The sequence below is a fragment of the Pocillopora damicornis genome, chromosome 2 (genome assembly GCF_964200805.1).
Source record: "Pocillopora damicornis chromosome 2, jaPocDami1.2, whole genome shotgun sequence".
Classification (NCBI taxonomy): Eukaryota; Metazoa; Cnidaria; class Anthozoa; order Scleractinia; family Pocilloporidae; genus Pocillopora; species Pocillopora damicornis.
In genome coordinates this window covers 29,539,957-29,609,419 of record NC_142671.1, presented here as the reverse complement: position 1 = coordinate 29,609,419, position 69,463 = coordinate 29,539,957, and the positions used below count along the sequence as shown (strand labels likewise).

General features: G+C 38.7%; 3 protein-coding genes, 1 long non-coding RNA gene and 2 pseudogenes across 5 annotated transcripts; 4 read left to right on the top strand and 2 right to left on the bottom strand.

Moving 5' to 3' along the window:
* Positions 1–13,274: 13,274 nt before the first annotated feature.
* On the bottom strand, positions 13,275–15,205 carry LOC149050749 (uncharacterized). The gene has a single exon (XM_089198303.1). It carries the CDS (start codon positions 15,098–15,100, stop codon positions 13,961–13,963), a length of 1,140 nt encoding a protein of 379 aa, XP_089054429.1. The 5' UTR covers positions 15,101–15,205; the 3' UTR covers positions 13,275–13,960.
* A 7,827-nt stretch (positions 15,206–23,032) lies between these two features.
* LOC149050748 (uncharacterized) lies at positions 23,033–25,326 on the top strand. The gene is made up of 2 exons (XR_016184426.1): positions 23,033–23,558; positions 23,665–25,326. It is a non-coding gene; the product is annotated as an uncharacterized LOC149050748 (long non-coding RNA).
* A 32,473-nt stretch (positions 25,327–57,799) lies between these two features.
* On the top strand, positions 57,800–60,944 carry LOC113674174 (uncharacterized; annotated as a pseudogene). The gene is made up of 6 exons (XR_016184383.1): positions 57,800–58,338; positions 58,755–59,189; positions 59,341–59,512; positions 59,880–60,028; positions 60,244–60,435; positions 60,796–60,944. The product of XR_016184383.1 is annotated as an uncharacterized LOC113674174 (transcript).
* Positions 60,945–61,771: 827 nt separating this feature from the next.
* LOC149050747 (uncharacterized) lies at positions 61,772–65,513 on the top strand. Its single transcript, XM_089193180.1, has 4 exons — positions 61,772–62,226; positions 62,407–62,489; positions 62,621–63,126; positions 64,820–65,513. The coding sequence occupies exons 1-4, from the start codon at positions 62,058–62,060 to the stop codon at positions 65,511–65,513; spliced, it is 1,452 nt and encodes a 483-aa protein (XP_089049306.1). The 5' UTR covers positions 61,772–62,057.
* A 186-nt stretch (positions 65,514–65,699) lies between these two features.
* Positions 65,700–66,437, bottom strand: LOC149050746 (THAP domain-containing protein 6-like). Its single transcript, XM_089193175.1, has 2 exons — positions 66,175–66,437; positions 65,700–65,855 (listed from the first exon to the last, which is right to left on the bottom strand). The coding sequence occupies exons 1-2, from the start codon at positions 66,325–66,327 to the stop codon at positions 65,700–65,702; spliced, it is 309 nt and encodes a 102-aa protein (XP_089049301.1). The 5' UTR covers positions 66,328–66,437.
* A 22-nt stretch (positions 66,438–66,459) lies between these two features.
* The window catches only part of LOC113669832 (uncharacterized), a 4,013-nt pseudogene continuing 1,009 nt past the window's right edge, over positions 66,460–69,463 (top strand).

Genomic DNA, 69,463 nt, shown 5'->3' with positions numbered 1-69,463 from the left:
TGCCTTGCGCGACACATTTCATGACGCACCTCGTCAGTTAATCGTTGTTTGCATTTCTTTAATTCTTCTTCGTCCTCTTTGCCAGTTATAAGCCCAAGTTCCTGTGATCTTGAATCATTGACACTCTTTCCCAGACGATTTCCCTCTTCACAGTCATTTTCCACCAGGTCTTTAGTTAGGCTGAGTAAATGACCGTTTTGCTCGTCGGTAAACTTCCTCCAAAATTGTGAGGAATCAGATTGTAGGGTGGAGACGTTGACTGGACCAGATACATCACTCTCCTAGCTTATGGGGGTGTTGACTGGACCAGATACATCACCCGCGAACCTTGTCGAGGAAAGAAAGCCACTAACCTTCTCTGTGCTTGTCATCTTCTCACTGGAAAGTGGGATGTCCTTTCTTTGTTCCGCGCTTATTCGCCGGAGCTTTGAGACGACGTCAGGCATACGTGCGTGCTTTTCAGTAACGAGGGTTTTCTTGACTATTGTTGTGTATATCCTTCCTATTGTCGCTATACCTTCTCGCTGGCAAGTTCTGTAAACAGAAGTAGTTCAGTAGACAACGTTAAGGGTATGCCAATACTAGACACGAATACCTAATCGACCTTCGGATCCAAGGTAGTAATTTGGCTTCGTACAGTTCTTAGGTACATCTCTATTAGCTTGTACAAGTCATCGATCATCGTAGAGCCAGACGACTGCTGTGCCATACACTCCAGCCGTTTTATGATCACTTACCAGTACCCTGTATCGTGCTGGGTCTTCAACTGTTCCAGGATAATAGACAGCCTCCTGAAACTCGCTTATCTTCATATCTTCAAGTTTCTTACGATATATATAAAATTATTCGGTTCCAATTTCTATACAGAATCTAAAATCGATACCATTACCACTTTGTAGATCGGTAACAGACTGGGCCTCCAAAAACTAGTCTAATTGATGTGATGAAAAAGGCTTAAATGAGATTTATTGTTGCATGACATAATACTAACCTAAGTATTTGCTACGGTAGCAAATACTAACCTACGTAGCAAATACAGTACTTACCTGTGGGTATTTGCTACGGTAGTCATACTCACTTATCGTAGCAAATACCCACATCAATTCAACTCCCTCAGTATTTTCCTCCCCTCCTCTCTCTCTCTCTCTCTCTTTCTCTCTCTTTCTCTCTGCTTTCCTATAAAAATTGTGTGTTATTAAAAGGGTTAACACGCGGCTTGAAAACCACGAACTAATAAACCTTCTCAAAAAGTAACTCAGAAAGTAAAATCGTGAGGTACTTGTTCACAATTAGAATCGATCAAATTTACTACCTGAGTTCTTCAAAAAAATTTGCACGTTGTAAAACGCGATTTTTTTCTAGTCTCTAAGACCTACTACTAAATAAACTTTCGTTAAGTCTTTGCAATTAATTTGCACTTGGACATTTCTGTAATAAATTGCACAACAGAAGCCGAAGGATGTCAGTGGCATGAGTAAACGCAGCATTAAATTCCCTTGTGTCTGAATAAAGTGTCTCATTTGACTTCAGTCTTTCCGTGGAAAAAAGACAACTTTGTACACGCAGATGCAGCAAAGAAACGAGCAGACTCTCGCAACTTCAAACATATATTTGAATTTACTTATAATGACTTTCTTTGCCATTTAAAATTGAACAGAGGTAAATCTTAGTGGGTTAATCGCCGTAAAATCACTAAATGTTCTTGAAGAAAACATCGCTTAGATAGTCATGTTTCAAAGATTGCTTGAAAGCCTTTTAAATTGCCTTTATCTTTACTTGCAAATGAAAATGTTTCGGTGAAGCCTCTCTCTTTGATTTGCGTCACCTCTATCTTCTATACTATCCACTCACTAAAACATTTTTCAGTTTATGAGGGATCTTGCCGTAATTATAGCCCTAAATCATTCGAGCTCTTTAAGCAAGCATTCGGTTAAGTGTTTGGAAAAAACAGAAATTTTATTCACCAGCTTAGGTTGGTCCGTATTATATATATTAAATAAATTAACGATTATATTTAAAAAAAATCTTGTGACGAGTTTTCCGAGTAAACTAGACGAATTACGGAGTCACGTAATGATAAATGCACCAGAAACCAAATTTATTACCCATAGCTTATAGAAGGCATCCATTGCACAAAAAAAATTGAAAACATTTAAATAACCAAATTGCATGCTCGTAATATAATCGTTTGCTGAAGAAGTGAGAATACTTTGAAAGGTTTCCGAGCCATTTTTTTTTCACGTACTGTGTTTTTCATCAACATCATTAGATTCTTTTAAGCGTAACCTAGGGTGAGCAGTTTTGACCAGATTTTCATGTCGTAACTGAGCCCTGATAACGACTATTCCAGTTGGCTAAAAAACTACTGAAATCATAAGATAAGGTGGCAGAAAGTCTTGGTTCACTTTTACTTACCTGGTTGCCTAAAATTTGCCTTCCCTACCCACCCTCGACGCAAGGTTGAGTTTGATTTTGAGGCCAGCTTCTAGTCCTCGTTTGGCGGGTGGTGTGGTTTGTGAAGAGGGGAGGGGAGGGGGGGGAGGGGTGTGTACAAATAGGTGTTTTATTGCTCGTCACGAACTTTGTTTTCTCCACCGGTTGTATATTTTTTAATTTGCAAGTTATGGAATTCCGCGGGAGACTGTTTCATTCCCTCCCCTGAATGAATGTTACAACAGTAATAAAGATGTGTGTTGGTTGGTGCTTACAGTTTGATGAGTTCGTAATTCTCTTCGAAAACTCCCGGGGTTAAGTTCTTTAACTGATTATTGGACAAGTCCCTGTCAACAAGACATCATTACATCAGATAGTTAGATTTGCACCGTTAGATGATACTTAGAACTATGTAAGACTCTTAACGGGAGGAAGTCTTATTTATTGCGTTTTAAGCACCTCCCTCGAATAAGCCCCGCTCCCCTTCCCTCCCCCAGCCCCAAATCCTTAACCTTCACTTTTCTTAGATAGGAAAAAGACCTGTTTCTTTGCCTCTTCATCTACAACTTTTAAGCTTCACCTACAGCCGAATCAGTACAAATTAATAGGTTTTAATAAGCGTCCCTTGAGTAAGCGCCCTCCTTCCAATAGGCACTACTCCTTTCAGCTGCGCCCGGGCAATTGTTCGAGAAAATGAGTTGAATAAAGTTGGTTGACAAAGTTTGACGAAAGGCTTTTTCTTAAAAATCAAGTGAGACTCCTGATGCAAATGGTCAAGATAAAACTCTTTGATACAAATATTACATTCACAGATTATCCAAGACTTCTCTGAATTTGTGGAACAACACAGATTTTTATGTCATCGTGCAGGATGTGGACCAGCCGGCTTTCGCTCAAATCTTGTCCCCCTCTCCCCTCTCCCCTCACCCACGACTATTTTACATACGGTAGCTGCGCAGACGGTAGAAATAAAGCAATTAATAATATCCCAAGCTTACCAAAGACTGAATTGTGAATATTTGGATAATCTGAAACTTTTCAGACATTGTTCTACTGATCTATGTGTACTCCCTTGTACGATTATCTATAAATAACTATATCCAACGTGAAAAACTGATTCTGATTATTCCTACTGAGTTTATTACATCACCGTAAATTACTCAAGCAAGCTCACCATTATAGTGAAACATGTACAAGCAATCTGCGTCGGTAAGCATATCAAACTCATGGGGTACAAATTGTCTTAACATGAATGTGATGACCACGCCCACTTCAACACCCCACTCAAATCGAGTGTAATTTTCGAATGTTTTACCATCGTGCGGAGTATACACGCTACCTAAGAGGATGAAACGACACCTTCATTCCCGGTATTAAGAACATTAGTTGTACTTATGCAGTGGTGATTCAGCTTCTAACCCAGAACATAGTATACGAACATGACTAGACTGGATATGCAAGAATCAATCACGATACGGGCAGAACAAAGCTCATCAGAATCAAAGTCTATGTCTCAATCCTTCCTGCTTCTTTTCCTTTTTCTTTTTCTCTCCTTTTAATGTATTATCTTCATATCTTCAAGTTTTTTTTATGATATATATGAAATTATTCGGTTTCCGATTTCTAAACAGAATCTAAAATCGATACCTTTACCACTTTGTGGATCCGTAACAGGCTGGGCCTCCGAAAACTAGTCTAATTGATGCGATGAAAAAGGCTTAAATGAGATTTATTGTTGCATGAGAGTGCATTTTGCGCGAGTTCCATAGAAAAACGCGAAAAACAAATACTCGCTATGCTTATTTGCTGCGGTGGCAAATATCTACCTTTACGTACAAATACCCTCTCTTCGTATATGCTACTGTAGCAAATACCCACCCATAGGAGCAAATACCCACCCATAGGAGCAAATACCCACCCATAGGAGCAAATACCTACCCTCCGAATTCACTACCGTAGCAAATACGTAGGTTAGTATTTGCTACTGTAGCAAATACTAAACTACGTATTTGCTACTGTAACAAATACTAACCTACGTATTTGCTACTGTAACAAATACTACCCTACGTATTTGCTACTGTAGCAAATACTAAACTACGGAGCAAATACTTACCAGTGGGTATTTGCAACGGTAGCAAATACTCACTTATCGAAGCAAATACCCACATCGATTGAACTCCCTCAGTCTCTCCCTCCCTCCCTTTCTCTCTCTGCTCTCCTATAAAAATTTTGGGTTATTAAACTGGTTGACTCCAGGCCTGAAAACCGTTTTTGATCTAATAAACCTTCTCAAAAGCAACTGAGAAAGTAAAATCGTGAGGTACTTGTTCAAAATTAGAATCGATCAAATTTACTATCTGAGTTCTCAAAACAATTTGCTCGTTGTAAAACGCGACTTTTATTTTAATATTCTATTTGGTGTTGAGGAAGACATATTTTAAAAAGTTACAGGAAAAGCTTTTGACCCCTCTCTTTATTGTCTGCTAAGGGATTACAAGATTGTGACATAACAGTAGAGTGCACATTAAGCTGACGCGTCGGATCAAATATTAGATTTCTCAGTGCTTGAGCGGGCGGTGTTCTACAAATACTGTGATCTCATTGGTACCGAGAGTGGACAGTATTCTCCCGTCCGACCCGCTCACAGCGCGCGGTATCCAATCCGTTGCGTGTTGAGTCGCCTAGTGGGCCTTGCAGCTTTTATAAGCAAATGTTTCGAACACGAAATTTAGCCGATTTACCAATTTTCTCTTCTTTCCTTCTCTTTCCCTCTCTCTCACTCTATCTAAAATCACTTTGGATTCTTTTAAAAAATGGTTTCGAAATGAATTTTGTGGTAGCAAATTATGATTTGTTAAATGGGTTGTCACAGGGCCTAACAATCGTTTGTAATTTAATGATCCTTCTCAAGGAACAACTAAGAAAAAGTATAAACGTGAGGTACTTCCTCACAATTATAATCAATTAAATTTACTTTCTGAAGTCTGCAAAACAGTTGGTTCGTTTTAAAACGCCAAGCAATGATTTCATGTCCACGATCTGCTATAAATATACTTTCGTTGAGTCTTTGCAAGTCCGTTGAATTTTGGACATTTCTATTATATTCTATTCTATCATCATGATAGTCATGTTTCAAAGATTGCTTGGAAGCCCTTTAAATTTAACCTTTATCTCTTGACGCAAATAAAACTGTCTAGCCTAAAAAAGTTACAGAGGAGTAGCAGAAACGGCATTTGAGACGTTTATGCTGAAAACGACCCTGAAAACGTTATTGTAAAAGTACTAGAAACGCACGTATTTACGCTCAAGAATTTTCGTAATTATGCCGGAATTATGCTCCATCCTCTCTGTCTAAAGCAGTATACCCGTGATTATGACGGCATCATTTATCTGAGCCTATCTGTGACAGTCCAACAGTATCAATTAAGGTCTTTATCATTATTTTTACTGCTTGTCACAAAAAGTTCTAGATCTTGAGAACTTCTTGGATCTGAAGACTGAAAAGCCTGTCTCCAAAGGTTTCCAAATATACTAACTTACAAGTCATTATAAGTATTACAATTTTCGCCCAAAACACAATACTCTTGCAATGTTAAATGGCTTATTCATTGAAAATGGTTGGGAAACACACCATCCTCTCGCTCTTTAGAATTTTTTCTGCGCTTAGCATATGAGAGAATCGCCCGGAGTGGGTGTATATCATCCCTATAGCAAATAACCTGACCTATGTCTCTGGGATATTAAAATGAAACGTTATGCAATCAATTTATTGAATTTTCCTAGCCCTCGGCTAGTCTCCAAAGCCGAAACAGTCATGACGGACAAATTCCAAGAATCAGCAAGATTTTTTTTTTCGGAATTGCTGATTTGAGCAAACGAGAAACTCCAACTAATATTTCGCTGAGCACGGCTATCAACCAGCTTCAATTTAAAAAACCAAGCATCGTTGTATTATGAAGGACAATGGAGTTGCCGTTTTGGATTCTCTATTCTACAACTTCAAATTGCTTCCGTCCGAATGTGTTGCTAGATAAATGGCAGTCCATAAAATTGTGAGAAAGACTTGCTTAAATGTAATTAAATGGCGCATACTCTGACCTTTAAAACCCGGTCTGACATTTAAATGGATGTCACTGTCAGTTTATATTCCTACTGCACACGAACTTAATTATTTCTGAGATAGCGATCAAGATGGAAAAGGAAACTAGACCTAAATGACCAGAAATTATTTAAATAAAACAGAATTCACCTCTGTTTTTTTTTCTTTTAATAACCGGATTGCCATCCTTTTATGGAGGGAGTTATGAAATTCATAGGGTCGTCAATTTAAGTTTCCATTTACTCATTTGGAATTCGCTCCAATCTAAATATTGTCAATAAAATAAAAAATAGTCGAAGCTCCGTGTCGCAGTGCATGTGTTTCCATCAGGGTCTTTATCGGGTTTAAGTGATATCTCGCTTAAGTCGAGATAACGTGCTGAGCGCTCTTTGTCATTTCGCTGTAAAGATATTTTGGGGAGATAAATCAGCTATATATCGGACGAAAATTACTTTTCCGCTGTACCTTAAATCACCTCAGTTGAGTTTCTCTCCTGTTAAGTGTGCTAAAGTAATTTGTTGCCCCGCTTTGGGTTATATTCTTTAAGATTATAAGATCGATCTTAATTTGACTCCCTCTCTAGGACATTTTTTATTTCACTGCGGCACAAACGATGTTCACATTAACAATGAAGCGCACCTTTTCGTGTGGTCAGTTGAACTTATTTAAGTTAAGAAGCCTTTTCCACTGGTTAATACAAAATGATCGAGTTCTGAAGTTGTCGGATACACCGTTCTGTGGAGCTTGAACCATTTTTAAGGCTGACATCGTTCTAGACAGATTTTAAATGTAAATTTTTAACAGTATTGCGCAACGGTCTCAGATCCGAAGATAGCGGACACATAACAAACGGACGGTATGATTATCATATCTAGTAAAGTCATATCCAGTGAATGGCAACAATCAGTGATCGATTCCGGCAGTTCTACGTTCAATAAAACTTGACTCTACAAACTGCTTCTTTTTGATATGCTTTATACACGACAAAAGGGAAATACGATACCTTGTTTATCGATTTCTCTCGCCTTTATGAAACCTGGACTAAGAGCCAACTCTTTTTCACAAAAATGGAGCGTTATTTTTCAGTCAAATCTAACCATCGGGATTCCGCAATCCAGAACAACGATCAGACTCTAACCTTTTTCGTACTGCGAGCGTATATAGTGCACACTTTCTCTCCAGAGGGCATGCAGAAAAGAGACATCTCACGATCATAAATTTCTCAACATCCAGGCCTGCTGCATAAGCTTAACTTTTTAGATTTTAAATTTACTTGAAGTTCGACCTCCAGAAAGTTGTTTTTCCTTTGCAGCCGCTAACCTTTGGTCTCATTGTCTATCCGATACCAATCCGCAGGAAAGTCTTACAGAAATATAAATCTACTTGTAAGAACACTGTTTCACAGGTGCGGTTTGGAAGTTACTTACTTCCATCGAGTAATGGGCTCCCGCCTGTTTATAAAAGTTCCATTACAGTAACTGATTGGAGAGGTATACTGGGCAGGCATACTGAGCAAGAAGAGGGAGAGTGTAGATGGGGACTATGTAGTAATCATAAAACTCGGTTCGTGGCAAGCGCTTGACACAGAGATACGAAAGACCTTTAAACCGTTTGACAGTTAATTTGAGGGTTCGTCACACCCATTCAGGGAGGCTGGCGTTATTTAGCCCTGCTCGACCCCATCATGTGACGAGAATCTTCGACTCTACGCCACGGTAGACGAGTGAACTTGTGAATCCCGTATTAAATCTGTTCAATCAAAGAAAGTTTTGTGATGTTTCGTCGCATTTGCAAGCGGGGCCCTGTGTTTGGAAAATGGAAAATTTAAACATTTTTGGCCAAAAAAATTTTTTTTTAAGAATAAAGTTCCCGTTATCTATCTACATTTGAAAAATATAGTCTATTTTTACATAAATTCTCTAATGGAATCAAAAAACGCATTTGTTTGATCCAATGTACCGTGGTCCCGCGCATCCCAGAGTTCAGTCCAGATTCTAGACTCTTGTCTTTTGAGGCCAGGATGCTAATGTTACCATTCGTGGGTATTAATTTTCTTTCAAAGCGGAATGTACAAGGGAAGCACTCAAATTTGCAGAAAAGTATTTCATGGAAGCGAAATAGGCTTGGGATTATTAACAAAATAGAAGCTAAAAGGGCGAGCAACGCCACCAGAGAACACACTACGTTGGTTGGTGTAGGACTAAGATGATGTGATGATGGGGACGAAGTCAGATTCCATCGTTAACAGTGTCGGCTTTTTCGCGAGAACTGAAAACTTGTGTAGTTCATGCAACTTCTTCGGATAGAATTATGCTAGATGTCCTGGGAAAAGCTGAAAAATATCGCCTTGGTGTCATTTCATCAGGAACACAATTTCTGCAGTTTCTGAGGAGACGTCATGTTTGATTAACATATGCCTCAGGTAAACTCTGAAATTTTCGCACAATATTTTATTAGGTAACTAACCAACTGAGATTTAATCGCTAAAATGATAGATAACTCCCTTAAACTTACCGTGCAGTGAATTTGAAGTATCGAAGAGCACAGTTATTAGAATCAAATCGCGACAATCGATTCCTAATTGGACTTGTTATCTCGACTGGGAATGGGCAACGAACTTCACCTGAAAGCTATTTGCAAAACCTGTGGCTTGTTTACCATGAATAAAGAGAGTTTGAGCAAGGAGCAGTGTGTATCATCAATATTTTTGGGGTATTACGAAGTTAAAGGCTCCTACTCAAGTATGGAGATTTAATGTGCCAAATGGCTGTGGTGCTGGAATGAGTGGTTGTCATTTCATTAGGTACATGTACACAAAGATGAATTCTGATTAAATTCAAAGGCTCTTTTAAGTTCAGCATTTAGGATGCTTGTGACACTTGATACCATTATGGAAATCTACGAAACGCTGACCAAGAATGTCACCAAAAAAGATCTTCATAAAGGTGTCAATGATATTTCTCACTCAACATATTGTGCAGCTAGGGAGTGGAGTTTTGACTTGTTGAACTTTTGTTTTCTGAAATACTTTTGTTACCATGGTAACATCAAAAGTCAAAACCCAATTTTGGTCCAACCAGGGGGAAATTTTTTTTAATTTCATCTAGGATGTTGTGTATGCATTCTTCCAATCTTATTGCCTAGTAAGAAAATGTTGGTTTCTTCCCCAACAAGAAAATCAATTGTTGTTAATATCATCAAAATGACAGCAACCTATCTGTTAAAACCTTTCTATTTCAAAGTTTTCATTGACTTTTGGCCTTGGCTACATATAACTTTAGCCAAGGTACATGTAAATAAACTAGCTTATTTCATGACTGACTAAGACTCATGCTCCATTTTATTGAATTGTGTGTATATAGCTGAGTGGCTAGGATGCATCTTGTCTCTAAGCTAGCTTTTGTGTCGATTCCCTTTCATCCAAACAGTAAACCAAACAATTAACACCACGTATTGTTATAATTTGCAGTTTTTTTGCCTGAATTTTCTTTACAGTTTTTGGAGAAATTCAACTCAAAATGCCAACCACTGTTTTACCTGTAACTCCAAAATAAATTCAATTATTCATGATTCAGAGGACATTTTTGTAATTACATAATAATATTACTAAATGGCAGAAAGCCCTTTGTTTTGTGAAAACAACTGTATTCCTTTAATTTCTTTTCTGACAGGGAATGTTCTTAAATATTCCTGTCTTGAAGTAGTTTTATAAAATGGAGTACAGGCTTACATTTTGTACCTTGATATTATTATAAATAAAAAGTAATTGTGTGAAAGACATTTCCTCCCCAGGCAAATTGAAATAGAAACTTATTCAAATTTTGCACCAATCTATGAGTTGTTTTTGTTTTTTTGTGTCATTCGAATGACATAAATTGTTTCCTTCTCTTTGTTAAAAAACCAGAAATATTTTGAGTCTATTAGTTTGAGAACTTAAAGTGCTATGTTTTAATTTCCCCTTATCATTTTGTATGCTGTATGTATTTGTGTTGAACAAGAGATTACAATCAAACCTACATATGTTTCTCTTGATCATCCAATAGGGTTTTTTTTCTCAAAGAATAATATGATGATACTGATGTTATTAACAGTGCAAGGTGATATTGTCAATGGTTGATTTAGACTAAAAAATATAAAATACTTTATACCCAGGGTATCTATATGTGTTCACTTCCTATTTAGCATCAGTCTCAAATCATCAACTTGCATGCCTCAAAAGCTACTGGTGCATGTATGTATACCTTAACCTTTCCAAACACAAAAAGGATTTGACAAAACAGAATTCTATTTCCTTATATATGTATGTGGTGATACTTAACATTCCTTTATAAATCATTGAGGCTTTTTGCTTCTAGAAACTGAAGCATCCTTGTGAACATCATTATGAATTCAACAAGAGTTTAATTTATGTGTGGCTGAAACTGTTATCATGAAACTGCTATTTTCTTAGTATTTTGTTCTTTGAATAGCTATGGAAAATGAATGATTAATAAAGAGTCAATCAATGACACTAGCCAGCAGCAGTCTTGGTAGCCATGATTCCTTTTATCATTTATAACTGTTAACAAGCTTTCATTTTTAAGGTCAGCTTTGTGATAGAATTGTTTGTGCTGTTCTCAAGGGGTGTTTTATAAATTAGGCTTTCCTCAAGGTGCTAGGGTGTGACAGCCAAATCAATTGGAAAAATTCTTAATCTTATTAACAGAAATCATTGATCATGCCTTTTTTTGCTTTTGTTAACTCATTTACTCCCTGAGTGATTGACATGAGACTTCTCCATACAATTTCAAACTGTTCACAAAAGCTCACAGGAAATGAAAATGCAACATATGGGAATTTCCAGCAGGAATGCTGATGTACCACTAAAATTAATAAATGAAAAGGGTGACAAGGGGGTTATTTAACAGTGTATATCATTAGTAGTTTGTGAATAGATTAACTAGGGGGTTCAGTTATGATGAACATTAACAGAAAAGAAAGTACAGTATCACAATTATTTGCTTTGATAAGCATTTCTGAATTGTATGTGCTAATCCATTCAAAATGTGCATGTATATATCCTGTCAAGTGAGGTTCTCTTGACTCTGTACATATGTGTGGCTCCCAACAATTTCCACAGGTTTCCTTGGTGATGTAGAAGGAATCAGTGAGCTGATTGAAAAGATTGGTGTTGAGGTAGACACCATTTTAAAAGCTACAGGAAAAGCTTTTGACCCCTCTATTTATTGTCTGCAAGGGGACCACAATAATGTGAGAGGTGGGCTTTCTTATACCTTCCCAGCAAACCAGTGAAAATCGGGTTTGGAAACAAAATTGCTTTTTCAGAAAGCTAAATGTTAAAGCATTGCAAATGAATGGTGTTTAAATTTAGTAGAATTCCATAAGTGTTATATTTGTGACAAACCTTGTTTTGAGATGGATTAATCGAATAAAGATGTTGAAAAAATTTATCTTTCTTTGTATATGGGTCGGAGTGAGTTTAATAACGACGACCTGAATGATGGTCGAATTTGCAATGCTTTACATTTGGAGCCAAAATTGTACTAATTGATTGCGTTCTCTGATGTAATGCGTAGCTAAGTTAATTAAATGCTGATACGCTGAAGGTGGCCTAGCAAAAACGGTGCAAAAGTGCCCATTTTATCAGTTATCTCATGGTAGCTATTGGGTTACCATTACGACGTCATCTCTCGACCACCACTGTACTATAAATTTGAGATAAAGCAGCTCAGAAAAATCTGACGTGTTTCCGTTTGACTTTTCATGTCAGTGAATAGAATCAGGATTCGCAAAATCCCCGTTTTTTACAACCCGACTTTCAACACACAATTGTGTCTTCTTGATTACCTCTAGCGTCTCAAAACTTTGACACAAGTTAAAGGAGATATCAAGAAATTTAACAAAGGAAAAATAGTTATTTGATATTGTTCTCATTTTTTGGTGTTAATTTGAAGTTAACTAGATCTCAAAAAGGTCAACGTTACAAAAGTTCCTGGTTTACCATATATTCCAGCAAGGGTTTTTTTACACAATTTCTTGAGAGATTATAATCATTAATACCATCAAATTAAACATTAGGATGACAGCAATGACTGAATTAAATTCCAGGTTTGTTCTTTAAAACAAAAAGAAGTGAGACCTGTGAAAAGCTATTTTTTCGCTCTTCGCTTTTGCGCCACCGCACAAATTACAGGGGTGTTCCATAAATTCCCTTTGAGACTCACAATATAAGAAAGTTGTCTTCGAAAGACAATATCAAACATTGTTTTACACAAATGGTTTCTTGCTTGGTATTATATTTGTTGCTTACGTTTTAGATATTAGAAGTGGCTTTGAAAAGCGTAGCGAAGCGAAAAAGTTGAGTCGGAATACGAAACAACGCTCTTTTGCAGTAGTACTCTACACCACTAAAACACATTTATCCCTTGGGGTCTTTTTTTCGGGGTTGAAAAGAATTCAATTATCCTTTTCTCCTGTAAGGTATTCAATGATTTTATAAATGAGTGTTTAAATTACAGAGGCAACCAACCTATGTTCAATCGACGAGGGAGGGAAGGGATAGGTCAGTCGCGCGCTGGCATCGCAGGTCTTTCAAGTCAACAAAGCTACGATAATCCATTTTTCCGTGCTTCATGAAAACAACCACTCCTATATATTGTATGTGTACTTTTTTCTTTTTTAATACAAAACCTGTCGCTTGTAATAACGATGATAAAAGAATATATAAAGAAGCCTTCGTGAAACGCGGGAACGGGAAACGAAAGCTGGGATTGAAACCAATCTGCCGTCGTTGGCCAGTGATAAAACCCGAATAACGACCGAATACTGCGAATAGTCGCGAATAGTGACGAGCAATGACAAATAGTCGCGAATAGTGACGAATAGTGATGACTAGTGAAAATAAATGAATTAATAATGAGATGAAAATTGAACTAGCCGTTTCTAACAGAGAGTGAAATGCTGTGAGCCTAGAACAACGAAAGCCCCATATGAGCTGATAAGGCAACCGTACCGGCGCACGACGCTTTCTAGCTGATGAATTCATACTTGCGCGTAGATCATAATACTTGGATCATGCAGTATCAACGTATTTAAAAAAAGTTCAAGGTGTGATTGCTACGAAGACGTCGATAAGCTTCTCCTGTCAAAAACATCAAAATTCATTTGGGGCACAGGCATCCCAAGCTATCGATCTGTGGTATTAAGTTACAATAAAAAAAATGATAATCCTTTATTCACAATGATCTCTAAAAATATTAAAAAAAATTATAAAATCCTTAAAAAACATCGAAAAATACATTAAAATGTCTAATAAAAATTTAAGAAAAACTAACGGATACACGCTTAGTTTAGGTTTACTTCTTGAACTTAAAAAAGGAGAAGATAATAAAACAATCATAACAATAATAATGGCAAAGTAAAGAATTTTCAAAGTCCTGCTTGACCCTTCTCTATTTCTAGATCCCTGTCTTTAACATCTAAGTTTCTCCTTCTCGGGGTTCTCAATCCCCTTAGGCATAGGAGCGCGCTCCGCAAAATTGCAAAAGACACTTTCGCCCTGACCCATGAAATTGTTGTGGCGTAGCTCTCTTGCTTTTTTGCGGATAATAGCTCGGCTAATCTTGAGTGGTATCTCAGGCATTCGTCTGCCATCCCTCCTGTCGTTGTAAATACCAATGGGGTGAATGTGCCTTGCTCTATTTCTGTAACGCGAGAGTTGTATTTTCGCTTCTTTTCATTTTCATGAATCCTGTAGATTTGCTTGGGGCTAAGATCTTTATACGAGTCCGCATTGGGATGACACACCCTTATATCAAAAAAAGAGGCCCTCTGTCGCTCCCAGAAACCCCTACAGTGGACATGAAGGCGTGCATCAGGGGCTTGGTTAGCCCCTCTGTCAAGCTCTTCGCCTGTGATAGGTTGCAATGCCGGTTCAACTTGCACATCATAACAGACCATGTCGAGCAGCTCGGCCTGTAGATCGCGAATTTTATTGTGGCGCTGAATAACTAGGCCTCCACGCTTGCAGATCATCGCATGATCTATGCTACCACAAACGCACACTGACGGCTGATCGGGTATCGGCCAATCATATCGGAGCCTCACGGCATCACGAAATTCCCGCTTGTTGAGATCAAAATCCATGTCTTTGAGAGGAATAACTGTAAGCCAGTTGGATGCGCCTTTTTCACAGGCCAGGTCCACGGCTCTCTGTGTTTTGTCCGGCAACCTGGCCTTAACCTCCTCAAGCTCTTCTTTTAGCCCATCATCCTTTTCTTTCCGGGTGGCGTATACCAGTCGTTGTACCTCGGCTTCATCTGGGGTCTCATGGGATTGCGCCTCTATCTCGCTTACAAGTGGAGCACTTACTCTAATAGAGGCTGAGTACTCCGCATCCGCACTATCAGATGGATTTATGAGCCCAAGACCACCTATACGCACCGGCAATGCTACTAGATCGCGCTCTGCCTCAGAACAGTTACGTCCTATGAGCGATGGTATAAGCACATCCGAGATTGCACGCTCTAAGGGCTGCAGTAGGGTCTCGATATCCGGCAATGTTCTCATAAAATACGTCCACCGATGTCTAAGCCCAAATGTGAATGCTGCATAACTAGCTTGTGGCTGAGATCTTGCAAACTCCGCCAACCTCGTCACTTCTCCCACCCAATCTTCTACCTTGCCACTGTTAGAATTATTTTCTCTAACACTCGTTGTGGACTGGTGGAACCTTCTTTATTTGCTTCTCTCTTTAAGTTGTTACAGTAGGGACTAGCTTCAATCTAACTAGGAAAACTAGAGTCTCCGCTTACAAAGGTGTCACTGCGGATGACATTTCTAGTACGTCAATCTTCTTGTGTCGCCATCGTACCATCTCAACCAGCGAATCACGCTTGACTACGTATTATAGTTCCCACACACTGAGTAAGCACTCAGGGTTGTCTACGCAGTCACAAAATCAATTTCTTTCCTAATTTTCATATCTTTACGGTTGAGATCGGCCAGAACAGAAACGAGATCGACAATATAAAAATTACAAATAACCTTGGTGTAGGGTATATCTATACCTGAAAGTGTATTTTTAAGAGCAAATCACCTTTAAGGATTGTTACATAACAACATCTTGGTCACAAGAGTCAAAGAAGAAGGGCGCTGACAAGTACCACCCCCAAATTGCTTCTTGTTGCGAAAGCATGAGGGACATCACCTGTTTACCCTTAAATTACCTCTGGGAACACGAAGGTGTCGAACGCGACATATTACCAGGGAGATTTACTCTTCCTGGACTAACAAATTAACTTATTTAAGAACATGGCCTATCACGAGTTCCATGTCAACCTCACGATCACAACGAAGAAAAACGTGATTAAACTCACTAGGTGAACGTGGCCAAACTCACAAGAAGAACGTGGTTAGACTCAACCTTTAAGATAAGACCACCAAGAAGGTGTACGAAGCAATCAACCTGCCCTTTTTGTAATTTACTTTAAATGACTTAGAATAATATAATATTCCCACTTCTTTTCCTTCTAACACCAATACAGAAAACCCTTACGATATTATAGATTAACTATAATTGTAATTTTATCATTTAACACCACCCACATAATGCTCAAGATAGGACAGTGAGCCCAGCGCAGCGCCCAGGTGTTTACGCCCCTCGGTGGTGACGAACATTTCCTTTGCGCGACCTTCCTTTTCCGGCTTAACAACAAGCCAACACTTCTTGGGATTGGGATAATATCCAAGGGGCGAACCAGCCTGCCTCGACTTAAGTTACAATAAACGACTCAATTTTAAGACACACACAACGAACATTTTCTTTAGTAGGAGAACCAAAATTAGGCTAAGTCTGCAAAACACGACTCCATTTTTCTTCAAACTCCGTCAGATATCTTATTATCTTGGGCTGAATTAATTCGGCCTGTAGACGAGCTTCGATTCCAACTCCGTCAGATATCAAAATACACAACAACTTATCGAGGACAGTAACTTTTTGTTCATAAAGGTACCAATTTACATACTACATAAAAAATTACCGTCGAATATGTTTTCAAGTTCCCCCGCGGCGGATAAAGAATACTTGATAAATATAAGACACTTTACATTGTAATGTGTTACAGAGATTCTGATACTGCTGTTGAACTACATTTGTCAGTATGTGCCTCAGCCATTTACTTGAACTAATTTCAATTCACCAGAAAATTTATTGATATCATACTTATCATCTTGGCCCGAATTAATTCGGCCCGTAGACGGTCTTCGATTTGAACAGTAACACGCAAATTAACACGTAAAAGAACATTGCCTTTTCCGAAAACTTTCACTCACATTTCGTGACCTTCATTTATACTTCGAGAAACTTAATCCCCTTGATGACAGCCGTGAATAACAATGAATTGCACAGGAATCCCAATGAAGGTCAACAATGCAAAACATAAGACTTGATTGATATGTTCTTGAACGCCTTGACCTCGGACACCTATAAAATGTCACGCTATTGTCACACAAGCTACTAGAGAAGAAAGCCATGCAAAGCGCACAGTATATGTATACCAAAGCTCATTCGCATTAGGTTAGGCACGAGTGTGCACTCTATGGAGTGTCTTGTTTTGTACAATAAACGGCCTAATCAGGTCACTAGAAGACGAGAGTTGGTAACGCGACATGACATATAGGGGCGCTTGACAAATAGGGGAACTTGATTTAGTCGCTTACCGAAAACTTGACAATCAATGTATATATCAGTATTCGTCACTATTCGCTACTATTCGTCGCTATTTGCGACTATTCGTCACTATTCGCGACTATTCGCGACTATTCACGACTATTCGCGACTATTCGCGACTATTCACGACTATTCGCGACTATTCGCAGTATTCGGTGATTATTCGGGTTTTGTCACCAGCCGCCGTCGTTAGTTACGCAAGGCTACCTTATTGTATTGATTTCCTTATCGAACACGGTGCTAAAAGATTTTTCGGAATTCTGGATTTAACGAAGGGGTGCCTAATTAGATTATGTCATGACGTAAATGACGATGTTGCAATTTTCACAAAGTTAAGCCTGGTCTTTCCGTGTGGAAATAAAAGCTCCCAAGCTAATTTTAATTCTCGAAAACAACACTGTTTCCACTTACAAAACAAATATTTGAATTTACTTACACTGACTTTCTTTGCCATTTAAAAACTACACAAAGGTAAATCTTTGTGGATTAATCGCCCATTAAGTGAATAATACTTTCCGTAAGATCACAGACTGTTTTTGAAGAAAACATCGTCATGATAGTCATGTTTCAAAAATTGCTTGGGAGCCTTTAGATTACCTTTTTCTTAACGCAAATAAAAATGTTTCTGTGAAGCCTCTCTCTTTAGTTTGCATTACCTCTTTTTTCTACACTATCTACTCGCTAAGAAATGTTTCAGTTTGTGGCAAGCATTTCGTTAGGTGTTTGAAAATAAATAGAAATGTTATTCACCAGCCTAGGTCGGCCCTTATTAAATGTATTATATCAATTAACGATTTTATTCAGTAAAACAGAAATTCTTGTGACAAGTTTTCCAACCGAGTAAACTAAAGGAATTACCGACTCACGTGATGATTAATGCGCCCGAAACCAAATGAACTGCCTATAGCATGGAGGGCAACAATTACACAAATCCAAACCGCAGTACTGGTAATATGACCACGTGCCGAAGAAGTGAGAATACTTTGGCTTTCGACGCATATCTTTTCACGCACCGTGTTTTCATCAACAACGTTAATTTTCTTTAAAGTTTAGCCTTGGGTGAGAAATTTTGAAAAGATTTTCATATCGTAACTGAGCTCTGATAACGACTGTTCCTAGGGCTAAAAAATTACAAAAAGTTTTGTTTAACTCGTACTTACCTAGTTGCCTGATCTTTGCCTTCCCTGCCCACCCCCGATACAAAGTTGAGTTTGATTATGATGCCAGTGCTTTTAGTCCTCGTTTGGCGGGTGGTGAGGTTTGTAAGGAAAGGCTTGGGGAGGGGAGGGGAGGGGGGGGGGGGGACAATTATGAGGAGTTTTATCGCCAGCCACAAACTTTTTTTTTCTTCACCGATTATGTATTTTTCAGTAGCAAGTAGTTTATCTGCGTGAGACTTTTTTGGTCCTGTGGATGTTACAGCTGTAAATAAAGATTTATGTTGGTTGGTACTTACAGTCTCCTGAGTCCCCAAACCGGTGCGAAGACTTCTGAGGGTAAATCCTTTAACTGATTATGGGATAAGTCCCTGTGAACAAGAAATCGTCACATCAAATATTAGAACTGTGCTGTTAGATAAAGCTTATAACTTCACATGACTCCTACCGAAAGAAGGTCTCGTTACGTTTTAAGCGCCCCTCAAATAAATTACCGCCCCCCTCTCCCCTCCTTCCTCACTGTCTCAGATACCAAGAAAACCTGTTTCTATTGCCACTTCATCTATAACTCTTTAACCTTCAACTACAGCTGAATCAGTACAGGTTAATAGCTTCTTATTAAGCGCCCTCCTTCCATTAAGCGCCCCTTCTCTCAGCCGAAATTTGAAATAAGCGCTCGGGCGATTATTCGAGGAAGTGCTTTGTATAAAATTGGCTAATTTGGTTTGACGGAAGGAATTTATTATTGAAAATCAAGAGGAACTCGCGATGCAACTGGTCAAGATAAAGTTCTTTGATACAAATATTACGTTTTCAGGAGCCCATTAAAATGGGCTCCTGACATTTTCAAATAATTCAAGACTTCTCTCAATTTATGGATTAACACACTCCCCTCACCCACGACTGTTCTACACAGCTGCGCAAATAAGTAATTTGAGACTGTATTAGGGGTCATTTTCAAATTCACAAGCCACCTCCTCCTTCGTTTGAAATGTTTTCCGCCATTTTCGATATTGCGATTACAAACCCATCAACACAGCTTTTGTTTTGTACAAAGAAAATAAGGCAACATCATCTAATGCTTACCAAAGATTAATGATTAATTTTTAGAAAAACTGAAACTTTTCAGAGTTAGGTCTATTGATCTGTGTTTATTCTCTGGTACGTGGGTTGTTATGTTTATGTATAGATAGATATACCCAACGTGCAAAACTGATTCTGATTGGTCCTAGCGAGTTCAGTACATCACCATAGTGCGACGTATCCGCGAAGTCTGCGTCGTAAATAATTTTGTCATCTGGGAGGAAAAAATTCTGGTTTTCTGCTATTGTGCTTACGGAAATAACCAAGGAGTTCATTGAGGCAGTTTTCGACAAAAACAGTTGATTCCAGAGGCATAAGGCTGATCGTTTTAAAACCTAATCCAAACTGTAATGTTTAATTTCAATTTCCTTGGTGCGACAAAGTTACTTAAAAACGGCAAACAACACGTCGAGAAGTTGGTACAAAAACTGTCCGGTTGTGAATTTAATGAGAGAAATAGGACAGGGAGAAACATCACCAAACTCTTGAGAGAACAGAACGGTAGTAGTTTGGTAATTTGACCTATCTGCTAAACCGGAACCGAGTGTTTGGATAGTTACAAATACCACATCGTGTGGCCATGGACACTCGAGCAGGTTATATGAGGCAGATCGTTGTCATTTTTCCGGCATCTTAGAAATGCATCAATATTTGGCATCAGCGGTTTTTTGCCAGTGATGAAATAGTTAGCAGACGAGTCCCCAGAACACTTTTAACCTGTCAATCTGATTCAATCCATAGATATAAAAGTCACAGCCATACACCAAAGTTCCTTGATCACATGAAACAAAACACTCGGCGTATTCCGTAGCCTTGCAGTAAGAAGTTACGAAGGCATTTCCATCGACGGTCAAACGGCGGAAACTAAACCCTTCAATGAAAACAGCGCTTCATCAACTGTCAAACGATTTGAAGGTCTTTCAGATCTCATTATTTTTACTGCTCGTTGTAAGCAGTCCGGGAACTCGAGTAAATCTTTGGATCTACGGACTGGAAAGCCAGTCTCCCTGTGTCCAACTATGCTTACTATAAGGTAAATCCCAGTTTTATAACTTTCGCCAAAACGCATTCTCTGAAAATGTTAAATGGCTTCATTTCATGATAAATGGTTAAAAAAAATTCCTTCCTTTCTCTCTTTAGAATGTTTTCGGCGCCTAGTATATGGTAGAGTCAGTCACAGTGGGCTTATATCAACCCCTCATTTAATCAAGTGACACATGTCTTGGGCAACAGATTATAAACTCTTGCTTTGGGAAATTAAATTAAACCCTATGCTTTCTAATTTTTAAAACTTTCCTCAGCCCTTAGCTAGTTTCCAACACCGAAAGGTTATGGTTAGAGTTAGAGACTGCAAATAATATTTCGATAAGGACGGGTCTCAATCAGTCTCATGCAATTTAAAAACAAGTGTATTATGAAGGACGATGGAGTTGCCGGCTGTTTGGATTCTTGAATCTATAAACTCAAAAAAAATGTGAGATACACTAACACGAATATAGATAGCCTACAAATCTTTGTCAAAGGTCAAGGGTTCTAACCTTTAAAAAACCTGGTCCAATCTTACAATGGATGTCACTTTCAGTTTACATTCGTACTGCACCCGAACTTATTTCTGAGGTAGTGCTCAAGATGGGTGAGGAATTTATTTACATCTAATTTACTAGAGACTATTCAAATACAACTAAATTCACCATTTCCGTCCTTTTAGAAACCGGACAGCCATCATATTTTAGAAAAACTTATTAAATTCAGGTCGTCAACTCAAATTTCCATTAACTCTGAAAAGCTTTCCGGCCATCTAAATATTGTCAATATACAAAGAAATACTCGACGCTCCATGTAGCAGTGAATGTGTTTCTTCAGATTCTTTACCTGGTTCGAGTGATATTTTGTTTGGCAATATATAAATCGCAATAACGTAATGTTCGCTCTTTGTCATATCGCTGTAACAATATTTTTGGGGAGATATATCAGCGATTTATCGAAAGGAAGTTAACTTTACGCTATACTGTAAATCGCCTGAGTTGAGCATCTGTCACCGCTTACTGTGCTGAAGTGGGTTTTTGCCCTTTGGGCTATTATCTCCATTGTTTTGAAATGGATTTTAATTTTCCCCAAACAAGGAGACTTTTAATTTAACTGCGGCAAAAACCATGTTCAAATTTTTTGTATAGGGCACCTTCTTGTGTTTTCAATTGAAATTCATTAAACTAAGCGGCCTTTTCCACTATTTTATATAAAATGTTTGAGTTCCCAAGTTGTCGTACAGTAATTGCCTTTTCAGTTATTAAAAACTATTCTCTATGGGATTTTCCTTTTATTCTCAAGAAAGTTAAATGATTCAGTTCCCCGTAGAATAAGAAAGAAGTCTTCTTCTTTTTCTTCTTTTTAGCCACTAATTCGAACATGATAAAATTACTCATGCTCGTTGGCGCGTACGATAACTTGACTTTTTGTTACCTGCTCTCTCGTTGGTCAGTATTGAGGAAGGGGATTCCTTCACATGAGGATGTGCCGTTTCAGTGAAACAACAGGGACGTATCAAACTCCGTGTGGGTTGTATAAATATGAGATTACCACAGATGATTGCTCGGAAGTTCAATATTGCAGAACAGAGCTCATATCATATCGTAGGTCGAAAATATTGTATAGCAATTCAATTTTTAGCTATTCAATTTTCTCCTAGATTGCTCAAGAATACCCCAGGAATGGAAACTCGGGGAAATTACGACAAGTGACCGCCTTCCATCCACTGGATCTTGTGATGCTGATTAACAACAAAGCCTGAGTAGAAGCTTTATTTGCTTTCTTGATAGAAATCATGTAGCTTTCCCATCAATGCAAAATTATTTCGAATATATTCATAGAAGAGTGGTGAATCTTCAAGACCAATGAGCGAGCTTGTTATTTAAGTTTAGCTAAGCGTGGTCCTAAATTAATACGAAGGGCTAACATAACGAAATCATACCCAACATAACACATGTTTCCGCAGAGAAATTTCTATAATCGACTTATTATTGCCCCCAAAGCAACAAAAAACACCAGTTGTTGCATTCGTTCGTAATAAAAGCAATATTTATCTAATTAGAGGAGAAGAATGACTAAGTATGGCGGCATGTCGAAATGGAAGAACTGATGAAGCGTGCGCCCTGTCATTTCAGTGCCTGATGCAAGGCCTTTTATCCTTGGAGAAAAGGTGGTATGTGCTAACTTCCTGTAAAAATTGAAAAATCCAAACAATCCAAACAAAAAAAAATCCAAACAAGAAAATCGAAACAATCCGGATAGTCTAAATCCAAAAAAGCACTGACGGTCATGATGTGACGGCCTAAGTGATGTGCCAAGTTATTTCGAATGTGTGTTGGGGGCGGATTCCGGTAACTTCCTTTGAGTTGCTACTGGTTGATATTCCTTCCAAAGACCGGAAGTAATTTTGATATTTGTAATTTTTTTTAGAAGATCTTCAAATGTCTGTCTAGATTTGGAATACGTGGTTAGTCTTTACGCAAATTCTCTTGCGGAATCAAAAAACGCAGTTGTGGTGGTAACCAGCCATAAACAATTATCATTTCCCTCTGTGCAGCTTTGTGTTCCACTGTACCAAAGTCCTCAGAATCCCCAAGTTCATTCCAGATTCTAGACTGTTGTCTCTTGAGGCCAGGATGCTAAAGCCTTGGTCAGTTTGACTACAGTGTGTCATTGAAAGCGAGTAAGAAAGGCATATCATGAAAACAAAAAGGCTTCAGGTTGTTAAAAAAAAAAAAAAAACAAACTAAAAGAGCTACATGGGCGAGCAGCGCCACCGGAGAACTAACCGTAAACACGCCACGTTGTTCGGTGTTGGGCTAAGACGATGTTGGGGACGAACGGAGTCCAAAAGCCAACGGTGTTGTCCTTTTAATGAAAAGTTTACAATTGTGTAGTTCATGCCACTTCTTTGGATGGAATTTTATTGGATGAATTGGACAAAGCGTAATTATATCGTCTGATATCAATGGATAGTCTCAAAAGATTCTGAGGAAAAGTTACATGCATGCCCGTGCAACATGCGCATCAGGTAAGCATGCACGTTGAAACTTTCGCACAACATTATAATGAGGAAGCTAACCCCTTTAGATTTAAATGAGAAAATGATGGGTCATTTCCTTTGATTTATCGTGCAGGTGAATTTGAAGTATCTAAGAGCAAAGTGATTGAAATAAAATCGTTCCAATCAATGCATTATAGGACTTGTCATCTCAGCTGGGAATGCTAACGAACTTACATGTGCCTGAAAGTTATTTGCAAAATCTGTGGCTTGTTCACCTTAAACAAAGAGAGTTTGACTGAGGAGTAGTGTGGAAATTGGTTCCAGATTTGTTGGTGTTAAGGGTATTACAAAGGCTCTCGCCCTAGTTTGCCATGGAGATTTAATGTGCCAAATTGCTGTGAGGATAAAAATGAGTGATTTTCATTTCATCAAGCACTCATGGATGAATTTTGTTGGGAACCTAAAGGCTCATAATGCAGTGTAGAGCATTTAGGATGCCAGTGACACTTGCCACCATTATAAAAATTTACAAAAACACTGACCAAGAATGTCACCAAAAGAGATACCTTGGGAAGGTGTTACATCTGAAGCTGGAGCTTTTAATAAATAGAAGACCAAGAGTAAGAAAAAGGCAAAGTAGACCACGAAAATACTTTGTGTATATGCATACATATATAGACAATAATTATTTGCTAATCCTTCGCCTTGCAACCAGGGGCCAGGTGAGCCAAACTTGCATATTCTGCAATCTGTAATTTGATATCATCTTTTCAATCCTTAATTATCTTTTAAGAATGCTTTGCTGGAGGAATTTGAGGAAGGAGTGCACCTAATGAGTAGTCATTGTGGTTCCTCCTCCTTTGGGTTTCTCCTATAAACCTGTTTGGCCTCTGAAGCATAACTGTTTTAGGTACATGTGCCATGTTAATGATGGCTGTGTTGAAGGTTTCCCAAATATCCTATTTCTGTTGAAATGCATCAAATATTGCAGGTGATCTCCATTCTGATTCACAGACATTTATTCAATGTCAGTACCTTATGACTATCATTAACATCACTGTCTTGAATTAAAAGGAGAAGAGAAAAAAAATATCTTGGATCATACCATGATGACTTGAGTGTTTTATCAGTCCCTTCTGTTGACTAAAGTAAGAAAGCAGGCTTGGGAGAAAAAGTTGCCATTCTGGATCAGTGTAAGAAGCTGAGCTAAAAGCATGATAATTAAGTTGCTACATGAAATACCTATATATTTTGGTCAGCTGGCAGTTCATATATTTTCTCTCAGGTGAGAAGTTAACAGTTTACTTTCTTTGTAAAGCAGAGAGAATACACTTTACAACTAGGGAGAAAAATTGGGAATTTAAGATGTTGTGCATGTATTCTTCCTATGATGATCGTACTGCCTGGTAATAAAAGTTTGGTTTCTTCCCTAACAACATCAAGTTTTGTTAACCTTTTCCACCCTTACATCAGTATGCATCTTCTCCATACTATTCCCTATACATTCCCTAAGGTGCTGATGAGGAGAATTTGTTTCATGATCCAGAGCTTCTCTAAATGGTGACCATTTCCTTTATTCTCATTACCTTAATATGTGATTTGGGGCTGATATTGTGATGAGAAATTAAATGCCAGTCACTCTTAGAGGTTAAAGGGTTAAGATCATCAAAATGACTGCCACCTACATGTATCTTTAGAGGTATTCAATTTCAAAGTTTTCTTTGACTTGTAGACTTGATATTCTTCACTAGGAGTGAAATTTAGGCAATTTAAATAAACTAGCTGATTTAATGACTGACTAATTAAGACTTTTGTTGCATCTTGTTGAATTGTGTATAGCTGAGTGGTAGAGTTGTATCTTGCCTCTAAGCAAGCTTGTGTACTAATTCCCTTTTACCTAAACAGTAACCCAAACAACGCTACTTTTTGTTATATTTGCAGTTTTTTGTCCTGGCAGTTATGGAACAAAACTGCTGTTCAGAAAAACTGCTACTCAATGTTAACCACTGTTTCTACCTGGAAATCTGAAATAAATCTAATTAAACATGATTCAGAGGGCATGTTTTATATTACTAATAATATACATGGAAAAATTACTCAGTTGTGATTGGTTAAGATAAATGCAGTTTTGAGGTAATTCAGTGCAGAAGAGAGTTAATTCAGTGCAGAACAGGGTTAATTCAGTGCAAAGAAAGAAACAAATCAGACATTCTGATTGGTCAATAATCAAAGAAACTCACAGATAGCCAATCAAATGCGAGCCTTGGATGTCGCAACAAAATTTGAAAATTTGAAAATTTGCGAGCGAAACAATGGCCGGCGTTTTAAGTAGGTTTTCTTTCGCCACCGCGGCTGAAAAACAGCTTAAACAACGAAAAAATTGTAGAAAGCACTGCTTTTTGGTTGTCTGTTTGGAAAAAGAGATGTTTAGAGAAGGGAATTGCCGAGGAAATCGAAAATGACGAGCCGACCCAGCTTAACACTTTTCTCGAGCGATCCAACGCCGAAATTAAAAACAAACATGGTTAAACCTCGGAAACGACGATTCCATTTCATCGAAAGTGATTCGGACACAGACTGAACAATTGCTTGAACTTTTTTGCACCTTAAAGATGTGAAGATATCATTGCATAATTTATTATTGTTTTGATCGTACGCGGTTGTTTTGACCGAACGCTCGGTTTGAATAAATTATTTTTGCACTTGATGCGCGCTTCGCTTATGTTTAATTATGATAAGCCATCTCGTATTTTTCCATGCATATTATTAACACGTAATCACATGATTTTTCTCGTGCAATTTGGAATAAACAAGCACTTGTTAATTTTTTCAAAGACCACAAATTGCCCTCGCCCGCAATTTTGTTAGTCTTTAAAATCAATTAGTCTCAAATCAACAACTTGCATCTATTTTTGTTACCTCAAAAGCTACCAGTGCATATATGCATACCTTGGCCTTTAAAAATGCAGTAAGGATTTAAAGAAACAGAATTCTATTTCCCTTAGGTATCTGGTGTTATTTAATAATCCTTTATGAATCAATGTGGCTTTTTTGTTTTAGGAACTGAGGCATCCTCATGAACATCATTGTGAATTCAACAAGAGTTTGATTTATGTGTAGTTGAATCCTTTATTGTGCACGTGAAACCAGCTCAATTGTATGCCGTTATTTACTATGGAAAATGACTGATTAATAAAGAGTTAATCAATTTCATTGACCAGCAACAGTCTTGGTAGCCATTGATTCCTTCTATCCTTCGTAACTTTTAACAGAATTTTAATTTTCAAGGGCTTCATTATGGAATTGTTTGTGCTGTTCTCAATAAGTTTTTCATAAATTAGGCTTTCCTAAAGTGCCAGGGTGTAGCAGTCAAATCATGGAACAAAATTCTCAATGTAATCAACAAAAATCATTAACATGAGCACATTGTTGGAATGCACAATGCTTTTTTTTCCTTTTTTAAATTCAATTACCCCCCGAGTGATTGATATGTGACTTCTCCATACAATTTTAAACCGTTCACAGAAGCTCACAAGAAGTGAAAATGCGACACATGGGAATTTCCAGCAGGAATTCTGATGTGCCACTAAAATAAATAAGTGGAAATTGTGATAAGGAAGTAATTTAGTACATCATTACTAGTTCGTGAATGGGTTAACAAGGGCGTTCAGTTATGATGAGACATAGACAGGAAAGAAAGTACAGTATCACAAATTGCTTTGATGTTAGCATTTCTGAAGTGTATGGGCTAATCCATCCAAAATGCACATGTGTGTACCCTATCAAGTGAGGTTCTTATGACTCTGTACATGTATGTGGCTCCCAACAGTTTCCACAACTTTCCTTAGTGATGTATATGGAATCAGTGAGCTGATTGAAAAGATTGGTGTTGAGTTAGACTTTGTATGATAGTCGAATTAGCGATGCTTCACATTTGGAGCCAAAATTGTACTAATAAGTTGCGTTCTCAGATGTGATGCGCAGCTAACTTAATTAAATGCTGATACGCTGAAAGTAGTCTAGTCTTAAAATAGTGAAACAACTTTCAGAGAAGTGTAATCTTTCTTGTAGCAGGACTAAGGGTGGAATCAAGTGACACACGTCTTTGAGAAAGAGATTATAGACTCTTGCTTTGTAAAATTAAACTAAACCCTATGCTTTCTAATTTTTAAAACCTTCCTCAGCCCTTGGCTAGTTTCCAACACCGAAGCAATCATGACGGACAAATTCTAAGAATCAACTAGTCTTTTCGCCGGATTGCCGATTTAAGCGGTAAGAACGAGTCTCAACCAGCCACATTTTAAAAACAAATGTATTATGAATGATTATGGAGTTGCCGGCTGTTTGAATTCTCTAATCTATAATCTAAAATCGCTTCCATTAAAATGCCTAGCTAGATAAATGACAGTCAGTAAAAATGTGAGAAACACTTGCACGAATATAAATGGCCTATAAAACTTTGTTGGATGTTAAGAAGTCTAACTTTTAAAACCTGGTCCAATCTTACAATGGATGTCACTGTCAGTTTATATTCGTACTGCACCCGAACTTAGTCTGAGATAGTGTTAAAGATGGGAAAGGAATTTAGTTATACTTAATTTACTAGAGATTATTCAAATCTAACTGAATTTATCATTGCGAATTCCTTCCTAGTTGTGATTATTTCGGATATACTCAATAAACGCTCGTTGTCGCACTTATTTACTTCATTTTCTCATTTTCCATATAAAGCAAAAGGTCAACTGAAAATAGTCACAAAACGCTAACTGATTCGATGTACTTAGAAATGTAACAGGATATTGAAAAGCGAAACAATATAAAAGGAATTTACGTACCGACATTAGCGGCTTTAGTTCTCAGGAGAATATCCAAACACGTGCGTTCACCAACTCAACTAATCTTTTACTAATCAAGTTTGATATACTGTTATACGATAAACATCATGAAGTTACGGTAACACTTTTAATGATCGGGCTGCCATCATAAATTAGAGAAAGTTATAAAATTCAGGTCGTCGATTCAAATTTCCATTTACCCTGAAAAGCTTTTCGGATTCGTTCCAATCGATATCTAAATATTTTCACTAAGACCAAGAAAAGGAAGGAAGCTCCGTGTAGCAGTGCATGTGTTTCCTCAGGTTCTTTACCGGGTTCAAGTGATATTTTGTTTGAGCAACATATAAATCGCGATAACGCACTGTGCGCTGTTTGTCATATCGCTGAAACGATATTTTCGGGAAGATATCTCGGCGATTTATCGAAAGAAAGTTACTTTTGCGTTGCACTATTAATCACCTGAGTTGAGCATCTCTCGTCGTTTACTGCCCTGAAGTAATTTTTTGCCCTTTGGGCTTTTATCTCAGTTATTTTATGATGCCTTTTAATTTGCCCCTATCAAGGAGACTTCTTATTTAACTGTGGCACAAACTATGTTCAAATTTTCCATGTAGTGCACCTTTTGTCTTTTTAATTGAAGTTCATTGAGCTAAGATGCCTTTTCACTATTTTATATAAAATCTTTTAGTTTCCAAGTTATCGGACAGAGAATTATGTTCAGCTTTCAAGGCTGACGTCGTTTAAGAGAGATCTTTTAGGGACAATTTTAAAAGCGTAGCGTAACGGTCGGAGGTCCCAAGATCGCGCAAATAAAGAAAATGGATGTTGTGGTCATCAGTTCTCGCGATGGTTAAATCCAGTCAAGAGGATATCAAATGCATATTCTCTTGATCCAGTGTATGCTTACAATCAACAATCGCTTCGGAAATTCTCCGTTCAATAAAGTTTGGCTCTAAAAACTTCAAAATTCCGTAAAAATCACCATTTTGATACGCTTTTTACACCTCAAACGAGAAGTACGATACATTTTGATCAATTTCTCTTGATGAAACCTGAAATACGTGTCAGGTGTTTTCACATAACAAAGAGTCAGTTGCGGGCAAATTTAATATTCGGGATTCAACAATCCAGAACAACGACCAGGCTCTAACTTTTTGCACACAGTTCGTATGCATGTAGGAGAGAGACGTCCCACGATCATAAATTTCTCACAATCTATTACAGAATAGAGCTCATATGATATGGTAAGTCCAATGTATTTTAAAAAAATTCACTTTTAGCCATTCAATATTTATCCTAGATTGCTCAAGAATACCCCAGAAATGGAAACTCGGGGAAATTATAACCAGTGACCACCTTCCATCCACTGGAACTTGTGATGCTGATAAATAACAAAGCCTGAGCAGAGGCTTCATTTGCTCTCTTGATAGAAATCATGTAGTTTTCTCATCAATGAAAAAGTTATTTCGGATATATTAATAGAAGAGTGGTGAGTCTTTAAGACCAATGAGAAAGCTTGTTATTAAGTTCAACAAAGCTTGGTCCTAAATTAAATTAATACAAAGAGGGAACATAACTAAATCATACTCAACATAACACCTGTTTTCCGCAGACTAATTTCTTTGACTGACTTGTTAATGCCCCCAAAGCAGCAAAAACAACCAGTTATTGCATTCGTTCGCAATAACAACAATGTTTACCGAAAGGAGAAGAATAACTAAGTATGGCGGCATGTCGAAATGAAAGAAATGATGAAGCTCGTGCCCAGTCATTTCAGTGCCTGATGCGAGGCCTTTTATCCTCGAATAAAAAAGGCGGCATGCGCTAACTTCCTTTGTTTGAAGGGAACATAGGTTAGAGCTGAAACTCCACACCCTTGGTGAATTGTGTGCGTGGGCATGACTTACTGAAAGGAACATAGGTTAGAGCTGAAACTCCACACCCTTGGTGAATTGTGTGCGTGGGCATGACTTACTGAAAGGAACGTAGGTTAGAGCTGAAACTCCACACCCTTGGTGAATTGTGTGCGTGGGCATGACTTACTGAAAGGAACATAGGTTAGAGCTGAAACTCCACACCCTTGGTGAATTGTGTGCGTGGGCATGACTTACTGAAAGGAACATAGGTTAGAGCTGAAACTCCACACCCTTGGTGAATTGTGTGCGTGGGCATGACTTACTGAAAGGAACATAGGTTAGAGCTGAAACTCCACACCCTCGGTGAATTTTGTGCGTGGGCATGACTTACCGAAGTCAGGAAAATCCTACTCCAAAATTTACCGGCATTTGTTACTGGATTTTTTTGCAGGTATTTTCAGCCCTATCAAAGGAGGTGGAACTAATGACAAATAGACGAATTTGACTGACGTAAACATATACTCAGTCATATAATGCCTTAGTTCAGCTTTGAAAAGAACTTGGATCATGGAATTTAATTTATAACTGCGGGAACGAAACTCCCCACGAAAAGTGAAACGCAAGAAAGTGATGCTCAAAAACTGAGGAACAAAAGAATTGTGAAATAATCAAATTTTACAGAAGTAGATACATTACTGAGTGTACTGCAAAAGAAAGACACCCTGACTATGAGATAAGTTACGATTGGGCCATATCGCTGATGTGTTATTTAATGACAGATGCTAATTCAAATTTTAAAAAAATAAGGTGAGCTGAATAAAAGAAAAAAGTTGCAATTTGAAAAGAAAAGCAAACAAAAAAAAGAGACAGGCCTGGTTAAGTGACTTATGGTGATTGCACTTTCTTCAATCATCCCATTTTTCCCACCGTTTTCCAAGGTTTTCTTTACATCAATCTTCAACACATTATGGCCACACATGATGTATCACATGTTTGAAAGGGAGTAGGTGAGCACAGATAGCCACACTTCACTATGACTCGTTGCAAAAGTAAACCTCTCCTTCACAAAAGTATGAATGAGTGCCTTCATCAAAAAGGTTGCAGAAATCCTTGTACTGTTATTATAGCCCAACAGTCCATTTCGTTACCTAAAGATTGAACTATACACAAGTCAACTTTTTATGGCATAAGCTTTCCAGCCTCTCCAAACTTGAAAGGTCATTCAACACACGTGGTATGATTGCGCGCTTCACCATCCGTTCACTGCACCAAAGAGTTGACTCTGGATCGCCCACAAGTCCCAGTATATTATTTGGTATAAAGTCAGAACAATATTATCTTTCATCCAACACTGAGCTATTTTTAACGCTTTAACCAACAAATTTCAGCTCAGACGCTGCACATTACGTAAAGAAAGTCCCTCTCTAATTCGAATGCTAAAGCACAAAGTGCAAAACCTCGAGATCTTTAGAACACAATTCATGTGCGGAACACCGTTCAGTCCTGCCCTCATAATGATTTAGGTTGCGTTCCTATTGGCCAATCTTAATCCTGATTTTGCGATTTCCGTACGTTACTCGTAGTACTCGTGTGATCGTTGATTTCGCATGTCTTGGCGTTTGACAAAGCGTTTAAGCGGGGTCGATTGTCGTTGATTTCGCATCTGTTTGCGCTGTGCAACGCTTTTGCTCGGTTTTTAAACTGTCTGTGCCTCAACGGGCATTAAAAAATTAAAGTCTTTGTTTTTTGGTTTTCGGTCTTCGGTCTTTGACCCCTCTCTTTATTGTCTGCCAAAGTGTACAACATTGTTACTGGTGGGCCTCTCTTAAACCTCTCTAGAAAACTAGTGAAAATTATTTTTGGGAACAAAATTGCTTTTTCAAATTTTAAGGCATTGTAAATGAATGGTAGGTAAGTTTAGTAGAATTCAATTAGTGTCATATTTGCGACATCAATATTGTTTTGAGATGAATTTATTTAATAAAGATACTGAAAATTATCTTTCTTTGTATATGGGTCGGAGTGAGTTTAATAACAACGACCTGAATGATGGTCGAATTAGCGATGCTGCATATTTGGAGCCAAAATTGTACTAATTAATTGCGTTCTCAGATGTATTGCGAAGCTAAGTTGACTTAAATAAATTCTGATGCGATGTAGGTGGTTTTAAAAGAATTTCAGTGCTAGTTTTAAAATAGTGAAACCTTTTTCAGGGGAGTGCAATAATTCTAGTAGCAAGACTAAGGGTCTGTTTACATGGAGGTGGGGGACCCCAGGTAGGTGAGGTAACCCGCCTAGGTGGGGTAACCCGCCTGTCCGTATAATTTCTTATTTTATTTTGATAACGTTTTCATGATAGGTGGGGTGACCCACCTAGGCGGGTTCCCCGGTCTACCAGGTAGGGTAAACCTGTCAGCCGGGGTGACAATTTGCCATGTAAATGTGTCAAGATGGGGTAACCCGCTTAGCCGGGGTCGTGTTCAGGGCAAAAAGCTCAAAAGCGAAACATGTATGTTTTAAAACTTTGTACATTTCCTAGCCGTCTCATGGCAGAAATCACCAGAAACCGCAACGGACACACAAGGAGTGTAAAATGTTCACATTTCGGAATATTTAGCATTGTAAATGGAACATATTTGGTTTCCCAAACTATTCCGTATAAAGTATTGAGTCAACGGTTCCTCGCGAAACCAAACACCGCGTAATACAACGCATGACGCTTTCATGAATAAATACACATGTGTCCGAGAATTAATCTTTCGTCTTTTTCAAGATGTGAGCTTGGGACGCCTCTCCTCAAACTCCTTAATTGCAAGCGCAAAAACAACCTCAAGAAACCTCACCCCAGCACCCCGGGGCTGTAAGAGTGCATGTAAACGTTTTATTTTTCGACCACGGCTAGGCGGGTTACCTCACCTACCTGGGGTCCCCCGCCTCCATGTAAACAGGCCCTAAGGGCGGATCCGGATGACAAAAAGCGATGGACATAACAGTAGAGTGCACATTAAGCTAGAGATCAAATATCAATTATTTTTACTCAGTGCGTGAGCGGGCGGTGTTCTATAAATCTTGCGATCTGATTGGTACCGAGAGTGGGAGTACTCTTCCATCCGGCCCGCTCACAGCGGGTGGTATCCGATCCGTTGCGTGTTGAGTCACTAAGTACGCCTAGCAGCAGTTATAATCAAATATGTCGGTCAAAACATTTTGCCGATAAACAATACATCAATTCTCTCCTCTCTCTCGCTCTTTCTCAAATCAGTTTAGATTCTTTTAAAAAATTTGTTTCGAAATGAATTTTCGTGGTAGCAAATTATGAGTTATTAAACGGTTGACAAGCGGCCATAAAACCGTTTGTAATTCAATAATCCTTCGCAAAAAGCAATTTGGAAAATAAAAACGTGAGGTACTCGTCCACAGTTATAATCAATCAAATTTACTATCTGAAATCGTCAAAATGGTTTGTTTGTTTTAAAACGCCAAGCGATGTTTTGAGTTTTGATTTGCACACGACGTTTCAGCAAACAAACGAACAGACTCCCACAACCTCAAAACATACTTTGGAATTTGCATACACTGACTATCTTTGTCACCTAAAACTGAACAGAGGATTCATCGCTGACGGAAGTGACTAATACTTTCCTTAAGATCACTGATTGCTTTGAGGAAAACATCGTTGTGATAGTCATGTTTCAAAGATTGCTTGGTGGCCTGTTAAATTTAACCTTTATCTCTTGACGCAAATAAAACTGTCTAGCCTAAAAAAGGTAAGGAGGAGTGGTAGAAACGGCATTTGAGACGTTTATGTTGAAAACGACCCTGAAAACATTATTGTAAAAGTACTAGAAACGCAGTTTCACGTATTTACGCTCAAGAATTTTCGTAATTATGCCGGAATTATGCTCCATCCTCCCTGACTAAAGCAGTATACCCATGATTATGACGGCATAATTTATCTGAGCCTATCTGTGACAGTCCTACTGTTTCAATTAAGGTCTTTCTCATTATTTTGCTTGCCACAAACAGTTCTAGATCTCGAGAACTTCTATTTTTACGCTCTTCGCTTTTGCGCCACCGCACAAGTTACAGGGGTGTTCCATAAATTCCCTTTGAGACTCACAATATAAGAAAGTTGTCATCGGAAGACAATATCAAACATTGTTTTACACAAATGGTTTCTTGCTTGGTATTATCTTTGTTGCTTACGTTTTAGATATTAGAAGTGGCTTTGAAAAGCGTAACGAAGCGAAAAAGTTGAGTCGGAATACGAAACAACGCTCTTTTGCAGTAGTACTCTACATCACTAAAACACATTTATCCCTTGGGGTCTTTTTTTCGGGGTCGAAAAGAATTCAATTATCCTTTTCTACTGTAAGGTATTCGATGATTTTATAAATGAGCGTTTAAATTACAGAGGCAACCAACCTATGTTCAATCGACGAGGGAGGGAAGGGATAGGTCAGTCGTGCGCTGGCATCGCCGGTCTTTCAAGTCAACAAAGCTACGATAATCCATTTTTCCGTGCTTCATGAAAACAACCACTCCTATATATTGTATGTGTACTTTTCTCTTTTTTAATACAAAACCTGTCGCTTGTAGTAACGATGATAAAAGAATACATATGGAAGCCTACGTGAAAACGCGGGAACGGGAAACGAAACTGGGATTGAATTCAATCTGCCGTCGTTGGCCAGTGATAAAACCCGAATAACGACCGAATACTGCGAATAGTCGCGAATAGTGACGAATAATGACAAATAGTCGCGAATAGTGATGAATAGTGACGGATAGTGATGAATAGTGACGAATAGTGATTAATAGTTGCAAATAATGACGAATAGTGACGAATAGTGAAAATAAAATAAAAATAAAATGATAGTCATGTTTCAAAAATTGCTTGGGAGCCTTTAGATTACCTTTTTCTTAACGCAAATAAAAATGTTTCTGTGAAGCCTCTCTCTTTAGTTTGCATTACCTCTTTTTTCTACACTATCTACTCGCTAAGAAATGTTTCAGTTTGTGGCAAGCATTTCGTTAGGTGTTTGAAAATAAATAGAAATGTTATTCACCAGCCTAGGTCGGTCCGTATTATATGTAATATATCAATTAACCATTATATTCAATAAAACAGAAATTCTTGCGACAAGTTTTCCAACCGAGTAAACTCAATGAATTACCGAGTCACATGATGATTAATGCGCCCGGAACCAAATGAACTACCTATAGCATGTAGGGCAACAATTACACAAATCCAAACCGCAGTGCTGGTAATATGCCGAAGAAGTGAGTATACTTCGCAAGGCTTTCGACGCATATCTTTTCACGCACCGTGTTTTCACCAACACCGTTAATTTTCTTTAAAGCGTAGCCTCGGGTGAGCAATTTTGAAAAGATTTTCATATCGTAACTGAGCTCTGATATCGACTGCTCCTAGGGATAAAAAACTACAGAAAGTCTTGGTTCACTTGTACTTACCTGGTTGCCTAATCTTTGCCTTCCCTACCCACCCCCGATACAAAGTTGAATTTGATTATGATGCCAGCGCTTTTAAGCCTCGTTTGGCGGGTGGTGAGGTTTGTAAGTAAAGGCTGAGGTAGGGGAGGGGGGGAACAATTAGAAGGAGTTTTATCGCCAGCCACAAACTTTTTTTTCTCCACCGATTACGTATTTTTCAGTAGCAAGTAGTTTATATCTGCGTGAGACTTTTTCTGTCGTGTGGATGTTGCAACTGTAAATAAAGATTTATGTTGGTTGGTACTTACAGTCTCCACAGTCTCCAAACCCATCTGAAGGCTTCTGAGGGTAAGTCCTTTAACTGATTATGGGATAAGTCCCTGTGAACAAGAAATCATTACATCAAATATTAGAACTGCGTTGTTAAATAAAGCTTATAACTTTATATGACTCCTACCGAAAGAAGGTCTCGTTTTATTACGTTTTAAGCGCCCCTCGAATAAATTACCGCCCCCCTCTCCCCTTAATTTCCCCATTATTAATTATTTCCCAATTATTAATTATTTCCAATATATTCATAGAAGAGTGGTGATTTAATAACTAATTTAAGTTTAGCTAAGCATGGTCCTAAATTAATACAAAGAGCAAACATAACAAAATCATACCTAACATAACACACGTTTTCGCAGACAAATTTCTTTGATTAACTTATTATTGCCCCAAAGCAACAAAAAACACCAGTTGTTGCATTCGTTTGTGATAAAAGCAATATTTATTTAATTAGAGGAGAAGAATGACCAAGTATGGCGGCATGTCGAAATGGAAGAACTGACGAAGCGTGCACTCTGTCATTCCGGTGCCTGATGCGAGGCCTTTTATCCTTGGAGAAAAGGTGGTATGTACTAACTTCCTGTGACTGAAACAACGGGTGCAGCAGGAGTTGAAAGGAACGTAGGTTAGCGCTGAAACTATACATCTTTGACCAATTTTGTGCTTGACTTACCAAATTCAGGAAAATTCTGCTCCAAAATTTACAGGCATTTGTTATTGGATTTTGCATGTATTTTCACACAGTGGAATTAGTGACAAGAAGAGGAAGTTGACCGATGTAAACATAAACACAGCATATCGTTCAACTTTGAAAGGAACTTAGATCAGGGAACTTTACTAACAACAGAGGGAACCAAGCTGCCCACGAAAAGTGAAACGTAAGAAAGTAATACTCAAAAACTGAGGAACAAAACATTGTCAATTAATCAAATTTGACGGGAGCAGATGCATTACAACCATGTTCACTGAAGACACTAAGTGTACAACAAAAAGAGGACGCCCTGGCTATGAGATAAGTTACGATTAAGCCATATCGCGCAGATGCGTTATCTAATGACAAAAGACTATTCAAAATAAAAAAAACAAAACAAAACAAAAAACAGAGGAAGAATAAATAGAACAAAGGTGTAATTTTAAAAGGCAAGCAAACACCAGGCCTGGTTGAATGACTTATGGTGATTGCACTTTCTTCAATCATCCCATTTTCTCCACCGTTTTCCAAGGTTTTCTTTACATCAATCTTCAACACATTATCGCCACACATGATGTATCACATGTTTGGAAGGGAGTGGGTAAGCACAGGTAGCCACACTTTACTATGGGTCGTTGTAAAAGTAAGTCTCTCCTTCACAAAAATATTAATGAGTCCCGTATCAAGAAATGGGCCATTGTTGTGGATTAAATTCGACTTCACAAGTTCAAACAAAAGTCTTTTGTTGTTTGTTGCGCTGCTGAAATTATGCCGAGACTCGGCCAAGATGAATTTCAAATCGTCGCAAAATTGTCGGCGTGTCAAATTAGCGGCACTAGGGGAGAGGGGTTGGGAAAGTCGCTCATGAGGGTGCTGTTCACACAGGGGTACCCAAGGGAGTAAAGTTACATGCATGCCTTTCTCTATTCTTGGTCTCTCAGTATATATATATATTTTTTTTTTATCAGCGAACCAGTTGATTATAAATTTATTAACACGGTAAGGATGCTTTGTTTTTAAAAACATTCACGAACTATACTCGGTAAGAGAACGAGAGGAAGAAAAGCAAACTAAACAAGAAGCTTCTGTGTGCGTTCCATTGACGGACGTAAAGAGTATCAGGTGAGATGGAAGGGTTTCGGAAGCAAGGACGATACTTGGGTGCAGGAAGAAGATTGCAACAGCGCAATGAAGAACTATGAGCGATCTTCACTTAAAAGTGAGTAGACTACAACAGGAACGAATTTACTTTGTTTGAAGGCTAGTTTGTTCGATACTAAACGTTCTCTCGGTCTTTTTTCAGGAAAAGGAAAATGATCGATTATCTCGTCGGTGAGATTGGACAGAAGCTCTCCGTTCGAACCGCCTCAGAAAAGGGATACATTCGACGCACTACCATCAGAGTTCCGATGGATTCAGAGGACTTTGACGACCTGTTCAGTGGCCTGTGTCGTGGTAGGAGAAGGTTTTATGTGACAGCCGAGGACCTCGACAACCTTCTGCCAGATGGATGGTCCGAACGAGCGTTCCGCACCACTAACAGATGTGTTGTTAGTCGACAGCAGCCCATAATCATCCGGTTCGCCAACCAGAGAAAGTTGCACTACGATCATTCCAAGTGTCCACGCTGCGGCCTTCATCAAAAAGGTTGCAGAAATCCTTGTACTGTTATTATAGCCCAACAGTCCATTTTCTTTACTAAAGCTTAAATGTTTAATTTCAGTTTCCTTAGCGCGAAAAAGTGTCTTACAAACGGGAAATAACATGAAATAATGTTTAAAAAATGCTGTCCTCCTGTGAACATGATAAGAGAAATATGACAAGCAGAAAGTTTCCGCAACTCTTAAAAATAACTGTAAAAGGGCAGAATAAATTTGAGCTATACGTTCTTCCCTGGAATTTAGTGTTTAGTTCATCATAGATAACACATCATGCTATGGACACCTGAACAGGTCATATGGGTGAAATGTTCGTTATTTTCTGGAAGGTTTATAGCCAGCTCCTAAGAAATTGCAATAATGTTTATCATCGGCTTATTTCAGTATCAGTGGTGAAATAGCAAGTAGATGAGTCTCCCAAACAACTTAGCAATCAGACTTGTTCCACAGAAATAAGAGTCGTGCACCGAGGCTCCTCGATAATACGTAACGAAACACTTAGCACACTCAGCAATCTCGAAATAGAAAGTCGCAATAGGGTTTACGTCAGTGGTCAAACGGCAGAAAACTAATCAGTGATTAGGGCCAGATATATTGTAATCTAGAATTTATTATATTATACTCTTGCACGTGACCCCTGAAAACGAAATATCATGCCCAAACCTATGCTCCCGTCCTTGAAACTCCCCCCTCTCCCTGCCACCGAGGGATAAAATTAAATTACAAAATGCAAAAGGTGGCTTACTGCAACTTCACACAAAAGAGATTATATTATTGGACCAAATTCCTTGCCTACATTTATTTATCTCTTATTGAGGGCGTGAGGTAGTAGCCAGGCCTTCAATAACGTAACCTAGCTACAGAGAAGTGGTAGAAACGGTATTTGAGACGTTTATGCTGAAAACGACCCTGAAAACGTTATTGTAAAAGTACTACAAACGCAGTTTCACGTATTTACTCTCAAGAATTTTCGTAATTATGCTGGAATTATGCTTGATCCTCTCTGACTAAAGCAGTACACCCATGCTTATGACGGCATAATTTATCTGAGCCTATCTGTGACAGTCGAACGGTTTCAATTAAGGTCTTTTTCATTATTTTTACTGCTTGTCACAAACAGTTCTAGATCTCGAGAACTCCTTGGATCTGAAGGCTGAAACGCCAGTCTCCAAATTTTTCCAAATATACTCACTTACAAGTCCTCATCAGTATTATAATTTTCGCCCAAAACATAATACTTTTAAAATGTTAAATGGCTTATTTCATTGAAAATGGTTGGGAAACACATCATCCTTTCGCTCTATAGAATGTTTTCTGCGCCTAGCATATGATAGAATCGTCGGAGTGGGTGTTTATCATCTACACAGCGAATAACGTGACACATATCTCTGGGATATTAAAGTGAAACGTTATGCAATCAATTTTTTTAAATTTTCTTAGCCCTTGGCCAGTCTCCAAAGCCGAAACAGTCATGACGGACAAATTCCAAGAATCAGCAAGATTGTTTTTGCAGGATTTCTAATTTAAGGAAACAAGAAACTCCAACTAATATTTCGCTGAGGACGGCTGTCAACCAGCCACAATTTAAAAATCATTAAGTGATATTTCTCTTAAGTCGACATAACGTGCTGAGCGCTCCTTGTCATATCGCTGTAGAGATATTTTGTGGATATAAATCAGCTCTTGTTTGAAGAATTTCTCTCTAACACTCGTTTGAATCTCCTTTATTTTCTGGTTGAACTTTTAGTATAATTCTTACTCTCGGGAACTAGCCCAGTATTGATCTTATTCACCACAGTTCAACTTATTCCTTTCGACATAAGTCCACACTGTTCTATTTTGCTATATTCTCCGATTGAAAGATGCTGTGCACCAGCTTATAAAGGTGACACCAAAGATGACACTTCTCAGAAGTTGTTGTTGTCTTTTTTTGTCATCGCGTAACTCTTCTTCTTGATGGGTAAACAAGGAAGAAAAGCCCTTTTTAACCATCAAAATTTTTCAGTGGGGTATGACAACGCAAGTGTCAAGTAAAAGCGAGTGACCCACGCATCGCGCTCGCTCTAAAACTGTGATTAGGCCATTTTTTCGCGCTCCTTATTCTCTTTAATACGGGGGCGCGCCAAAACCACATTTAAGACAAAGATTGAATGAAACTAAAATTTCACTTGATCACAGATTGGCTGGCTTTCTGAACACCGCTTTTTATAACCTTCAATCAGGCGTTTGTTGCCAGTCCGCAACCACAAGCCTTTCGCACTCGAAAACCGCCTGATCGCAACTTACGCTTTTAAACCGCCTATTCTTCATGATACTTTTTTTCTAAATTTTTCTTTTTTCTATTTTCTATTTTCATGATACTAATTTTTATAATTCCGATAACATTTTGACCAACGGGAGTCTGTCAGTCCATAACGAATTTGCTAAACGCTTTGTTAAGAGCGTGGCTATTGTTAATTATTGCTATTGTTCACTTTATGTCACCTTGGGATTTACTTTACGCATCCAACCGTTTGATTGACAGCAGCTGAAATCTGCAAAGAGACTCATGTATTCCCAAAGCTTTACCTGCTGACCAATCACAACCGACTAGTTCAGGATATGCAAATTATTATGCTGCTCGCTGATTAAATGGGCACTGCAAGTACATGTCGCGAAAGACAATAGCATTCTGGGCGATGTATGCACCCTTTCTTCCTCCCATTTCATCCCAACACTTACCTGTGTAAGTTGTAGACCTTGATTTCCTTTTGGTCCCTTTGAACAATTATAAAATCAAAGTTAAACAGTCTTACTTACAGCGTCAGACGAGAATAGTCGTGGAGGTAAATTCCGCTAAAGCCTTCTGAAGATAGATTCTTTAATTGGTTGTGAGACAAGTCCCTAAAATCAACAATAACAACAAAATGTAAGCTACAAACCATGGGATAACGTTCCGTATAATGAATAAAAATGTTTTACTACATCTTGATATGATTTGACTGGTTAGGGTTATTTTTGTATCATGGAATATATCTTCATTGACTAAAATTTAACTTGGCTTTAACCGCACTGAAGCTGTTTATTGATGTAAACTTATCCTGGGGCTGAATTATATTGTTTACTTCTGAATGACGTAACATCTACTGAGCGAACCAAAAGTAACAATTTCAAAATCACGAGACGGACGATTTTCAATTAATTTGGTGGAGTTGAAATGAAATTTTAAATTAGGGAAGTATTAAAAAGAATATTAAATTCAACTGTGCGTGCCTTCCTTTAACTAACGAATGGTCCTTCATTTAAAAATTTTAAGCTGTAGAGCACAATCCTTTATTTCAAAATTATATCCAACTGCAACGAAGTAGAGTACAGATAAGGCGCGAAAAGAGCACAAGTGAATCACAAATATCCGGCCTGCGGTATTGTACAGTTGGTTATTTTGTAGTGTAAAAAAAAATGGCTTGTTTAACCGGTCGGCTGCACGCACTTCGCTTCTCTAACCGCTTTACTTTTCCCGCCTTTTGGAAAATGAGTAGAAACACTTGGCAGAAGAAAAAAAACTAGATAATAAATAACTTATTAGGCATTTTGGTGTGTAGTATTGTTTAGTATTTTTTTCGTTGCGCATGTTTTATACATTTTTTATACTTGATACTGGTGCTGCATAAAAAGAATTATGCATCTCCCATTCATTACCGACGGGTGATTTTTCGGGCGAATTAAACACGATAAACGGTAAGGTAAAAGTTTAACCTTCTACCTGATCTATTTATCACAACGTAACAACAGTTTTGGGAAGACAGTGAAAACACGCATGACCGGTGCAAAGGTCAATCATAATATCGCAACGCAACAGTAACTAAGTAGTGTCACGAATCAGCCCTAAGCTAATGTGAACAACATCTTTGCTGATAACAGCCGGTCTTTAGCAGATTTGCAGCCATTGGCAAAAGGCTTCTCGTTCTTTGAATGATACGCCCCGCCTGTACTATCTACATGCCTCACATGCCTACGCGTGGTTCTAAATACTCCTGTCGTACAACGCAAGTGAAGATATTCGCGCTCCCCATTTAGACACCCATGGCCTAATTATTACTGAGTGCCAAGTTGTCCGCCCAGTTCTCTCCTCTACCCGTCCAAAATACCTCGTACGAATTCGTGTTCAGGGTGTGCTACTCGGGATGTGATTGGATAAGTCAATTGTGCGAAATTATATTTATTGTATATTACTGAACACGACACGAGATGAGGACGAATCTCGTTCATACTCATTGCTTTTCCTTGGTCTTTTAATGAGCGTGCTTATTTGAGAACACCGCGTTAAGACTATCGGATGTCTATCACTGAATGGTAAGGCAGAATTCTCTAGTCACCCACCAACTCTTACCGTTCCTTGTTCATCGATCGATCATCGATCCTTGATCGTCAGATCCAACCTTGATAGGGAACTTTTTCATTTGATTTTACCGTTCCATTCCTTACGGCTGAGAATTAATTCTTGAACGTTATCTGTTACTATTCTCTTAATATACGCTTTTCCGTTTCTCGTAGTTCAGCTCCTGTGGTGATGACTATTTTCAACTTGTTCTTCATGAAAGTCCTTCTCAAATAATTTATCAATCTGACTGCCCTTTCTCAGTCGGAGAACCTTTACACGCCGTCGATGCGGCTAAAATTCTTCCTGACTGCAGTCGTGCGCACAATAGCCTTAACTTGAGGTTCTCCTATCTGAATATCAAGACTTTCTCCGCCTACAAATGGAAATTTCTCTCCCATAGGAATACAGGCCCTCTGAGACAATTAGATTTGATTAGTTCGTCGTCATTTCCTCGGCACCTCCCTGAGCCGTGATCGGCTGGAATATTCTTAGCGTTAATGTATCGAGAATGTGTTCATTAGTTCAGAATTTGACTGAAGAGCAGCGTGAGGCTGGAAAGGAAAATGTTCACCGAAGCACAGGCTAATACTGCGAAATCAAATTTGTTGGTTCTTTTTTTTGATAACTTTAGAGTCGACTTAGTAATCCCAGTGGCAAAGAAGTATGTGTGAATCTGCATTATTTGTTGATTCCGTCTATTAATGTAATGCTGACTTATTTGTAATAACTGAAACCTTGTTATCGGATAACGACCCAGTAATTTGCAATGCGATGACTTCACCCGCCTTCAAGCTATTTATAGTTGCCCCGAAAGGGCCCGTGAAATCATGGGTACGCTTCTTCCTTTTATTTTTTTAACAGTTTTATTGGGTATGACTCATATAATAAGAAGAAAATAATACAATGTACGATAACAATCGAAAATACAGGACACAGCAAGAACAATGAACGAGAGAGCAAAGCAGACAAAAACAGTCGTGGACCTATTAGGCCTGGTGTGAACGGGACACAAAGACCCGTGTAAGGCACCGCCCGTGAATTACAAGAAGGAAACAAAATCATGACCATTGTGATCGGTAGCACCTTTCAGACATTTGAACAAGAAAACGAGGAAATTTGACATTTTAAAAAAAATTAAGCTGATTTTTGATCGGTTTTTTGCAAACTCTAATTTCGTCCGAGAACGTCTTTTGAATTTTCCGACCATCTCGTCTCCACCAAATCATCACGACTCACACTTTTCATAATAAATCGTCGACTGTACTCTAAGAACCAATCCTGTGACTATTAACGGTTTTGTTGAGGAATTTTCAGACCTCTTGGAACCTATCATTTTATCTCGTGATCATCTTTCCTTAAGTTTCGATATCTGCGTTGATGATCACGATGACACGGCGGCTTGTCATTTCTTTGATTCATTGGAGTCGATATCATAAACTCAACGTGTTTCGGAATCAACACGTGAACTGGGCCATGTACTGGATTTGAATAACTTTATCAGAGGTCAACGTATGCCTGACATCCTGTTTCCGGATAATCTGACACTGCTCTTCAAACTGAAAGCAAATCGACCACCCTTAAAGTTAAACATGTTTCATTTAGGAAGCTGCGATCATTTGGTATGGACGCATTTCTTGCGATGAAAAGTATCGAACACTGCGTAAGGGACATCCATTCATGGATGTTGAACGATAATCTTAAACTGAACGACAACAAGACCGAATTCCTCATTATTGGGACACCACAATAGGGGAGAATTGGATAACTGTCGATGCTCGTGTTGGTGACTCGAACATCAAACCTGTGCCCATCGCTAGCGATAAAATCTCTGTGTCTGGTTTGATTCCAGGCTGTCTAGGCCATCACACGTCACAAATATACGCAGCTTTTCATTTGACGTCTACGATATTCACCACATTAGGAAATATCTCTCACAACAATCAAGTGAGGCCTTCATGAGTGCAAAAATTTTGCCATCTAACATCGCTTATTTTTTAATTACGTTGGCCACCGATAAGAAACAGATTGGAGTTTGAAATAGTTCCAACTACTTTTATGATTTGTTAAATTAAAAAATTGTGGGCTCCCTCTTACCTGAGTAAGATTCCAGAATTTCCAATAATAGATTCCCTTTAAGTCATACCTGTTTTCAGTCTGAAGCTAGCCTATAGGTGAACAATTTTTACTTTTCTGTTTAAATTCTTGAATGCACTTCCTCTGAATATAGGGGGTGCAAATACAATCGAAATCGCACTTTTTTAGATGGGCATTTTTAATCAGAGTGTTTTATTGTAATTCGAATTTCTCTTTCAGTTATAATGTAGTCTTTGTGGTAACCTTTCATTTATATTCCCTTCTCTTCATAGCTATATTTGATTGTAATATTTTAACTCTTAAACTGTGATGCAGATTGAAAATGTTATGGAATTTGCGCATCTAGATTCATCATCATCATTATTATTATTATCATTAACATAGTTAAAAATGCCCCAGTCTTATCATTGCTAAGGTGTAGCTTTGTTAATTAGATATTCCAAGAGTAAGTGTTGCCTCCGTCATGTCTGAATGCTATCCACCAAAGGAGGAGCAATACCCCGAGACACAATCGCTTCCTGCTATCTTCGAATCGAGTAGTGGTACAAGGTAAAGACGATTATTGACTTTTTTCTTGATATGATGTCAAATCCGCTGGACTGAATAAACTGTGTTGCCTTTGTGTAAATTCCACTTGCTACCGAGCGCCCCAGAGTGTCTTTCCATTTCGGGAAGGAATGTCGGTTTTGGGTAGAAAAACTTACATATCATTTAATCCAGTGCAACGGTACCACAGCTCAAATAATCAACGCAATTAAAGTTTCTCGTCTTTACAATCAAGCCATACTTTCGCTGTACAGGAAAGGGGTTTAAAGGGCCAGAGCAGGATAAACTTCGACACCGTGAACAATGCACAAAGAAGAAAACATTTTCGCTGTCTATTTCTGTGAAGAGAACCAAGCTAAAATAAAAGATGGGTAATATTCAAAACGTACCCTTCGAACATGCTGATAAATGAACTAGAGTTGAGCTATCGATGGAACAATGCCGACACTGTAACAAGATGGTTTCGTACTTCGTTTCAAAATCTATATATTACAACAGCTGATTCGTACAGTTTTTCTATTTGAAAATTTCAATAAAAAGTTCCATCACAGACATGTTCTGTCGACTGGAATCGTTCGTACGCGGCATTTTGCAAAAACTTAATATCAGTTTGAAAGAAACCTTTATACAATGTGCTGATTGATTCGCGTATTTTGTAAAAAAAAAAAACAAGTGTTCGAAGCGACCGAAAATAAGTCACGATGACTCTTTCTCCAAACCAACCTCGTGTTAAAGAATAATGTTGAGTCAGTCCGTAGTAATTTATATGAGTTATAACCCAGATGAAAAGGAATATCTGCATGGTGCATGACAAAGTATATAATTAAAAAACTCGTGATACGATATAAATAATGTGCAACTATTTTTAACATTATCGGTTATATCTTCATTGGCCTCACTGAAATTTAAGAAGAGGCTTAATTAATGTTCCATTATTCTAAGGCCGAATAACATTGTTTATTTAGCATTTTCTGTGGTTGATACAATCTGCATATCCAAGTAGAAGTAATGATTTCAAAACCACGAGACACAATTTTTCGATTACTTAGCTGGAATGAAAATAAAATCTAAAATTTGAAGAAGTAACAAACAGATTGTTAAAACAAATTTTATGTACTATTTTTGACTCCTGCATGGTCCATCATTCAAACATCTGTTTACACATTTGAAATGTCTCATAAGGATAATCGTCGCTCGTGACTACAATCGATTCATTGTTTATTCAGCTTCATTTATTGAATTCAATTGATAAACTAAAGGAAATATTTAAAATCATCTTAAAAAGATGTATCCTTTCAACCCCTCTCGAAACACATTTCAAAACTTATTTGAGGAACCCTTAGGGGCAATCATTTTTACTGATTAAACAGCAACAACACGGCGAAAAACTATTTCGTTACCGTCAGCTATGATACAAACTTTGTTAAACATGAGGCTTTATGTGATCTTATTAAGCAATTATAGACAGTCAGAAAGCTGTGGTTCGAGCTATTGGATGTTTTGCTCCATAGTTAACCACATTTAATTTCAGTTTATTGATTTCTGATTTTTGTTTTGCTTTTCATTGACGTTGATTTGTAGTATATAGGAGTCTTACTTACAGCGTCAACGTCCCCGATAACGAAACCTTAATGCCAGCGAACACTCCCGGTGGTAAATCCTGTAACTGGTTGTTGGACAAGTCCCTGAAATAAATAAGTCATTTTAACAAAGTGTGAACTCTGCTGTATGCGATATGTGTGTTTTCCTACATCTTGAAAGCTTCCGACACTTTTTCAAAATAATAACATTAACGTTTGTATTTACCTGACATAAGTGGATAATTAGATCAAGTTACCCTACCCTTAGATCCCAATGCAAAATAACATTGTTCGATTAACCCGCCAACATTTCACACCATCTGGTTTTCTGAGCAGTGGTACAAATTTTAAAGATAGCGAATACTTTGATCAGATTAATGGCTTGTCGATAATTAAAATTCACGAATTTAAAGAAATGGAGGACACATTTTAAATCACCTGTTGTTATACTCTTTTAACCCGTTGGTGCTAAGACCGAATAGTTTATTGAAACGCCAATTGACCAGAGAGAATCTTTCAGTCAAAACAGTGAAGAGTAGCGTTGATATTAGCACATACCTGTAATGTGAAATTTCTTCGGGAATCTCAACAAAGATTTATTATCACACTTAATATTAACTGAATTTTCATTTGAGCCACAAGCACTAATTTTTTATTAAGTGCCATCCATACAAGAATAACGGTTGTACTGGGCGTTTTAGTGCCGATTGTATTTATGTGGTCTTCAGTAGTATTGTAGAGAATAAATGACTGTAAATATATGAAAATCATATATGTGAACTGCGAATAAACAAATGAATATGGAAGCGATCCTCGTATTAATGAACATTACTCAAGTGGTAATGAAATTAAGGTTCAAATTCCGTACAGACCTGAATTTTTTTCGGGCCCTTTTTATTCAATTACATAGATGAGTTTATTTTGTATTAAATTGATGGGCAAACACTATGGAGTTCTGCTAAGTTTTCCATCGATAGACTTTTACAACGATAGTAGATGGGCAAAGCTCGGTTAAATACTGAAATACATGCTCAAAACTTTGAATCTTGATGATCACTTTGATCATCCTTGATGCCAATGAATGTTTTAGGAGCTGACTCCTCACTTAGACTCTGTTTATTTGTAAAGCGTCTTAATGTAGTTCCACTTCATATGATCATTAGTCTGAACGTGTTTGTACAATATCCCTCTGCCTCCCTTATTTTGAGTTTATGTTGCTATAATTTTACTCTCAAGAAGTGTCACGCGAAAGTGTCGCAAATCAGCTCCGAGGCAGACAACATCTTTGCTGGTTGCAGCTGGTTTTTGGCAGGTTTGCAGCTATTGGCAAAGTGCTTCATCTTTCTTCGAATGAGACTCCCTGGCTGTATCGTCTGCATGCCTCGTAAGTGGACGTCTTACAATTAACGCAAATGAAGATATTCGCGCGCCCCGTTCAAACACCTATTGCCTGATTCTCACTGAGTGCGAAGTTGTCCGCCCAGCTCTCCCCGTCCATAGTACCTCGCACGAAATCGTGTTCAGGGCACCACTACCGTATGTGATTAGATAAGTCATTTGTGTCAAAACTTACTTTTTACAACAATGTAGATTTTCTACACGAGATGAGAGCGAAACTCGTTCGTGCTCAATGCTTTTCCTGGGTTTTTATAAGATGTTAATGGAAAACGCTGCGTTAAGACTACCGAATATCTAACGCTGAATGGTAAGGCGGAATTTTCAAGCCTCAGTACCAACTCTCACCGTTCCTTGATAATCGATCGACCATTGATTTTGATCATCGGATCCAACCTAAATAGGGAACTTTTACTTTTGTTTTTCAGCGTTCCATTCCTTTCGGCTTATACTTAATTCTTGAATGTTGTCTGTTGTTATTCTTTATAAAAAGATTAGCTTTTCAGTTTCTCGTATTTCGGCTGCTGTGGTGGTGACTATTTTCAACTTGTTCTCAATGAAAGTTCCTGTCATATAATTTATCAGTCTGACTGCCCTTTCCCAGTTGGAGAACCCTGACATGCTGTCGATGTGGCTAAACTTCTTCTTGGCTGTAGTCGTACGCACAATACCTTGGCTCAAGGATCTCATGTCTGAATATCGAAAATTTCACCTCCTAAAAATGAAATACCCTCTCGTAAAAGAATGTAGGCCCTCTGAGACAATTAGATTTGATTAGTTCCTCGTCATTTCCCGGCACCTCCCTGGGGCGTGATCGGTCGGATTATTCTTAGTCTCATTGTATCGAGAATGTGAAAGTTATTTCCAAATATTGTGAGTTTGACTGAAGAGCAGCGAGCAGCTGGAAAGGAAAATAATCACCGAAGCACAGATTAAGACAGCGAAATCAGATTTGTGGGGTTTTTTTATTTATAACTTTGGAGACGGCTGAACCAGAGAATCGAGAAACGGCTGCTTATCACAGTGGCAAATGAGCATGTATGTATGCAACATATAGAGATAGATCAGTTTTCGCAGTGGAGTATAGTCGTCGTTTGTATGACCGGTTCAAGCTGCCTTCGTTATCTATTCGCTCGCGCTGTTGTTTAAATCACGCATTATTTTATCCGGATAATTTAATTTCCTATGTATGTCGTTCTATAAGCACCCATCAGGAAGGTACAGAGGCCCAGAATGGAGTAAATATGCATCATACAAGCCATCCGTTAGCGTTGAGTTCGACCCAAAATCTTGGAACTTTCATCCTCTACAAGAAGACATAGCGACTTTACTCAGTCGTTGAAGATCTTACACACCATGCTCCACTTTCAACCTCACTCGCCTTCGCTCAGCAACCAGTTGCGACATTAGTCCGAGTCCTGGTTCGCTTATCACGACTTCAACAACAAATAGCTGTATTTTGAAATGTAGACGGAACCATCGTAACCATTCCAATCTTGCGCAAATTAAGTATGTTTCCGATCTTCATCAGACAACAACCGCTACACTCATCTGACTGTGTGCACGTTGAATACTCGCTCTATTGCGAACAAATCTGCATTATTTGCTGATTACGTCTATTAATGCAAAGCTGACTTATTTGTAAAAACTGAAACCTTGTTATCGGATAACGACCCTGTAATTTGTAATGCGATAGCTTCACCTGGCTTCGAGCTATTTAGTTGCCCCAAAAGGGCTCGCGAAAGTGAGAGTACGCCTCTGCTGTTATTTTTTTTGCACAGCTTCATTGGGTATGACTCATACAATACTGATATGGTATAAGATGAAAATCGAGGCGAGGCACCGCCCGTGAGATAGAAAAAAGGAAACAAAATCATGAACATTGAGATCGGTAACATCATTTAGACATTTGAACAAGAAAACGAGGAAATTTGACATTTAGAGAAAGAAAACAAGATTTTAAAAAAAAATAGGCTGCTTTTGGTCGGTTTTTCGCAAACTCTATAATTTCGTTCAAGAACGTCTTTTGAATTTTCCGACTATCCCGTCTACACTAAATCTTCACGCCTCAGACTTGTCAAAACATATCGTAGACCGTACTCTAAGAACCAATCCTGTGACTAGTTGATGATCACAAAGACACGGCGGCTTGTTATTTCCTTGATTTATTGGAGTTGATATTATTAACTCAACGTGTGACTGGGCCGTATACAGGATCTGATAAATGCGCGGAACTCAGATAACTTTAACACCTGACATCCTGTTTTAGGATAATCTGACACTGCTATTCAAACTGAAAACATCTCGACTACCCCTAAAGTCAACTATGTTTCATTTAGGAAGCTGCGATCATTTGACATGGACGCATTTCTTGCAATGAAAAGTATCGAACACAGCCTTCTGTATGTGTCACCAGTTTGTTTTATACCTTAACTGAAGCTGATAAAAAAATACTCGGGCTAGGCTGATTTTCAGAGAAAAAAAGATTCTGCCACATAAGTCGCTTATTTTTAATTACGTTGGCTACCGATAAGAAATAGAATGAAGTTTAAAATAGTTCCAATCGCCTTTACGATTCTTTAAATGAAATTTCTTAGCCTCCTTTTACCAAAATATGTTCCAAAAATTTCTAGTAATAGACTCTTTCTTAGTAATTTATGTTTTTAGTCTCACGGCAGCCAAGGTGAACAATTTTTACTTTTCTGTCTCAATATTCTAGAGTACACTCCCACCAGACATAGGAAGTGCAAATACAATCAAAAGTGCGCCTTTTTAATCAGACGGGCGTTTTTTATCATAGTGTTTTATTGTAGTACAAATTTTTGTTTTAATTACAATGTAGTCTTTGTAATAACTTTTTATTTCTGTTCCCGTCTCTTTATAGCTTTAGTTGCTCGTAATGTTTTAACTCTTAAATTGTTATGTTCATTTGAAGATGTTACAGAACTTGCGCATCACTTAATAAGAAGGCAGAAACACTCGACTACGTCTCTTGTTTCCCCCTACACTTCTTCCGTGCTCTAACCACTTCCTGCGTGCTATAATTTATAACAGAACAGAGCACATACACGACTTCTTTCTTTGTTTAATCTTTCTGGTCACACCTCTCAACAGTTACTGTTATGAACTCTTAGATAAATGCGCATGATAATGTGGATTTCTTCTGATTTTGAAAAAAGGGGTAAAATGTGTACAATGTGACGGAAAACTATTTTGTTACCGTTATCCCTAATATAACCTTTGTGAAACAAGAAATGTAGTGGGATCCTATAGGCAGTAAGGGTCACGCATAGAGAGATGACTCCTAGTGGATGTTGCTCCTCGTATAACTTCTGTTATGATCATTGGTTTTTCATTTTTCCTTTTGCTTTTAAGTAGTTTGATTTACAGAAGAAGACTCTTACTCACAGCGTTATTTTTGCGTAGTCAGAAGCGTGAATTCCATCAAATACTCTTTGTGGAAGATCCTGTAACTTGTTTTTGGACAGGTCCCTATAGTCAACAAGTCAAAACAACAAATCGTATTCTTAGAGATGTAGTGGAAATTGGTGCTTTTTTAGATACACATAATGTTTCTATATCTTGAAAGTGCCTATTACCCTCTTAAATTCAAATCAGTGAATGCGTAATTACATAGCTGAGTTTACTATGCATTTAATCAATGAGCAAACACTGCGGAGTTCTGCAAAGTTTTGGATCGATAGACTTTTACAACGATAGCGGATGGGCCACACTCACTCATCCTGAGACACATGCTCAGAACTTTGAATCTTGATGATCACGTTGATGAATGCTTTAGGAGCTGACTCCTCACTTGGACTCTGTTTGTTTCTAAAGCGTCTTTAGGTTGTCATAATTTTACTCTCAAGATTTCACTGGTTCCCAAAGGATCGCATGCAACGTGAGTGTTTTCTCTTTAAATTTTTCTTTTCTTTTTTTTATAACGTACTTGACACTCGTGTCGTGTGAAAGGCTTTATGAATCTCCCATATATTACGGGCGATTTTACGATCAAATTATACAAGAAAAACGGTCAAGAAAGAATAAAACCTCCGACTTGGTTTATTTAACAAAACGTAGCAATAGTTTGAGAAGACCATGAAAACATGCGTGATCGGTCCAAAGGTCAATCACGATGTCGTAGCGCAATAGTGACTAGCGCGGAAGTGTCACGCGAGAGTGTCATAAATCAGCTCTCAGCAAAATAACATCTTTGCTGATAGCATCTGGGTTTTTTAGCAGATATGCTGCCATTAACAAAAGGCCTCTCATTCTTCGAGTGAAACGCCTCGGCTGTATTCTCTACATGCCTCACAAGTGGACGCGTGATTCTAAAAACTCTTGCCGCAGAACGAAAATAAAGATATTCGCGCCCCACGTAGCCTGAGTCTCACTGAGTGCGAAGTTGTTCTCCCCGCTCTCTTCTCTCCCCGTCAACAGTACCCCGCAAGAATTCGTGTTCAGGGCGCTTCTACCCCATGTGATTGGATAACTCGATTGTGCGAAAATATATTTATTACAACAACGTAAATTTTCGACACGAGATGTGAACGAATCTCGTTCATGCTCATTGCTTTTCCTTGGTTTTTTAAATGAGAAGTTATTTGAAAACACCACGTTAAGACTATCGGATGTCTATCGCTGAATGGTAAGGCGGATTTTTCAAGCCTCTCACCAACTCTCACCGTGATTTGATTATCGATCGATCATCGATCCTTGATCATCGAATCCAATCTTATTGGGAACTTTTACTTTTGATTTTAGTATTCCATTCCTTACGGCTTAGACTTAATTCTTTAATGTTGTCTGTTGTTATTCTTTTAGGATAAGCTTTTCAGTTTCTCGTAGTTCAGCTACTGTGGTGGTGACTATCTTGTTCTTCATGAAAGTTCCTCTCATATAATTTATCAATCTGACTGCTCTTTCCCAGTCGGGGAACCTTGACACGCCATTAATGCGGCTAAACTTCTTGACAGAAGTGGTGCCCAAAATAGCCTTAACTTGAAGTTCTCATGTCTGATTATCGAAAATTTCTCCTCCTAAAAATAGAATTTTCTCCCCTATAGGAAGCAGGCCTTCTGAGACAATTAGATTTGATAAGTCCCTCGTCATTTCCTCGGCATCTCCCTGGGGCGTAATCGGCTGGATTATTCTTGGTCTTAATGTATCGAGAATATGAAAGTTATTTCTAAAAATTTTGAGCTTGACTGAAGAGCAGTGTGAGGCCGGAAAGCAAAATGCTCGCCGAAGCACAGAGTAAGACTTCGAAATTAAATTGTTTTTCTTTACTCTAAAGACAGCTGAACCAGAGAATCGAGAAAAGTCCAGTAATTCTAGTGGCATGCAAGAAGCATGTGTGAACGTTCACCGAAGGCCGTGAAATCAATCTTTTTTTTTTATATAACTTTTGAGACGGCTGAACCAGAGAATCGAGAAACGGCTACTAATCACAGTGGCAAAGGAGCATGTGTGTATTCAACATATAGAGACAGACCAGTTTGCGAAGTGGCGTGTAGTCGTGATTGTATCACCGGCTCAATTTGCCTCCGTTTTCTATTTGCTCTGCACTGTTGTTTAAATCACTCCCTATTTTATCCGGATAATCTCGTTTCCTGTGTATGTCGTGTCCTAAACATTGATGAAGGCACGGAGCTCTCGGATAGAGTAGATATGCATCATGCAAGCTATCAGTTAGTGTTGAGTTTGACCCATCATCTGGAAATTTCATCTTCTACAAGAAGGCATGGTGACTTTATTCGTCAGAGATCTTACACACCATACTCCGCTATTAACCTCACTCGCCTTCGCTCAGCAGCTAGTGGTGACACTAGTTGCTGGTCCACTTATTACGACTTTAACAACAAATAGTTGTACTTTGAAACCTAGAAGACGGAACCATCACAACCATTCCAATCTTGCTCAGATTAATTGAGTACCCGATCTTCATCAGACAACAACGGCCATACTAATCTGACTGTGTGCACGCTGAATGCTCGCTCTTTTGCCAACAAATCTGCGTTATTTGCTGATTACATTTATCAATGTAATGCTGACTTATTTGTAAAAAATGAAATCTTGTTATCGGATAACGACCCTGTAATTTGTAATGCGATGGCTTCTCCTGGCTTCAAGCTATTTAGTCTCCCCAAAAGTACTCGTGAAGGTGGGGATACGCGTCTTCTGTTTATTTATTTATTTTTCCAACAGCTTTATTGGGTATTACTCATATAACACTAGTACAATAATATAACACACGATAAAAATCGAAAGTATAAGATACACCAAGAATATTTATTGAGAGAGGAAAGCAGACATAAAAAGTCGTGGACCCAATGGGCCTGGTGCGAACAGCACCCCATGACCCTTGCGAGGCGACGCCCGAAAGATAAAAAAAGGAAACAAAGTCATGAACATTGAGATCAGTAACACCATTCAGACATTTGAGCAAGAAAACGAGATTAAAAAAAATAGTAATAAGCTGCTCTTTGGTCGGTTTTTCGCAAACCCTAATTTCGTTCAAGAACGTCTTTTGAATGTTCCGAATGGTCTCCATCAAATCTTCGAAATTCACGCCTTACACTGGCTATAATATATCGTCGACCGTAATCTTAGAACCAATCTTGTGACTATTATCAGTTTTATTGAGGAATTTTCAGACTTCTTGGAACCCATTATTTTATCTCGTGATCCTCTTTTCTTAACTGGTGATTTCGACATGAGTTTTGATGATCACAATCACTTGGCGGCTTGTCATTTCTTTGATTTATTGGAGTTGATATCATTATATCGACGCTTGTCGGAATCAACACATGAACTGGGCCATGGATGTGATAATTAAGCGGAACTCAGATAACTTTATCAGTGGTCAAGGTATGCCAGACATCCTGTTTTCGGATAATCTGACACTGCTATTCAAACTTAAAAAAGCTTGACTACCCGCTGTGAGAGAGAAATGCCATTCAAACTGAAAACAGCGTGACCACCCTCAAAGTTAACCTTGTTTCATTTAGGAAGTTGCGATCATTTGATATGGATGCATTTCTTGCTATGAAAAGTATCAAACACTGCGTAAGAGACACCCGTCCATGGATGTTGAACGATAATCTTAAATTGAACAAAGTTTGCCATATAACATCGCTTATTTTTTAATTACGTTGGCTACCGATAAGAAACAGAATGGAGTTTAAAATAGTTCCAACTACTTTTATGATTCGTTAAATTAAAAAGTTTTGGGCTCCCGCTTACCTAATTATGATCTCAGAATTTTCTAAAAACAGATTTCTTTTTAATAATTCATACCTGTTTTCAGTCTGAAGCTAGCCTATAGGTGGACAATTTTTACTGCTCTTTTTAAATTCTTGAATGCACTTCCTCTGAACATAGGGGGTGCAAATACAATCGAAATCGCTCAATAGGCATTTTCAATCAAAGCGATTTACTGTACTTCAAATTTCTCTTTTAATTATAATGTAGTCTTTGTGGTAACCTTTCATTCATATTCCCTTTTCTTCATAGCTTTAGTTGATTGTAATATTTTAACTCTTAAACTGTGATGCGCATTTGAAAATGTGATGGAATTTGCGCATCTAGATTCATCATCATTATTATTATTATTATCATTATCATTATTATTAATCTTAAATGGAGTGGTGAACGGACGTGCTATTTTTAAATACCAAATAACCGTTTCACCCTCAATACGTATCTATTAGAACATCTATTAGACAATTGCAACGCGTCGGTACAAATTTGGATGGAAAGTTAAAGTGTATATGACACGAAAATTTTTTTACTGTTTTTAGGTACTTAGATATATAAGATAAACGGTTTGAGAGTTTAAATTTGACAAAAATGGTTTTAAGCATTTTTTTTCCGTTCGAACTTCGCGCGAACGCGGCCTGAAATTTGTCTCCTCGACCGCGCGGCCAAAAAGTCACGTGAGCTGAGGCTGTGACGTCAGGTTTTTGTACTCTCGCTTAACGACATGGCGGAAAAGAAGAAGCCAGTGAGGGAAGGTGGACGCCATTGTGTCGCCGGAGCGCCCAACAATCAAAGTTGTACGAACACCAGCTACACGCCAGGCATCTCGATGCACCAATTTCCCGTGGATCGCGCTGTGAGAGAGAAATGGTTGAAATTTGTGCAGCGCCACTTAGTAGATTTCAAAGAGCCGATTTCAAAGCATGCCTTTTTGTGTTCCGTCAGCAGAAGCGTCAGGTCAGCAGTGATTTCCTCATCTTTCAATAAGATCAAACGTAATCGATCAGAATTTATTATATTTTGGCTAAAGTTGAGACGTGATGCATTGACAGAGTACGAGATGGAAGCGAAAAAGAGGAAAGTCGAAGAGGCGAGAGCATCAAGTTCTAACTCGTTAGATTTTCACGACGTTGTTGATGATAGAGTTGAGAAAAATCCGTGCTCCGATTCAAGTGACATTCATGAGAGTTCCATCAATACAATTTCCACTGCATCCAATGCTGCAATTGCTGCTCCTCTTCTGGCATGTACCACCCATTTGACTTCACCAGTTGCCTCAACATCCGCAAATATTAGCTGTACAACGCTGATCAGTGAAACACCTCTCTCCGCTGTTACTCCATTCCGAATTTTAACTCCACTGCAAGGCAGCTCTTGTGTAGACTGCATGCACAAATAAAAAGTGAGAACCTTGCAGAAACAAGTTAGGCGCTTGAAGACCGCAGTAAAAGAACAGAAAAAGGAGATAAGGGAGCTAAGAAGTGTGAGTACTGAAATAAACCATCCTATTATTTTGTTTATTCTCTTGTACCTTCGCATCATGTAGAAAATCATTGTCCACATTCAACACGCATTAATACATTATTATGCTGTGAATTACTCAAACATACATGTTTAAGGATTTTTCATTCATGAAGACAATAACTTTTGAATCCCCTTTGATGGTTTGCACTAAACAGAAGGTGACTGAAACAGAAACTGAGGAGGAAAATGTCATAGAGGAGGAACGTGGGCCTGAGGATTTGTTTGTTTGGTCAAGCGCTTGGAGTGATACAGAAACAGAAACAGAAAAAAAGGATGGGGATTGGAAGTTGTAGAGGGGCTCCAGAGATTCCACTGGAGAGGATGAGACTGAAGAAGATCCATCGGATGAAGATTTAGAGAAGGATATCAGGTGGGTACTATTTGTAACAACCTTCTTTGCTTTATTATATTCATAATCTTTTTCTTAAATAATGAAATGCATTCATTTACTTCTAAAATATAGTTTTCTGCTCCATTTTAAAGACTGTTTTTATGATTACTCTGGAACATATGGGCATATCCTCTTGTAAGCCAGACTTGAAAAATAATGGAGAATTGCTCAAATTGCACACAATCACTTTCAATATCTTCAAAGCAACTAGGAAATATAGTAGATAGGCATCAAAGTAAATAATAGGGTATCATATGATTCAAATGACCAAGACACACTTTAAATTTTGCAGAGTTGATTCTGACACTCCTGGGTATGATGAACCCAAGTTCATCTTGTTCTACAGCATGCTGTTGCAACTGTTTACAATGTTCTGTTTCAACTGCAAAGGAAATTCTCCAAAAGCTAGAATGAGGCAGTGTGGAACCCTTGTCAAAGTAACTCAGACTTGTTCACAATGTCACCAAGAGTACTCTTGGAAATCACAACCAACTGTTCTGGGAAAATACCCTGCTGGTAATATCCTACTGAGTTTTGGAGTCTTGGTGGCTGGTGCATCTATAAGCAAGGTCTTGCTGGTGTTCCGCCATATGGGGCTCTGTGGATATTCTGGCTGCACCTTTTTTGCCATCAAAGATCTTTCCTGTTCCCTGCTGTCCTTCTATACTGGGAAAGATAACAGGCTAATCTGATAGAGAGTATAAAGAAGATAAAAAATTTGGCTTGGAGTGGGGATGGCAGGTTTGACTCCATGCGGCACTCTGCCAAATATGGAGTGTACACAATGTTTTGTACCACAATCTTGAAGGTTGTCCACTTTGAATTAGTTCAGGTAAGTTTTGTATGAATACTGGTTATTAGTTTATACCACACAGGTGAATATTCCTTTAATGTGTGCTGATTGGCTAGTTGGAAGTGGCTTGCAGATACTATTCACCTCCTCAACTGAAGAGACAAACATGTGTCTCAACAATGTAATTCTTCAAACCTTTTCTTGGTTTATTGACAGAAAGAAATTAATTTCTTTGGTTTCTGGGTTTCTGTGTGGTATATACCTTAATAATTATGGTATTAATTATGGGTTCACTGAAATGTAATGGTCTGATGAATAATAGACAAAATGATGATGATATTAATAATAATAATAATAATAATAATAGTAATAATAAAAATTACAAGAACCCATGATTTGTATGGTATTTCCTGGTGGTTTGATAACCTCTATTTTCTTGTTTCTGCCTGTCTCACGCAAATGAAACTGGAGGCAGTCAGCAGACTGAACTGGAAGCAGCGAAGAGGTGTCTTTCTTTTTTGCAGCATTTTGGTTTGCCAATTGGTATTTTTGTGTCTGATAGGCACAGAGGCATTGCAAAATGGAATAGGGAGAACTGTGTCAACACCAAGCACTATTTTGATATATGGCATGTGGCAAGATCACTAGGGAAAAAGTTGTTGGCTCTGAGTAGAGAGAAAGGATGTGAAATTATAAAAGAGTGGATGAAGGGAATAAGAAAGCATCTCTACTGGTGTGCAACCTCAACAAAGGCTGGGTTTGAGTCCCACATCCTTGCCACATGGAATTCATTATTGCGTCATTTCAGCAACAAGCACAATAACCACCCAGATCCACTTTACAAACAGTGCTGTCAATGACAGCTTGAACCCAGGAGGTGGATTAGAGTTGGTATGAACATCAATAATATACTGCATATCTTTTTCAACTTGCCATTGCCAGTTCTGTTTTTGTTTACAATACCCCTTAGGCAAATAACTTAATCCACTGTTGTCAACAAACTAGACCATTGTGTAATTTCTTGCGTATTTACCTTTAACAGGAACTGAAGCATTTGACAAACTGAAACTGCTGTTGACCAAGAAAATGTTACTGAATGACATAAAGAAACTTTCGTCAGATGCCCAGACATGTTGCCTTGAAGGCTTCCATGCGACCTTGAACTATTGGCATCCTAAAATGACTTGTTTTACTTGGCTGGGGACTCTCAGCAGGTAATTTTGATTGTGTAGTAATACGTTTTCTTTTTTCATGTAGATTGGCCACCATAAAGTGTTCTAAGGCTTTCTTAGCTTTAAAACCACTTTACTGTGACCAATCCACAAAATTAACTCAGTTGATAAAACCAAATTATTTTTTTACACTTCTCTACTGATACAGCACCAGTTCCCTTAGAAAATTACCCCATTTATTTCTAAGGGAGTCACTTATACTAATTTTATGTTCATGTCTCTTGCTTAATCAGAATATATCTATGTTTTGGTGTTTCTTTCTCCTAAATGATTTCCAGTCATTTTTTTTGGATGAACCTATAAAATGGACATGAGTTTGCTCATTCCTGAATTTCTTTTTTTTTTAAAGGCACATACTTGCAAGTTTGTATTTCAATGAGAACTTACGGAGGGAAACACAAAGGGCATATGATGGAAAAGAGTACATTCAGGTCACTTACCCAAAATTTAAAATGGGAGAGGAAGTTGTGTGAGAGGTGGCATGCTCACCTACCTATGGTAAGAATAAATATGACTACAGTGGATTAACTCTTATTTATAAGAAAACAACGTGAATAATGTTTTAATACTTTGCTTTACTTGCCATATTCTTTGGTAAAACTGTGATACCCTTTAAAAGAGTATTATTTCTTGTTTAGAAATACCCTGAACCCGAACACACCTTTTTGTATATTATAATATATATATATATTTTTTGTTGTTGTTGTTTTCAGGTTATGTTGATGGTTTGAAGAAACTACTCTTCTATTTTCCAAAAGAAAAGAGGAAGGAAATAATTAAGAAGTATGCATCAAGAACACCTGAGCCCCTCAATCGGCAGTTTTCAGAAAGATTGAGCAAGGAGGAAGCTACAAAGGCATATAAGGCAAAAAAGGCAATGAAGAGAACAGCATTATTTCCACCTGGTTAGTTAATAGCTTTATCAATCCATTCATTTCAACTATCCAAATTTAACATGAAATGAATATAATTTATTACAATGAAGTTTTAGTAAGTGTGAATTATTTCATTTTTGCCACCTGTCTGTGGGGGGGCTGCTTATTTATCCACCTGTGGATATGCAACTCTCTACTTGAAGTTGGGAATGCCTGTAGATGGGCTTCGATGTTAAATGTGAATTTTTTTATTCCCAACTCAAGAAAGAGAGAATGAAGCACATTTGTATTCAGTCTGGATTAAACACCATTTGTCATTGGGCATACAAAGTAACACACCTACACTGTAATGATGCACTCACATACTATATCACCATTGTTATCCTATAGAATCAGAGCAAACTTCACAACAAGCTGATGGCAACAGTCAACCAAGCAGTAGTCAATCCACTTCTAGACGCACCCACAAAAGCAAGAGGCCATCTCATTGTCACAAGAAGAAAAGTGGCAAATAAAGTGACTCACAGTTTGTTATCCATGTCTGCTTTCTCGTGTTCTTTATTACTATTTTTTGAAGTATTTACAAAATGACATGGCCCATGCTAATGAAACTAAACCGGGAGCATTTTTTTATCACAAATTTTTTTTTTCATGGACCAATGAAGAACATTTACAAGACTTCAATGCTCCTTTCCATCCTGGACATTAGCATATCCCCTGTGTTGTTGTGTGTTGTTTTTTTTCCTTACACTGTGATAAACACAAGCTGGGAGAGGTTGTCTGTTTTCCCAGCCTATGTACCCACAAAGCCACCTCGTTGTCCATCTATATGCAACGGCTCTGATGAACCTATATGTAAACATAAAAGTGAGAAATGAAGACATCTACAGTTCAAGTAATTACCGGACCTTCATTCCTAACTGAATGACAGGAGACTCGTTTCTTATGACTGGAGAATTAAAAAATTAATATGAAACCACAAGTATCTCAATTATTAGGTCAAGCGATTAAAACAAGAATGACATAGAACTACATATTTAAAAGGAAAAAACCTTACTCGTTTTCTGACCCTCCTCTGCGGCGACGATAGGTTCCTCCATCTTGGCGTCTTAGGAGAGGAGTGACTTGCAGAAGAACGGCGCGGTTCGTAATGGCATTAAAGTCTTCATGTTTGGTGATGCAATTGATTCGTTCGATCGAACCATCAAACATCGATTTGGCGGACGAATTAGTGACTTCTCTGCAACATCGCATTCACACCTGGAGGAGGTAAAGGAAAAATTATCGGACAAACTTAGCAACGCAGGAGCGCATATCAGCCCTGCTTATGTTCAAAAGGAATCACGGTAAATCTCTCAACTTACCTTGAATCCACACTCACATTTCCTTCAAATCTAGACTCCTAAGTCGACGGGGTAAGTCCATCAGTATCTGTTTCTTCTTCATTTGCGTTCGGGCTTACTTCTTCGCCACAATCTGCAAGCGGCTCATCTTCATATGGGATGATAACACCATCGATAACTCTGGTTTCGCTATCTGAACTGTCACTCTGCTCCCAAATAGGGTGATATCACGCACCGCCATCTTGGATCGAGGGCCGCACCAAAACGAGGCTGGACGGGCATCCTGGACGACATGCTTGTTTAGCCAATATGGCTGAAGGTGGATTTTCTGCTGCGTGGTCGAAATCTCTCCGCAATGTTCCGTTTTTTGACGCCTCTTTTATCGAGACATGGCTTGAGACCGATGGAGAAGTCCCGAAGAAGGTGGTAACTCGTGGTTATAGTAACTTCTGCGAAGGGTATATCTTCGATGTCGAAGGTAAAAGTTTCCTTTCAGTCTCAAATTTAACTGCAACACTGGTGTGATTTCACGCTACGCATGCTTCTTTAGGCATCTTAGATGGTGCTTTTTTTTCGTTTATTGCACGATTCGCCATTCGAAATCTCTTGTGCAAAATCTATAGTGTATTAAACTTCCATATTCGCACTTTGCTTTCAGTTAAAACTCAGGATACACAAGTAATTGTTAGAGCTCGAAGCTACAAATCACAAAGAAAAAATGAAGAGCCATGGAGGTTACAGGTAAGCTTATTTATAATACTTAAGTTTTGTCTCAGCTCGAACTTTGCTTGATGTAATTTTCATACGAGTTAATTCTTAAAACATACACACACACATTCACAGCAGATATTTATCCATTTAATTTTTTTTAGGTTGAGATATCAAGGACTCCCGAAGTTAAAATAACCAGTACCTCCTGCAACTGTGAAGCAGGTGCAGGGCTCTGTAACCATGCAATAGGGCTGGTTTACCTCCTTGAGCATTATAGAAAACTGGGCTTAAAAAGTGTACCTCCTGCCATGTCAAAAACAAGTCTACCACAAACATGGCACGTTCCTCAAAGGACAGCAGGAATCAATCCCCACGAGGTGCAAGAGGTGCTGGTGCAGCAAGTGAAACCACCGAGCAATGATGCAACACAAAAAAAGAAAATACGCAGGTTAGATGGAGTACGGTCCACTCTGTATAATCCGATTCCAGAACATTTTGGTTCACCCAAAATCATTGATTCTATGAGAGACATATTCAAACAATATGAAGACATGCAAGTAAACAGTATTGTTCCAGAAACTGACAGTTTGGACTATGTGAATAGTAAACTAGGGAGAGTAGCTCATGGCTCAGTTATATCATACCACAGGCGGCCCAAGCCCCAGCTGTGAGATGATCATCTTGCGCAATAACAGTCATGGCGGAATTATAGGAGTTTGTATGGGAATATTTACGACCGCTCTAAGGTATAAAATAATACGTCAAATTCTCAAAAAAAATACCTCGCCTTACTTTCACAGCGTATCGCTTGTTATATGACCGCTTACTTTGATGAAAAGAACGCATTTTAGCGAGTTGTCCATTTCGAGGTTTTCAACGTTCATAAGAAAAGTCCAAGGCTGAACACTCCATTTCCGAACGCCTGATCCGAGAAGCGAAAAATCCAAGCTCAAAATGACCGGGCGCCCACAAATCCAACGCAGAATCCAAACACATATACTGTAGTTTCATTCCAATTCACTAAAAACTCAATCTTCCCCGTGCAACCGACACTAAGTCGCAGTTTGCTTCAAAAATTTCCAGTTTAGAGGTTTCTAACAGCCCGCGGCCACATCAACCTTGACACACGACCGTTGAAAACCAGCTCGGTAACCCTACCTCCTTTTCAAACTGAGCTTTGCCGGGGACCATACCGTCAGTTATTGTTTTAGAACCACGGGTCCCCTCAGTAGAAATCGATCATGAGGCTATTGTTTCGATCGGCCAATCGAATTCGCCTCCGGAAATGTTTACAAATTCAAAATAATTTACAGGCATAGTTGCAAACCGCACAGCTGATCTCGTAAATCTCGATAATTTCCTTTCAATTTCAAAAAGAAAAAATGTCCTCGGTAAAAAAATAGTCTATTCCACGGTTGCAGCAGGGACATAATCAATTCGAACTCGTATCTGAAATGGAAATCGTGGTAAGTATTGTTGCTGGATATCCGTGCGGACGAAACGAAATAACAGTTGTCTTGTTAGCAACATTAAACTAAGTATGTCCAGATAGTGCTAAATTGAATACTGGAACTAATCCTTCCAATATTTTCCTCTGACTCCGAAAATAATCAAATTGGCCGATTGGCCAATCGAAACAATAGCCTCTTGATCGATTTCTACTGAGGGGACCCGTGGTTCTAAAAGAATTTATAGACGATAACTGACGGTATGGTCCCCGGCGAGGCTCAGTTCGAAAAGGAGGTAGGGTTACCGAGCTGGTTTTCAACGGTCGTGTGTCAAGGTTGATGTGGCCGCGGGCTGTTAGAAACCTCTAAACTGGAAATTTTTGAAGCAAACTGCCGCTTAGTGTCGGTTGCACGGGGAAGAATGAGTTTTTTAGTGAATTTTAATGAAACTACAGTATATGTGCTTGGATTCTGCTTTGGATTTGTGGGCGCCCATTCATTTTGAGCTTGGATTTTTCGCTTCTCGGATCAGGCGTTCGGAAATGGAGTGTTCAGCCTTGGGCTTTTCTTATGTACGTTGAAAACCTCGAAATAAACAACTCGCTTAAATGGGCTCTTTTCATTAAAGTAAGCGGTCAGATAACAAGCGACACACTGTGGAAGTAAGGTGAGGTTTTTTTTTTTGAGAATTTGACGTAGTTTTTATTCCTTAGAGCAGTCGTAAATATGCCCATACAAACTCTTATAATTCCGCCATGACTGTTATTGCGCAAGATGATCATCTCACAGCTGGAGCTTGGGCCGCCTGTGATCATACCAACAACGTCAGAACACAACCAATGATCCAAAAATTCACATTAATGTTGAGGGGCCACAGGAGCCACTGCCTTTTGGTGTACCATTGCTTAAAAGCAATTATACATTTGTGCCTACTTTGGCAGAACTTAACTTTGCTGAAGGGCTTAGTGTCTCACAAGCACAATCCTGTTTATATGAGGAAGAAACAAGGGAGCAGTCTGACACTCAGAAGTGGCATGATCTGAGGGCACAGAGGCTATCTTCGAGTAAATTTAAAGATGTTTGTGCCCGAAGGGCTGACTTTGAATCACTGGCAGTAAGGCAACTAAAGAAGACTGTGCAAACTGCAGCCATGAGGCATGGTATAAATACAGAAGAAGAGGCAGCTTCTGCATATGCTGACAGTGGAGATTGCAATGTTTTCCCTGCCGGGATTGTTATCAACCCATCATGTCCACATCTGGCTGCCTCTCCAGATCGAAGGGTCTATGATCCCTCTGAAAACAATCCCTGGGGGCTGCTGGAAATCAAGTGCCCTATTACGGATTCAATCTCGCAGCTGAAATATCTGAAATGTGTAAATGGGGTTTATAAACTTCGAAAAACACATAGCTATTACTACCAGATCATGGGACAGATGATGTTGACAGGTTGTGAATGGGTAGATTTTTATGTTTATTGTAAATCTGACTTTCATTTAGAAAGAGTGAGGTTTGATGCAGAATTTTGTTCAGAGATGAAGATGAAATTAGACAAATTTTATTTTGAATACCTCCTCCCTGAACTGTTAAAAAAAGTGGGGGCATAGCCTGCTTTGTGAAGCATAGTTAAAAAAATCTGTATGACTAAGCCTAATGTTTTGATAAGTGCTTGAAATAGGATGTATGCTGCAGCAGCAGAGACAAATAATTTATGAAAGGATTTAGGATTTTTGGACTAAGTACATGTAACCAACTCATGTGAGCTGTATAGAGAATGTGATTTCGAACCTCCCTTACAAGGGGGCACCACCTCTATCCTGGCTGGACTTTGTCCACTGAAACTGCGAAGGCACAACTCCTGGTTTCAGACGTATAAGCCCTGTTATAGTTTTAAACATATCACTTGGCTTGAAGTGAGCAGAACACACTAGAGTAGAGCCTTTCTTGATCTAGGAAACGAGTTTAACACTCTGAATTAAATCGCTGATAACAAGGGAGAATCTCACGGAATATTAATAATCATATTCGAGTCAATGAAAACAAACAAACCGGTGCCATGTGCGTTTGACAGTTTCGGCCAAAATCGACCAAAATCTAATGTAATGAGTCTATAGTTCCTCTGGATATGAATCGAGTACGCAATTCACGTTTAAGAAGCAAGTAAGACGGGAACTAACTGAGTCTTAAATCGAAAAACTTCCCGAACATATATATCAAAAGTGCACACGTGCGTTTGACAGCTCGCTGTAGTCACGACTCGACACTCACCTGAAAAAGCGTCCCTTCATCTCGCTTTATCGCGGCAATCCACTTCGATCTCTGTGAAGAATTTTTAGGAAAGTTGAAAAACGACAAATTCTGACCACTTTTGTTTCGTTTGTCGTTCGTACAGTAATTTACACAGCAATGATCGTGAGCCATATTTGCGAGTTATTTCCACTCAAACTCCATGTAACGCAACCCTCCAAATGACCGCATGCCCGTCCACCCTCGTTTTGGTGCGGCACTCGATCCAAGATGGCGGTGCGTGATATCGGATCGAGACCCCTAGAGGAGTCACACGACTCATTACTGACCTCGGAATCACTGGATGTCGCGGAAACAGACACGGCGGAAAGCGACAGATTTGAGAAGTACGCGTGGTTTTGTTGTAAATTAATTTGTTCACTGATCAAGCTATCAAACAACGTGACGTCATAACCTTGTTTCTCGTCCCCAGTCTCCTGAGACAGTTTTTATTTAGAAATCGAGCAAGTTTTGCATGAAGAACAGCGGGCAGAGAAAAAAAAAAATTATCATTACATATTGAACTGCCAAAATCCGGGGAAAAAATTTTCGTGTCATATACACTTCAAACAAGCAAACGAAACCAAAAACCGCATAACCAACATCGATGATAGTGAGCTGGTTGTAAAGAGGAACATTGCAAGATATGTCGAGGAAACAGGGCAAATTGAAATGGACAGAGCTTATGAATAGTGATCTTCTGGAATGCAAGAGAACAGCGAAGGATTTGATATCGTCTGTAGACCCTCTGTGAAACGTTACCGGGAGGAAGATGGGTTATATCGGAGTAATGGTGGATTTATGGGAAGAAAAGGGTTACGGATACTTGGGGCTGAAAAGCCAGAATTTACGGGATCAAGCCTCGAGATTGGAGAAAATGGAGCAAGAGCAGAACTATACACGAAATAGTACCACTTTATTCGAGAGTGGGAACAGGTTAGAAATTGAGTCGGATGATATGGAAGAGAAGGCGGCCGAGGAAAATAATAATAATTAAGCTGACTTGCGAAACATTCAAAACAATAGCCCGCAGCAGCAGTTTGAAAACGCTAATTCCGTTATCTCGGATTTTCATCAGCCAGTAACAACCGAGAGTGGCCGAGTACCTTCTCCCACGGGACTGGCTAGTACAATAGTCACAGATCAAAACAAAATCAAACCAAATCTGCCCGATTATGTTTTGTTTCCTTCCGAAATAAAGAACAAAACATGGGGTAATATTAGCCACGCGAGCTTCTGTAATATTGTCAATGGTGTTTACGAAGAAATCGTCTACTACAGGAGAAATATATCCAATTTACCATCTAGTCGTGCAGGGAAGAGTTTCATTGAAGAATTAACTTTCTGGATTAAGCAGTTCAATGCAGATTCTGATTTGAACTCAGTTGCCTTGAAAGCATTTATGGTGCTCCCAACTTTGATCCTGCAGAAACCGTCCGCTACTTCTAAAAGCGAGGAACACAGCGCAGCAATAGAGCGTCGATTAGCTCTCTGGAAACAAGGGGAGCTTGATTTGTTGCTTAAAGAAGTGAGGTTTTTACAGGGAAAATTTGTGAACTCTAAGAAAGCTAGGACGGTCGAGGACGTATCCAAAGTTTTTTCAAAACTGGTTCTGCAAAGAAAATTGTTAGCCGCAATGAAACTCCTAGATAACGAGAGCTCGTCTGGCCTGCTCGACCTATCACCAGACGTCCTGCGAGGATTACATGACAAGCATCCAGAGGCGGCTGATATTGCAGAGGAGAGTTTGTTGCAAGGTCTAGTTGATTATATTCCACCAAACGTGTATGATCTCATAGACCAAGAAATGATTTACAACTCAGCAAGCAAAACCAAGGGCTCGGCAGGGCCATCGGGAATGGACTCGGAGCTTTATAGGAGAATCCTGTGCTCTAAGAGCTGTAAGACTGAGGGTAAAATCCTAAGAGAAGAGAAAGCTGTGTTCACGAGAAATCTGCTTAAAAAATCGTACCATCCATTTTTCCTGGAAGCCTTTACATCTTGCAGGCTCATCCCGCTCGACAAGAACCCTGGAATCAGACAAATGGGCGTTGGAGAGGTCTTAAGGCGAATAGTGGGAAAAACGGTCAGCAGTTTCTTAAAGGAGGAAATAAGAGAAGCGACAAGTCCCCTACATGTTTGTGCTGGTCATAATGCAGGGGCAGAGGCTGCGATACATGCAATGAGCTAAGTGTTTGAAGAAGAAGGAACAGATGGGATTCTGTTGATCGATGCAAGTAACGCCTTTAAGCAAATGAATAGGTCAGCGGATTCGCACAGTATCCAGATCACATGCAAAGAAATGGCGCTCTATGTAATAAACACTTATAGAAGCCCATCTAGACTGGTTATCTGCGGTGGAGGTGAAATACTTTCACAAGAAGGCACTACGCAAGGGGATCCCCTAGCGATGCCATGGTACTCAGTCAATACATCTATAATGATTCAGAATCTGAGGGCGCACTGCCCGATGGTTAAAGAGGTGTGGCTTGCAGACGACTCTGCTGGAGGAGGGAGAATCGCGCAGCTGTACGACTGATACAAGCAATTGAGTAAAGAGAGAGAAATGTTTGGATATCTCGTTAACGGGTCAAAGTGCTAGCTGATTGTTAAGTCTGAGGCACTTGCAGATGAAGCAAAGAGGGTGTTTGGAGATGAAGTCAATATAACAACTGAAGGTCAGCGCCATCTAGGAGCAGTCATTGCGTCGCAAGAATACAAAGATCAATATTGTGAGGAGAAAATCTGCATATGGAAAGAGGAAATCGAACGGCTCTACGAAATTGAAAAGAGTCAGCTACACACAGCGTACATTGCCTTCACAAAAGGGTACAAGTTAAAGTTCACCTACTTTATGCGCACTATAGATTCGTTTGAGGATTATGTCGATCCAACCCAGGAGGCGATTGACGACCTACTTCTTCCAATCAGAGCCTCTCCCTAACGAGGTGCGTTTACTTGTCACCTTAACAACATCTCAAGGGGGTCTGAGCATGCCAGATTTGAGAGCTGAGGCGCCACAACAGTTTGCTGCCTCGAAGTCAATAACTACTGCGCGCGTAGATTCGAAAGCTCTATGGAAGAGCTTAAGAGACATCACCAGTCACTTAAGAGGGCGCGTGACAAAGAGAAAATGGAAAGCATTAATTCAACTCCTTCCCAGATCTGCTGCGACTAGTTAATCAATCGAGAGGCAAGGGCGGAAGTTCTTGGTTAAATGCGATGCCTCTCGCAGATCAGGGCTTAGCCCTTAATAAGCAGGAGTTCAGAG

Excerpts from the sequence above, each read along its gene's own strand:
- LOC149050746 (XM_089193175.1), bottom strand. The coding sequence starts at position 66,327 with ATGGCTCACGATCATTGCTGTGTAAATTACTGTACGAACGACAAACGA. Across the intron at positions 65,856-66,174 it reads ATGAAGGGACGCTTTTTCAG|ATCAAGAAAGGCTCTACTCT; the intron begins GTGAGTGTCGAG and ends CTCGTTTCCTAG.
- LOC149050747 (XM_089193180.1), top strand. The coding sequence starts at position 62,058 with ATGGCTGAAGGTGGATTTTCTGCTGCGTGGTCGAAATCTCTCCGCAAT. Across the intron at positions 62,227-62,406 it reads GTATATCTTCGATGTCGAAG|TTAAAACTCAGGATACACAA; the intron begins GTAAAAGTTTCC and ends CTTTGCTTTCAG. Across the intron at positions 62,490-62,620 it reads AAGAGCCATGGAGGTTACAG|GTTGAGATATCAAGGACTCC; the intron begins GTAAGCTTATTT and ends AATTTTTTTTAG.
- LOC149050749 (XM_089198303.1), bottom strand. The coding sequence starts at position 15,100 with ATGAGAACATTGCCGGATATCGAGACCCTACTGCAGCCCTTAGAGCGT.